This window comes from Mesoplodon mirus (assembly GCF_964341445.2).
Source record: "Mesoplodon mirus genome assembly, chromosome: 16".
NCBI lineage: Eukaryota > Metazoa > Chordata > Mammalia > Artiodactyla > Ziphiidae > Mesoplodon > Mesoplodon mirus.
In genome coordinates, this window is record NC_138992.1 from 52653086 (window position 1) to 52725174 (window position 72089).

Below are 72089 nucleotides of genomic sequence, written 5' to 3' on the forward strand. Positions count from 1 at the left end.
GCTGTCACACAAGATCACTTCTATAAACATCCATCTACTTGTTTTCTCCAGAAGTATTTTCTATATAAATTATATATTGTCAAGCTTATATCATATTTCATGCCCTAAGAGCTTTTGCCAGATCTTGCAGCAGTAATAAATAACAATCTGGAGATGCTGTTAAAAATTACCTCACTACAAACTTAACTGTTTAACTAAAAGACTCCCACTTAAAGACAAATGTTCTGCTTTTCTTGGGTTTAAAGCTTAAACAAACTTAAGGATATTTCTATAGCACTTATTATTTTTGTCAAGAGCAGTTCATTTTTCCTGAACTGAGAATAATCTGAGATTTATTCATGCTTAGTTTCTATGATCCTATTCCTCTCAGGATAAGTATAAAAAATCTTTAGTACTTAGGATTACTATTAGAAGAATAAATACAGTCTCTTTAAAAAACAAACAAACAAACAAACAAAAAACTAACTCTTATTGTTTGACATTTAGTGATTTTCAAAACTTTACCTGTAAAATATTTATCAGTCTTAGGGATTCCAGAGCTATTTTACTTTATGTTGCCACTTCATTTTCCTAAAGTTATAACCAAATTGACCACTACCAAGATTAGCTAAAAAAAGTAACATAAAAATGTGGGGAGGGATAGTATGAAAAAGATGGCATTTTTCTCTTTCTTTATCTCATGTCATCAACTGTTTATTGATGCTAAACAATCTGTTACTCACTTGCCAGCTTTTCATCTGTTGGGTTATGTAGAATGAGTTCTCCTTGTTTTTAGTTTTTCTGAAGCAGCTGTTTCTAGTATATTTTCCAGGGACATCTAAATTCAGGGTACATTCAACACCTCCACATTTATTTAAATACCAAAATACTCTTTGGAAGAAGATCATGAGACAGTAGTTATTCTCAGAGTATAATTTTGTAAACATGTATTAAGGTGGTAGTTAGACTTAGTTCTTTCTCCTTTTTTCCCTAAATGCCAAATGATAGGTTCTATTCAACCAGTTTGGTTTTGGTCAGGAACACATGCTTCCTCATCAATTCATCATCAGTAATCAATTTTTATGATGAGAGTAGACATTTCATATCTCAAATCTCAATTTGAGCTAACATCTAATTCTAAAAAAAGAGGGATATGCAAATAATAAAGTATTGCTATAGGATTAATGTATTAAATACTGGTTAATTTTACTTTTCCCTCTTTGTCTCTGATGAAATTCCATGATATCTACAGTTTTGTTCCATATGTGTTCATTCAGCAAACATTAATTGAGCAGGTTTTATATATAAGGCACTGTGCAAAATGATAGTGATGTGGGACACAATGGTTATTCACTCTAGCTCATAAGAAGCCCTATGCTAGTGGGAAAGACAGACTTCTAAATAAACACAGAAATAGAACAAAATTTTAAGTGCAACTCAATGAGTGCTTTAATAGAGTTGTGAGATAATCTATGAGAATAAGAGAGAATGGCTAAATTAGGCCTAATGTGAAAATAAGACCATGTTTTAGGGTTATAGTGTCTACTTCACCTTAGAAACCTAGATCACCTTCATCATTATGCATACAGACTCTGAGCAGGGAAAAAAGTAGGTGGAACATAAGCAGAGCCATCCAACTAGCTACTACAATTCCAAATTGTACTAATTTAAATTTAAACCCAGTACAAATTGTAAATTTAAGCCCAGTGTTAAATTTCTTCCCCTCTAGCAATTTTTGCTATATTTCTATCCTTTTAAAAGTTGTCTTAAGGGGCTTCCCTGGTGGCGCAGTGGTTGAGAGTCCGCTTGCTTATGCAGGGGACACAGGTTCGTGCCCTGGTCCGGGAAGACCCCACATGCCTCAGAGCAGCTGGGCCCGTGAGCCCTGGCCACTAAGGCTGTGCATCTGGAGCCTATGCTCCACAACGGGAGAGGCCACAGCTGTGAGCCACCCGTGTACCACAAAAAAAAAAAAAAAAAAAAAAAAAAAGTTGTTTTAAATTCAGTTTTTATTTTCACCAATGGAGAGGCTCTTCCAATTTACATATGGACAGACTTATGTTTTTTCTTTCCACTAAAAGTTAGTATTAAACTTTTATTTTAAAACAATTAGCATGTTTTGTTTTATAATGGAATTAAATTAGTATTAAAAACATAATCAACATTGTATCAACTTACCCTGAAAGTATAATGTCCTGAAATGTAACCAGTAATTTATTTGTTTGTTCATTTAAAAAATAAATTACCCATGGAAAAAAGAACTAAATTACTTACAAAATACTGATTGACTGGAAGACTATAAATGTACTTTCTATATGTATTTTATTTTTCTGCTATGAGATTGGAGCAAAAGTGGGGATAAAGTGATATTTGCATTGAGGCTTAAAATATACCTCAAGATTTATATTCAGATATAAGTGTATCTGAAGTTTGTAATTTAGACAGCTTTTAAAATATAATGAAAATTTCTAGTCCAGAAAAAATAACATAGACGCACTTTCCCCTGCTAATTCAAACTAAGCAGAAGTATAAACTCTGAATATGGTGCAAATGGCAAAAAAAGAGAACTGTGAAAGATAGTAAGAGGAAGGCAAACTGATTTGGGGATCCAAGACCAGGGAAACAGCACAAGAGCAGGAGGTCTTACATTCTTCCACCTTACAGAAGAAGGGCTTGCAGATCCAGCCTTCCCTGGCCCCAAACTTAGCAGCAGAAGACAGCCCATATAAGATAATTCTTCCCCTTAACAGAGCAGTAATTCCTCTGGCAACCTCAAGAATCCTGACACTGATAAGTCAGATAGTTGAGACCCTGCCAAAAATAAGCAGCCAGAGGAACACTTAGCAAAGAAATAGAAGCTGTAATAAGGTACTAAGTGGAAATTATACAACTGAAAACTAAAATAAATAAGATTCCACTGGGTGGGCTTGCTAGTAGAGAGGAGATGTCAGAAATGTGAGATTAGACAATGCAATTCACCCAACTGTAATAACAAAGAGTAAACAGACTGAAAAAAAAAATAAATGAAGAGTCTCAGGGATGTAAAAAGAACAAAAGTCCCAACAGTTCTATGATGAGAATACCATAAAAAAGAAGTAAAAGAGTGAGGCTGAATTTTCTTCATTATTGAAGAAATAATGGCAGTAAACTTGCCAAATTTGGTGATAGTCACAAACCCAAAATCTAAGAAACTGACCAAATCTCACACAAGATAAACCCAAATAAATCTATGTAAAGATATATCTTGTATTTTAAAAAATTAAAGACAAACAAAAAACTTGAAAGCAGCCAAAGAGAAATAATGCTATCCTTATAAGAGAATACCATTTGTGATGACAGTTGATTTCTCATCAGAAATCATGGAGGTCAGAAAGAAGTGACACACTATCTTTCAAATGTTGAAAAAAAAAAAAACCCTATCAATCACAAAATCTATATCCATTAATGAAGAGTCTTTCTCATATGAAGAAAAACTAAAATAATTTGTCACTAGCAGACCTATCTTTAAAGATTGGCTGAAGGAAGTTCTTCAAATGAAAAGTAATGGTAAAAGAAAAATCTTAGAACATCATAAAGGAAGAAGTTGTGAAAAGAATTATGTCAGGAATGACTGAGATGTGACCTAAGGACCTCCAATGTTGCTGCTTGTGCTGAACTTTTGCTAAACATTCTAAATTAAAAGTGCTGAAAGCTTGCTGAGTTGCCAAAAGGAAAAATAATGCTGAGAACTGGAATTTTTCTGTACTAAAGAAAACATAGTAACAGATGAGATGCATTCCATAACCCAATTGTATATATAGAACAATTTTACCCTCCAATCCAAATTCTTGGTAAGCAACTTACATAAAGCTGCAATAACTTTCCCCTTTCCCCATAAAACCCTCTACCCATTTTCCTCTGGTAGGATACTGTTCTGGGTTTCTTCATAACCTATAACTCTCACACTGAAATTCTAAGAATCCAGATAAACTGTCTTTTTGCCTATTTATAGTCTGTAGTTCTTTCTGTTGATGAAAGAAATATCAAAATAACCTAAAATAGACTGTTCTTTTCCACGTTTCATAAATTATATTGGATGATTGAAAAAAATTATACCTCGATACTCAAAATAATGATATTTAAAAAGGAAGATGTTAAAGGGCATATATGGAAGTGAGAGTTCTGTGCATCTTCAACGTGGTAAAAAGTTAATATAAATCAGTGGCTATATGTCATATATGTATATTTTGATAATCAGAGCATTCACTATATAATCTATACAATGAGAGACATCAGAAACACTATAAACATAGATAAAATTCTAGAAAAGATCAAATAACTATAGAAAGACAAGAAAAGAAAAATAGAGAATGAGGCCACATAAAACAAATAAAAAATAAACAATAAAATGACAGACTTAATTGCTAACATATCCATAATTAACTTAAATGTAAGTTCTCTGGCAGTAACAAAATCAAACTAGAAATAAATGACAGAATACATTAGGAGAATCTCAAGACATTTAGAAATTAAACAGTACACCACTAGTCAATTTGTAAAGAAAAGTTTCAAAGGAAATTTAAGACCACATAAATTGAACAAAAAAAGAAAATAAAAAGTAATGTGTAATGCAGCTAAAGTAGTTCTAAAGAGGGAAATCTATAGCAATAAATGCTTACATTAGAAAAAAATAAATATTTTAAATCAATAATCTGTTTCAATCTTAAAAAAAATAGAAAAGGAAGAGCAAAATAAATCCAAGGCAAGCAGAAGAAAGGAAATAATAAAGATTAAAAGCAATAAAATTAAAAATAAGAAAATAGAAAAATTGATAAAAACAAAAAACTAATTCTTTTAGAAAAAATCAAAATTGACAAGGCTCTGTCAAGACAGACAATAATAAAAAGAAGATGTGATACTAAGAGTGATGTAGAACACCAGTATTGAGTGAAATAGAAGATATAACTACAAATCCTGCAGCCATTACACAGATAGTGAAGGAATACTGGGAATAATTTTATACTCATAAATTTGACAGCTTAGAAAAAAGTGATTATTTCCTCAAAATCCACAAACTACCAAATTCAATAAAGATGATATAGGCAATATAAGTAGCCCTATAACCATTAAGAATTTTAATCTGTAATTTAAATACTCCTAAAAATAAATCCAAGATTCAGTTGGTTTTACTGGCCAAAACTACCAAACATTTAAAACAGAAATTATCAATACAATAATTGTATGCAATCTCTTCAAGAAAATAGAAGAGGATGGAAAACTTCCCAATTCACTTTATGAGGTCAGTATTACTGTTATAATAAAACCAGACAAGGGCAGTACAAAAAAATATAAAAATACAGACCAATAACTCTTATGAATTTATATGCAAAATCCTCAACAAAATACTAGCAAACAGAATCCAGCAATGTATAAAAGAGAATAATACAGATGATCAGAAATGCAATGCTTATTCAAAAATCAAACATAATCTATTGTATCAATAAGACAAAGAAGAAAGATCATGTGATTTTATTAATTGATATAGAAAAACATTTGACAAATTCCAATACCCATTCATTAAAAAAAAAAAAATTGACAATTACCAATAGAAGGGAATTACCTAAATTCAATAAAAAAACATTAAAAAAATCCTGTGGCTAATAACATACTTAATGGTAAAATTTTGCATGCTTTTCTCCTAAGATCAGGAATAAACCAAGAATGTCCACACTCATCACTTTTATTCAAAATTTTATCCACTTCGGTAGGACAAAAATAAAATAAAGGGCATACAGATTGAAAAGGAAGAAATTAAACTCTTTGTATTTGAAAATAACATGATTGTGTACGTAGAAAATCCACAAAAAAATTGCAAAAATTATCCTAGAACTTTTAATAAGTGAGTTTAGCAGGGTTTGGGGATATAAAATCAACACACAAATATCAATTGCATTTCTACCTACTAAGAATGAACAAAGAATTTTTAAAACTAAATGTTATTTGCTATCACTCCAATAAAATAAAAGACTTAGGTATTCAGTTAGGAAAATATTTAAGAATCTTTCTGCATGCTGAAAATTACAAAATGGAGATGAAAGAAATACAAGAAACCTAAGTAAATGGAGGGACACCTTGTGGCCATGGATTGGATGTTTCAACATAGTAAACATGTCAGTTGATCTATGTGTCTAATGCAATTTCTACAAATACCCCCATAAGATTTTTTCATTGACAAGTGTAAGCTTATTTCAAAATTTACATAGAAAGACACAGGCCATAATACAGTTAAATCAGTTTTGACAAAGAAGAATAAGGTGGAGGGACTCACTCTACCTGATATTAAGCCTTTCTATATAACTACAGTGTCATTTGTAATGACAAAATTATAGACGTGGTAAACAAATTTGTGGTTGCTAGGAATTAAGGATGTGGTATGTGGTTGTGAGGTGGAAGTAGTTACAAAAGGGCAACAAGAAGGATCCTGTGATGTTACCACTGTTTAGAATATTGACTCTAGCAGTGAATACATGAACTTAAACATGTGATTCAATTCTATGGAATTTAATTAACATGTACATGATTGCAAGTGAAACTGGGGAAATCTGAATAACATTGTTGGATTGTATTTATGTCTGTATACTGATTGTGATATTATATTACAGATATGTAAAATATTACCTTTGGAGAAATTGGGCAATTTGTGCAAGAGATCTCTCTGTATTATTTTTTACAACTGTGTGTGAATCTATAGTTACCTTGATTAAAAATTCAATTAAAAATATAATAAAACCTCACTGTAGGACCTGGAACAAGAAGGAATTCAAAAGAGCTTCTTGTATTACCTGCTTAGCTTCATCTTGTTCACTGTTTTAGAGTGAACATTCACTGAATTAAAACCTCGAGGGTAAGTCCATACCTAATTCCTCTCTGTACCACTAAATCTGGCATAGAGTTTGTCACACAGCAAGTGCTTAAGAAATGTTTAATAAATAAATGAATGAAGCAGAAAAACAAACCTGTTAACATTCATTCACTTTACCCTCATTTTATTGTCTGAATTATTCAGAACTTTTCTAAGGATCAGGAAAAAATATTGAAATTTAACAACTTCTTGGAACTCATGTGCCAATAAGTAAACCTTAAAATCCCTTTTCGTTTAGCTCAAAGAAGATGAAATTGTGAATAAAGGAATTGACTCCAAATCTACACTCATTTCTCTAGTGTTTATTTCATCAGTAAATATTTACCAAGGGTAATCTGTAAATTTGTTACCTGATAATTAACTACATCTTAATTCAGGCACTTGTTAATTTATTATCTCATTTGAACTCATTGAAGGGAAAGGAATAAAAAAATAATTATAATTTGGTATTTGATAACTAATGGATCCTTGTCTTGGTGATTCACACCTTAATTTGAGACTCTGAAAAATAATATTTTGATGAATATGCACAATTTTCTGTGTGAAACAGGAAAAAGATGGGGAGGGACATATTTTGCCCCTTTTTTGTCCACTCTCCTATTAAAAAGGTGAAATAGAATGATTGAATTGTTCCATTCAGATAAAGATAACATAAGAAAAAAAATAAGGCAAGTCATTATCAGTATCTCAGAATTCCTGGCTGATAAGAAGTGTAAGGTACCCTATATCGGTTGACAGAGAAGATAGTATTCGTTGGCCGTACTTAGTTCTGCTCCTCTGAAGCTGGCCTTAGTGGACCAGGAGATGTTTTATTTGCTATAATAATGACCCTTTCTTAATCTTCATTAAGAGACAAAATCTAAATCTTCTGGCCAAATGAAATGAGGAACTTACCTTACTTCACCCAGCAGATCACTCTCTTGGTGAGAAATATGTAAACTGTATTTGTTGAGGAAGAATCATAATATGCATACAGTTGCTCATAAAGTGTTTGTAACCAATTTACTTAGAATACTTTCAAGCCACAAATAAAAGTAAGCCTAGAAGGACATTTAAGGTGTAGAAATATATGTATTTTCCCCCAAAAAATAAATTAGTAATTAAGATATTTCAATCCCACCAGTCTAACTCCATTCTTATGCTGTATATATGACAACCTTATATTTAAAATAAAATTTTAATCAATTACATTAAAATCACCTGTTATACTTATTTTAATCACTGATTCTGAGTCACCTTAAGACTCACTGAACTTGAATTTGTGCTTTGGCTTTGTGTTGTTTAGCTCTCATGGTGTGTGTTAATAGTACGTGTGGTTTCAGGAACTTGCAAGAAACAAGCCCAGTCAGAAAGAATCTTGAGAACTAATCTCAGAGCCACTGCTATTTTATTTTTTGCTATGATGTTTCCTTAGCAAGATACCTCTCTTCTAGAAAGGCAAGTTACATGCTCATACCTACCACTTGTATTACCCATGATTACATCTTCTTCATGTTCACTAGCCTCTAAAGTTGCCCTAATACTTTTTAGGGAGAAGAGAAGAAAGGAAGGTAGAGGCATCTTTGCTCTTTCCAGGTTTTGGAGCCCTCTCATCTTACTCCCCTCTTCTTCAACAAAAAACAGACAAAGATGTCTCTCTGCTGCTAACAGATTCTGCCGTGAAGTTTCTATTTCAGCGGCTTTTTGTTACGCACTAATATAGATACTCTCTAGTATGATGTCCGAATATATACTTCAAAACACCCTTGAGGTTCTGAAGTACTTAAATCTTGTTTTGGGGCTATGTGCATAAGGCAACAGTTTATCCAGTGCATTTTGAGGATGTTTATAAAGAGGCCTGTGTTAGAGAGATGTCCACAGCTCCCTGCACCACTTGGGTGACTCATGGGGGTGAGGTTCCATTCAATTATCCAGCAAATAGTATTGAGTGCCTACAGTGTGCCTGGGAATATATTAAGGACTTACAATGGAAGGATACATAAAACACTGCTGTTGTCCTCAAGGATCTGGCAGGTTTTATTGAGGAGACAAACAAGAAGACAAGGAAAATACAGTGTAGAAATATGGGGAAACAAATAGCACTATGGGCATAAAAAGAAAGAGACAGAAAAGTCAGCAGCCTCCAGGAGCAATAGCCAGAGGTTGGAATATAATTTGGGGCATGATAATAGATAAGAAAGAGGGCACTGGGGTCTGGACACATAACAATAATGTGAATGCTGTGCTAAATAGTATATACTTTATTTTGAGGTTAACATGAGCAATTTGAAGAGCTTTGTGATCTTATTTGCATATTTGCTAAAGAGTAGAAGCTAAAGAGACCAGTTAAGAGGATGTAGCAGTGAAGATAAGTAATGTCAGTCATTTCAAGAGCAATTAGTGAGATACAATAAAAAGGACCTAATGATTAATAAGATTTGGTATATATGAGCAGAAAGAGCTAAGAAAAGAAACCCTAATTTTCTCTTGGGAATCTGAGGGGATGGTTGTGCCTTTTATTCAGATATATAACCCTAGAAAAGACAGGTCACACAGGTGACACTGGAAAGAGAGCAGTCCTACGGAATGCCAGAGTACCCTGACCCAAATTTCAGAGGGTCCCTGTATAATCAGGAACATGTTTCACTAAACTGCCCAATAAGAAAATGCAAGCTGGGAAGAATGCTTACTTTATAAAAACTCTAAGTAAAGCAGTTTAGAAAAATGGCCAAAAACAACCCATAACATAAAATTACTGATTTTTCTTTTTTTTTTTTTCTACTGAAGTCACCAAATGACTTTTGAATAACTAACATGAAACATATTCTAAGATTCCTTCTTGGGAATGACTGCTATTGTTCAGTGATATCCATTTTCTTTTTCTTTTTTTTTTTTTTTTTTTTTTTTTTTTGCGGTATGCGGGCCTCTCACTGTTGTGGCCTCTCCCGTTGCGGAGCACAGGCTCCGGACGCACAGGCCCAGCGGCCATGGCTCACGGGCCCAGCCGCTCCGCGGCATATGGGATCCTCCCAGACCGGGGCACGAACCCGTATCCCCTGCATCGGCAGGCGGACTCTCAACCACTGCGCCACCAGGGAGGCCCGATTTTCTTTTTCTTTTTTCGTCCAATGCACAGAGATCAGTTGCGTTGCCCATTCTTCCTAAATAAGATCAAGGTCATAAGACTGAGTACTGGTCAATGAAATGTTAGCAACAATGAATCCAGGCCTGGGACCACGAAAACCTGCTGTACACTATCCCCTTTCTCTCTTCACATCCCATAATGATCTTGAGCATCATGTACTAAAGATAGTGGTCGCACAGTATAGAAGGACCTGGAATATCTAAAAGACTACTGGAGCAGAGACCCCTGCCATCACAGTGGTTTGTTTCATGAGCAAATGACTAGGTTAAACAATTGAGATTTGGGGGTTGTTTTAAACATTTTTAACATACCCCAACTGATAGTTTTGATACCAAGAATAGTGTCCTACTGAACAAAAATGTTGACTACGTGACATCCACTCTGTGATCAGAGACTGGACAGAGGAGAAACTGATTTTCAAAGCTGGAAAATTGATAATACATGTTATGAAACACTTCATGACACCATCACCTGCAACAGCCTGGAAGAAAGTCCATGCCAAGAGCTCTAGGGGAAATGGTTGGAAGAATTAAAACCTTAGTTTGTGTTGACAATTATTAGCTATACTTGGCAAGAAGGAGGTAAGTTCAGAGACTGCTAGATACAGTGAAATAAGAAAGAGAAAGGAAACCAGAGTAGAAAGTAGTCTGGGGATTTGTGGCCTTGAAGTCTTAGAAAAGTGTATGTGTTTAAGCAAAAGAAAAGGGAAATACCTTTGAGAAAACAGCAAAAGCATATTAAAATCCAGATTTTTAGTTTTCCACTCAAACTATAAAGCCTCAAGGTAGAAGCTATTAAATTAATAGAGATAAATATTGGGCAAGGATGCAAAGAAATGATGCAGATTTAAGTATTATGGCTATAGAAGTATTTATATATGGTTATTGGCACTGAAAACTGATTGAGAGTAGATCAGAAGCCCATTAAGTTCTGCGGCAGGGGGAATTTTATTCTCAAAGGAACTATGAGTCCTGTTGGTAAAATTCTAACTATTTAAAAAAATTTGACATCATCCAAGAACCATTTCAAATGTGGTCAAAGAAGACTCACTGGTTTTCCTAAATATCAGTGCTAGGGTTCATGAAAAAAATGGGAAAAGTGTTCCTTTCAAAGATTAGAAACAGAACTAATCAGAGAATATCCCTCACTGCCAGTTCAGGGACCCAGTGCTCACCTCTCAAGATCCTGGTAATTCTACCGAACTGCTGAAAATCTTCTCAATGTCTTCTCTCTAATTGTAAGTTTTTATCAGCTGTCCTATCCCTATTTACCATAGTATATTAGTGAGAATTGACGGGGGGGTGGACGAGTTTTAGATCATAGGTTGATCACACCAAGAAGAATTGCATTCTGACTTAGTAGTAAAAAGTACTTCACATTTTCCTAGAGATTTTGGACCACGGCTGAATGCAGTTACTCAATGGTATTTTAGGATATCTCCCTTGTGGAGGGGTGAATGCACTCTACAGATGGAATAAAGCACGAGATGTATATGCGGTTGCTCCAGAGTAGACTGCCAGACACTGCTGGTGCTTGACCAAACCCATTTCTTCCTCTGATACATGGACTTCTATTTGCCTGCTGTTTTCTCTTCCACTTTATGGTTAATCTTGGAGGCTGGTGGTGCCAGAAGATGGATAGTATCTTGTCCTTGACTGCAAGGAGCTGAAGTTCGTTTTAATATACCTTGTAACATTAGTGAAGCTACTGTGAAGTTGCAATTGTATGTTATAGATATTAACCTATCCTGATGAATGCATTCCTTTTTAGCAGCTTCCAGATCTCAACAACTAGACTGTGGTTTAACTATAAACTTTTTTCAAATGTTATTGTCTTTTCATTTTCTGTTGCAGATTTCACTGATATGTTTGGGTAAGCAATATTCAGAGGTTTTCCCAAAAGAAAAGACATTGAAGAATGAGGTTAGTAATTTTTACATAATTATACATTAAATACCTAATTTGCCATTCATTACAAGACTAAGAATTGGCCAAATTAATATATGCTTTTAATTACATTAGGTAATTAAATTTCACAGTTTAAAATGATAATTGGTACATTATTCATGCAACACCCTTTTGAAACTTGATCTTTTTAGCTCAGAAGAAGTATGGTATAGTTACAAAAGAAAAACTTAACAGTGGCCTTCATCCTTGTCTTGTCACTGAAAAATTTTGCCACTTTTGACAAGTAATTCCTCCTTAAATATCTGTTTTTCACATATTAATAAAATGAAGTTAGAAATACCTATCTTTCATTTTTTTATACAGGTCAGATAATTTAAGCAATAAAAATCTCTTGGTCTGATAAACACTCAGGGGAAATATCTATATTCTTTCTATTATTCATTCTCCCAGTAACAGTTAATTATGAACCAAATTAATTTTTATAACTGCCATGACCCCAAATCAGAGGAAGTGACGTTGACAAGCGCAAAGTCACAGAAAACAATCTGTCTGTTTAAAATATGAGCTTTTGAGATCGGAAGAAAATGATTCACTCAGAATAAATTCTACCTATGGCATTAATGCTACATTTTGAATTAGCCCTAATACCCATAGACTTCATTAATTTGTATTCATTAAAATATTTATTTATTCTGCAATATTATTGAACACTTCTCTGTACTAGGGATTTTAGTCAGGCTTTAAATATACATATGGGAGTCATCTGCCTAGAAGTGATGATCATTAAAAAAGAGAAAGGATGAGATCACTGAAGCAATAAATGTATAAAGAAGAAAACAAAATAAAAATAGGCCATTTAGAGCCTAGTAATGAAAAGAAGATTCAAGTTGGTAAAAAAAAAAAAAAAAGTGGGAGAAGTACAAAATAATACATTCTTACCAAAGCCAGAGCTTTAAGAGATTGGAATAAACAATAGTATTAAATATGGCAGAGATTTTATGGAGCATAAAATCTAAGAAAGATATTGAGAAGACCAATTGTACGAATGTTTCACAAATAAAATGACCTATTTGAATAACAAAAAATACATTTTAAAGTGTGATACATCTTATCCTTTTCAAAACCTCTACTTTATCCTGAGATTTTCCCTAGCTCTTCCAGCTTACATTAAAAGTTCCATCTCAGTTAGAGTTTGTATTACTTGTAAAATAAGCCTACACACCTGTTTCAGGATATTACAAACTTAGACTTTTTTTTGTTTTTTTTTTTGACTCTCCTCTCTGTTTTCTTACCACTTGTACATCTCTTGATTATTGCCCTATTAATTATTACTTTACAATTACTAGAGTCATCTTACATTTGGACATGATAAAATCTGAACATATTTCAATTGTTTCTGAAATCAGGGTTATTTCATCTTTGGTATGGACTTGATAAGTAATTTTTATACTCTGTCCTTCCTTTTCAAAATACAGATTCACATACTATATCAGAATCATTTTATTTTTTCCCTTTCAAAGATAAGATAAAAAAGGAAGGCAAAAAACATTTCTCCTCTTATGATTAAGAAAAGCCACCAATTATTAATTAAGATTATATTTATGTGAACATTGAAACCTTTGCATTGATATTTTGATCAAGTGTATATAAAAAGTAAAAAATAAATCTAAGCTAAACTTATGAAAAGGAACATTCTTTAGCCTATATCTTCTTTTCCAATTCCTACACCCAAGAAGCAACTACTTTGAATGCCATTTAGTTGATTGTTATGTTATTTACCTAATATTTTTAAATAACATGCTATTGCTAGGTATTTTTTTCTTTTAGTTTTAATTGTCATCGTAGTACTTCACATTATAGAAGATGAGGATTTAGCTTTCTCATATTATTACTCTTAGACCCAGGAAAGTGAGGCTCTTGCCTTGGCCCTGTCCCTCAGTGGGCTTTGGTGTCTAAGTGCTTTTCTTCTGCCTAGGACTTACCTGATCTGGCAGTGCCTCCCAGGTGGAGCACTTCAAGCTATGACCAGGTCTCAAGTGGACACAGATCCCAGTTTTTCATCTTTAGGATTCTTTCTCATCTAAATCTGTGTCTAGGGTCAATCAGATGTCCTAAAGTTTCAGGATTCATGTCTACAAGTATGTCCAAGGCCCCTAAGGCCAAACCTAGTGGCACAGGTACCCTGGAGTGTAGGTCATTCTTGCCAGATGATGTGCTATTTCTTTCTGAAAATCATGGAACTTTGGGCTGCGACATTACTATGATACACTGAATTTTGATGACTCTCACATAAAACACAGGATGCCCTCAGGATTCTGGACTACCAGTGCTAGAACCCTAGACTGGAGGATTGAAGACAACTTTGCTCTTGAGCTGTGTGTGAGGACCCATTTATCAGCTCAGGCCAATCTATGCTTAGACCCCAGTGCAACCTCTGGTTTAGAGCTCCTGAAAGAGTGCATGCATTATTTACCCTGTGGACCCCAGCAGTGAAACACAGTGTGGTCACCCCACACTCTTCATACTCTGCACCACAGCTCAGACATTCAGTTAGGAGTAGCCATTCTATATCTTCTGACACTCTTTAAGAATGTCACTTGGCAATGTCAGCAGACTCTTCTGATCAATTTATTTTCTTGTCTCCAAGCTATTGGGCTCTCATGAGTTGATTGTAAAATTTACTAAAAATGAAAAGCACAATTATTGCACCAAGAGGCCCACTCCTCCCTAAGTCCACTGTCCCTTTGCCAGTCCTCCATACTGGTGGTACGGTGGAAAACAATGGTGTCATCAATATCTAAAGATATCTCATTCTAGGAATGCAGTGATAGCTGAAAGAGTTCAAAAGAAGACTGTCAAGATCTGAGAAAGGTCAACATTTTATTCTAATACTTTCAAGCTAATAGGTTAGTCTTTTACTATTTCAAGGATTTTGGAAAATAAAATAAGATGCCTGGGTCAGAGATAAAAGTCTTTGTATATGGTCCAAAAACTGACAAACCAGATGATGGGTCAAAAAGTGAGCCAAGTAGCCTTCAACATAGCAATTTCCTTAGCACAGTTGATGAACTTTTCTAAGAGCATTTCTTTTTCCTTTTCTACCTCCTCACTCCAGTCACATCATTCTTAGTTTTCTGTGTTACAGTCAAAATCATTAGTTTGTTGGTGGCAACTTCTGGAAATAGTGGTTCAAAATCTCTTCGCAGCAATTCCGGACATGTTTGGATTGTACACTCTACTCTGGCATTTTCAAAGTAAGCTTCTGCACTGTTAATTTATTGCTCAAAAGTGCATCATTACCCTGAAATTCATTCACATATTGTGCCATAACAAACTCATGTCTTTCACTGGATAAAGGTTCTGCTAGAACATCAGGTAAAGTTTTATGAACTTGGCTTTTCTTCTGTGATGCAGTCCCATTGAGGTGACAATCAAAACCTATGTTCCCAGGAACCTGGAATCTCTGATCCTGAAGTCCAAATGGTACCATAGTTTCATCAGGAAAAACTGTTCGATAGCAGATATCTGTAGGTGCAGTGGCCACATGAGACTCATCAGAACCTGAAGATCCTGCAGTTGAAAAGGCTCTGGAATTGACAACCCTTTTAACTAAAGAGCAAACTCCTGGGAGATAGGAAACCAGTTTGGCTCTGTTTCAGAGCACTTCACTCTTTATGACAGTCTCTAGGTCCATCCACATCTCTGCAAAGGGCACAATTTCATTCCTTTTTATGGCTGAGTAATATTCCATTGTATATATGTACCACATCTTCTTTATCCATTCCTCTGTTGATGGACATTTAGGTTGCTTCCATGTCCTGGTTATTGTAAGTAGTGCTGCAATGAACATTGGGGTACATGTATCTTTTGGAATTATGGTTTTCTTAAGGTATATGCCCAGTAGTGGGATTGCTGGGTCATATGACAGTTCTATTTTTAGTTTTTTAAGGAACCTCCATACTGTTCTCCATAGTGACTGTATCAATTTACTTTCCCACCAACAGTATGTAAGAAGGTTCTTTCTTCTTCACTCCCTCTCCAGCATTTATTGTTTATAGATTTTTTTGAAAATGTCCATTCTGATTGGTGTGAGGTGTTACCTCAGAAAGACAGATGAATGCTATCGACATTTAGGATCCTCTATTGATGATCTTCACTTCTGTAAACTGATTCATCACAGTCTCTGTGGTACCCATGTGATTGTAGGAAGTATCTTCACTAATGCAACACCAGATTGCCATATTATGAAGAAATTAAGTGGAAACTAGCAGTAATGTCAACTTATTTGCTCTGCTATTTATAACATTTGGGATGACCTATAAACATTTTCAAAGGCTTCAGTTTTTAAAATTTCCTTCCTTGTAGGTATTTATTTCAATGTTTATGAATTTACAATATTGGCAAGTGGTTTGTGATTTTTAAATTTCAAATGTTCATTCATATTATCATTAAATACATCTTGAGCACATCCTCACTGTAGAGAATGTGGTAACTAACATGTAATCAGGGTATTATCTCATATTTTTATTTTTCCCCTCAGTTGGAAAACCTCAGTTTTAATTATTTTTCTCTGAAAATAAATCATACATTTGGTTATCAAAAAAAAAATCTTTGTTACTCCTAGCAGAGCAAGCAGCATGAGTATACAAATATTTATGTCAGTTCCCTGACTGATCTCCAATTTCTACTGGTTGTGCAAAGAAGAGCAGATGACACCTGCACACACAGAGATACAGAACTTTTAAAATGGGCAATAAGCATCCATGCCCTTTGTCTGAAGAAAGACAATATTTGTATCTTAAGACATAGCAGAATAGTAGATTCTACTTCTATGTTATAAAATTTCAAACCATAAATTAAATATAAACAGAAAACAGAATATCATTTAGGTTTTCCTTCTGGATGAAACTTGCATTTGTGATCAACGTTAAACAAGCTCAGTGATAATCTTTGGGAGAGTTATTGAAAGGCAGTGTTCCCTGGCAGAACAATAGATGACATAGTATCATGAGTAACAATAAGTCTGAAGACTTATTATGGGGGAGGGAGGAGGTTCTCACTGATTTTTGAAACTGTGGCTTCATGTTGTTCATTTTTTTTTAACTTTCTCAGATAATACTTCTTCAAACTTGACATCTGCCCCATTCTCTCCTCTTCTTGCACATCAATATGTGTATATAAGGCCTTCGCCTGAATGTTTTCTGTTACTTTGTTTTCTGTGTCTTGCACTCTTATTTTTCTTATTGCATTAGTCTAGATATTTCATTCTGACTTAGTTTTGTTCATTAGTTTACTTTTATTGTACTAATCTAAACTGAAATATATCCTTTGAGTTCTTAGGTTCAGTTATAATTTATTTTTTTTTGTTCAGATTTTTTTCTTGAATACACAAATTTATCCTTTATATCCTTTGATAAAATGATCAGAGCTATTTTATTGTCAGTCTGATAATTCCAGTATTGCATTTTCCCATGTTGTTCATCTAGTTTTATTATTTTTGCTATTTTTATTTATGTCTTTAGGTCCATTGTACTACTAGTTATTTTTAATCTTGGTGGGACATTATGGCTCAACATTGTAGGAATGATTGAGGCCTCAGATAATACAATCTCCCTCTGGGAAGAATCTACATTGATTGTGATAGATAATTCTCATGACTTTTTTTTACTGAAGTATAGTTGATTTACAATATTTTGTTAGTTTAAGGTATATAGCACAGCAATTCAGTTATTTAGTTTTTTGAAGATTACATTTCTTAACAGGTTATTAAAAGATACTGAATACAATTCACTGTGTTATAGAGTAAATCCTTGTTGCTTGTCTATTTTATATATAGTAGCTTGTATCTGCTAATCCCATACTCTTAATTTGTCCCTTTCCATCTCTCTCCCCACTTCGGTAACCATAAATGTGTTTTCTATGTCAGTTAGTCTGTTTCTATTTTGTGTATAGATTCATTTGTAGAGCTGTTAACCCTTCTAGACGTCAGACTATACTACAAAGCTACAGTAAGCAAAACAGAATGGTACCGGCACAAAAGTAGACACACAAATCAATGGAACAGATTAAAGAGCCCAGAAATAAACCCACACATCTGATGACTTTCTCCATACACCTCTTCTGCCTCTTCTCAGTCATAAAACTTTCTAATTCAGAAGAGGAGATGTGTACATACACAAACACACACATACACCTCTTTCATTAAAAATAAACCTGCCTGGGAAAACCTAAAACAAAACAAAACAAAACAAAACTAATATAAAGAAAATTCTAAGATTCCAAATAAGCAAAATATATTTTAAAAAGGTGGGAGAGGGGCTTCCCTGGTGGCGCAGTGGTTGAGAGTCCGCCTGCCAATGCAGGGGACACAGGTTCGTGCCCTGGTCTGGGAAGATCCCACATGCCACGGAGCGGCTGGGCCCATGAGCCATGGCCACTGAGCCTGTGCGTCCAGAGCCTGTGCTCCACAACGGGAGAGGCCACAACAGTGAGAGGCCCACATACCACAAAAAAAAAAAAAAAAAAAAAAAAGATGGGAGAGGCAATAAAACATTTTACCACTACAAGAGAAAGTTAGAGAAGAAAGAAATAATACAAAAAGTGGTGAATTATAAACACAAAATTTTATGATAGAAATAAGTGGATAAATTAGATATCAACAAATACGGCCTCCACCTATACACATATACACAATGCAAAAAAGTCATAATTTCATTATAAATTGAACAAATCCACTTATATAGTCATATTTTAATGCATATTTCAGAACATGATAGTTGAATATAGCAAGGTTATGTGAGATTTGATCTAGTTAATATAAAACCCATTTTTAATTTGTTTTATTGTTATTCTTTTTTGTGGTACTCAGGCCTCTCACTGTTGTGGCCTCTCCCGTTGTGGAGGACAGACTCCAGACGTGCAGGCTAAGTGGCCATTGCTCACAGGCCCAGCTGCTCTGTGGCATGTGGGATCCTCCCAGACTGGGGCACGAACCTGTGTCCCCTGCATTGGCAGGTGGACTCTCAACCACTGCACCACCAGGGAAGCCCCATAAAACCCATTTAATATTCTACACCTATAAGAGCAAATTCACATGTAGTTAAATATAATTTATTAGTTTACAAACTGAATTTCAGATTCTTTCAAGATAACAATATAATATAATCTATGTTCCTTTAACCACAATCAAATTACAAGCATTGCAATAGATTTTATCATTGCTGTGCAATATTATTTGTCCTTTCATGCAGGAGAGACTGAATCCCCTGGACTTCTGAATTCCACGTTTTGCCATTTGATTTACTTGGGTGAATTAAATGTGAATGGAATCAATATGCAGACTGCAAATTTTGAGCATTGCTTTTAGCTTTATTGAAATCTACTTGACACCAAACATTGTGTAAGTTTAAGGGGTACAATGTGATAATTTGACACACCATATATTGTAAAATTATTACCACAATAAGGTTTGTTAACACATCCATTACCTCACAAAAGTACCTTTTTTAATGTGCAGTGTTTAGTCTCATACAAAAACATTTCTACAACCTTCAATTGTTGACTTTATCTTTTTGGAATAAGTTGCATAAATTTTTAACATCAGTACCAAGGAATTTAAGAAGGAGAGATCTATCCCAGGCTCTAGCAGATATTTAAAACTATAATACTCATTTAATATAAAAATCTAATATTTTTCAGAGAAGAAGACACATTTCCAGCACCACAATCCCTTTTAAGTACTTATCAACCCATGATTGCTCCTGACTTTTGCAAAAGGCTTATCAAATTCAACACCAAAGCACATGCCACTTATTGATCTTAATATAATAATAAAGTCAAACAACTCTTTTGTTCCCAAACAGTCATATTTATTTCCAGACTTCTTAGCTGTTTTCTTATCTGGAGGAGAAAAAAAAAAAAAAAACTCCAAAGAAACAACTATCTCTTGGAGAAACAGATATTCACCAGCTTTGCTTTTTTTCCTGTTAAACAGTAATGTTCACAAGGTTTTAGTCAATTATTAAAAATATTGCCAACAGTTTTCTAGTCACAATGTGTTCTGTTTGGTAAACCAAAATGGTTGTTACACTCTATCAAATGGTAAACTGAAAACAGAAAATATGCTTTGAAAGTGAGGAATACCAAAATATTGGGTGATTCCTAAAGGGTATAAGTAGTGTGATTTATATTGCTTCATGAATGAAAAGTAATTTACCAATAAATATCAACATTTTGAGTAGATTTAAAAGCACTGCACTGAAATTTAAAGTATGTATTTACTGAATAGTAAATTCAACTTGTGAAAAAGAAAATCTAAAGGAAGTAAAAGGAGAGAAATATAAGAACATATGAAAACAATTCATGTCATTGTTCAGCATTAATACATATATTTTAAATAACCAATTAACTAGTAATTAATGAAGGTACTGACCCAGATTAGCCATTCTTGCAAGTCAACTTTAGGTGTACTGACAACCTCAGTTAAGGTTTTTCAGATAATTAAAGGATTAACCAAGAACTAATAATACCCTTTCAATTTATTTCACTCAACAGGAGGAATGGGTTACAGTTGGTTTTAAAGAAATTATTAGAGGCTGTTCTTGCATCATCTATTTACAAGCACAAAAATAATAAGATATTTGATAGCAAACGTAGTTATAAAGTGTAAGAAATAGATGAAATACAGAACATTTAATTGAATCCTGGATAAGGGAAAATATTCTAAATTGTAATTTAAAAATGTAGTTCTTGTAATGTGTCAGGCTTCTTATTCTTAAATAAATGGAAAGTTTTAGAAAAAAAATTGTTAACAAAAGGAATGATCATACTAAAGAATCTTGGTTTACAGATTCACAATTAGGGTGTATATGGCCAGTATTATCCAAAGGAAAGAACTTATGAACTTGAGATACAAAAACTCTCTTCTTATTAAAGAAGTGCTCTTTAGTATGATTTTTTCATATTCTTCAAAATATTCCCCTAGTCCCCACTTCAGTCTTGGATGCTCAACTAGCTTTATACTGGTGTCTAGACAATGCATTTTTAACAATATTTATTGGAGTATAGTTGATTTACAGTGTTGTGATAGTTTCAGGTGTACAGCAAAGCAAATCAGTTATACATATACTTATATCCACTCTTTTTTTTTTAAAGATTATTTTCCCATATAGGCCATTACAGAGTACTGAGTAGAATTCCCTATGCTATACAGCAGGTTCTTATTAGTTACATTTTTATATAAAATAGTGTGTATATGTCACTCCCAGTCTCACAATTTATCCCTCTCCCTGCCTTATCCCCTGGTAACAATAAGTTTTTTTTTTTTCTACAACCATGACTCTACCTCTTTTTGGTAAATGAGTTCACTTGTACTCCTTTTTTAAACTCCTCATATAAGCAATATCATATGATATTGGTCTCTCTGTGTATGACAAACTTCATTCAGTATGACAATCTCTAGGTCCATCCATGTTGCTGCAAATGGCATTATTTCATTCTTTTTTATGGCTGAGTAATATTTTGTTGTGTATTTGTAACACATCTTCTTTATCCATTCTTCTACTGGTGGACATTTAGGTGGCTTCCATGTCCTGGCTATTGTAAATAGCACTGCAATGAACATTGGGGTGAATGTATCTTTTCAAATGATGGCTTTGTTCGGGTATATGCCCAGGGTTGCTGGGTCATGTGGAGGTTCTATTTTTAGCTTTTTAAGGAACCTCCACACTGTTCTTCATAGTAGCTGCACCAATTTACATCTCCACCAATGTTGTAGGAGGGTTCCCTTTTCTCCACACACTCTCCAGCATTGATTGTTTGTAGATTTTTTTGGTGATGGCCGTTCTGATCAGTGTGAGATGATACCTCATTTAGATTTGATGTGGATTTCTCTAATAATTATTTATGTTGAGCATCTTTTCATGTGCTTTTTGACCATCTGTATGCCTTCTTTGGAGAAACGTCTATTTAGATCTTCTTCTCTATTTTGATTGTTTTTTTTTCTTGATATTGAGCTAAATGTGCTGTTTGTATATTTTGAAGATTAATCCTTTGTCCATTGTTTTGTTTGCAAATATTTTCTCCCTTTTCTGAGGGTTGCTTTTTTTTAATGAATGGAATTAGGCATTTGTTTCATTAATTGGAGAAAAAGCATTATATTTTTTTACTTGTATGACATCTCTTCTTTTGCTAGTGTCCTTTTTGATAAATTTTTAATAGTTTACCAGACCTAATTTAAAATTGAATTATTAAAGTAGTTATATTGATCAAGGTTTGAATATCTATATTATTCTTGTATTGATTTGACTATACTGAAAAATTGATACTTTTGCTTCATTGTAGCAAGAGAGTTGAAATCTATCAATGATCTAAATATTGGTAACTCTTCTGGGATAGCATGGATTATATATGGAAAATAAGGTTTACAATAATTGTCCAGATGAAATATGGAAAGTATTAAAATATCTTATATTGCTCAAACTTGTCACCTTGACAATAACTAATTAGAGTATACCTATTTTCAAAGACATATCAACAAAGGATATGAGATACTATGGAGCTTTAAAATTAGATATCTTGGCACAAGCCTCTTGGATAGCCTCATCCACCAGAGGACAGACAGCAAAAGCAAGAAGAACTACACTCCTGCAATCTGCAGGACAAAAACCACAATCACAGATGGTTAGACAAAATGAAAAGGAAAAGGATTATGTCCCAGATCAAGGAACAAGATAACCCCCCCCCAGGAAAACAGCTAAATAAAGTGGAGATAGGTAACCTTCCAGAAAAAAAATTCAGAATAATGATAGTGAAGATGATCCAGGATCTCAGAAAGTGAATGACAGTGAAGATTGAGAAGATGCAAGAAATGTTTAACAAAGACTTAGAAGAACTACAGAATAAACAGAGATGCACAATACAATAACTGAAATGAAACATACACTAAAAAGTAATCAATAGAAGAATAACTAAGTAAGAAGAATGGATAAGTGACCCAGAAGACAGAATGGTGGAAATCACTGCCATGGAACAGAATAAAGAAAGAAGAAGTAAGATAAATGAAGACAGCCTAAGAGACCTCTGTGACAACACTAAATGCACCAACATTCACATTATGGGGTCTCAGAAGAAGAAAGGTCTCAAGAATATATTTTCAGAGATAATAGCTGAAAACTTCCCTAACATGGGACAGCAAACAGTCAACCAAGTCCAAGAAGCACAGAGTCACAGGCAGGATAAACCAAAGAAGAAACACACTGAGACACATAGTAATCAAACTGACAAAAATTAAAGACAATGAGGGCCTCCCTGGGGGCGCATTTGTTGAGAGTCGGCCTGCCGATGCAGGGGACATGGGTTCGTGCCCCAGTCCAGGAAGATCCCACATGCCGTGGAGTGGCTGGGTCTGTGAGCCATGGCTGCTGAGCCTGCATGTCCGGAGCCTGTGCTCCACAATGGGAGAGGCCACAACAGTGCAAGGCCCGCGTATGGCAAAAAAAAAAAAAAAAAAAAAAAAAGACAATGAAAAAATATTAAAAGCAACAAGGGAAAAACAGCAAATAGCATACAAGGGAACTCCCATAAAGTTATTAGGTAATTTATCAGCAGAAACCCTGCAAGCCAGAAGGGAGTGGCACAATATATTTCAAGTGGTGAAAGGGAAGAAACTACAGCTAAGATTACTCTACCCAGCAAGGCTCTCATTCAGATTTGATGGATAAATCAAAAGCTTTACAAACAGGCAAAAGCTAAGAGAATTCAGCACCACCAGACAAGCTTTGCAACAAATACTAAGGCAACTTCCCTGGGAAGGAAACACAAGAGAAGGAAAAGACCTACAAAAACAAACCCAAAACAATTAAGAAAATAGTAATAGGAACATACATATCAATAATTACCTTAAATGTAAATGGATTAAACACAGCAACCAAAAGACATGGACTGGCTAAGTAGATACAAAAACAAGATCCATATATATGCTGTCTACAAGAGACCCACCTCAGACCTAGGGACACACACAGACTAAAAGTGAGGGGATGGAAGAAGGTATTCCATGCAAAAGGAAATCAAAAGAAAGCTGGAGTAGCATACTCATATCAGACAAAATAGAATTTAAAATAAGGACTGTTATAAGAGACAAAGAAGGGCACACATAATGATCAAGGGATCAATCCAAGAAGAAGATATAACAATTGTAAATATAAATGTATCCAACATAGGAGCACCTCAATTATAAGGCAAGTACTAACAGCCATAAAGGGAAAGATTGACAGTAACATAATAATAGTGGAGAATTTTAACACCCTACTTTTATCAATGAACATATAATCCAGATAGAAAATCAATAAGGAAACACAGGCCTTAAATAGCACATTAGACCAGATGGACTTAATTGATATTTATAGAACATTTAATCTAAAAGCAGCAGAATACACATTCTACTCAAGTGCACATGGAACATTCTCCAGGACTGACCACATGCTGGGCCACAAGGTGGCCTCAGTAAATTTAAGAAAATTGAAATCATATCAAGCATCTTTTCTGATCACAACACTATGAGACATGAAAAAAACTAAAAAAAACACAAAGTTGTGGAAGCTAAACAATATGCTATTAAACAACCAATGGATAACTGTGGAAATCAAAAAATTCCTAGAGACAAATGAAAATGAAAGCATAAGAATCCAAAACCTATGGATGCAGCAAAAGCAGTTCTAAGAGGCAAGTTTATAGCAATACAATCTTACCTCAGGAAACAAGAAAATTCTCAAATAAACAACCTAACCATACACCTAAAGCAACTAGAGAAAGAAGAACAAACAAAACCTAAGTTAGTAGAAAGAAAGAAATCATAAAGATCAGAGCAGAAATAAATGAAATAGAGACAAAAACTACAATAACAAATATCAATGAAAGTAAATGCTAGTCCTTTGAAAAGATAAAAAAAAAAAAGATAACATTTTAGCCAGACTCATCAAGAAAAAAACAGGAGTGGACTCAAACGAACAAAATTAGAAATGAAAAAGGAGAAGTTACAACTGACACCACAGAAATACAAAGGATAATAAGCGACTACTACAACCAACTGTATGCCAATAAAATGGACAACCAGGAAGAAACAGACAATTTCTTAGAAAGGTACAGTCTCCCAAGGCTGAATCAGGAAGAAATAGAAAATATGAACAGACCAAACACAAGCACTGAAATTGAAATTGTGATTAAAAAACTCCCAACAAACAGAAGTCCAGGACCTGATGGCTTGATAGGCGAATTCTATCAAACATTTAGAGAAGAGCTAACACCTATCCCTCTCAAACTGCTCCAAAACATTGCAGAGGAAGGAACACTTGCTAACTCATTCTATGATGCCACCATCACCCTGATAGCAAAACCAGACAAATACACCACAAAAATAAAATAATATTACAGCCCAATATCACTGATGAACATAGATGCAAAAATCCTCAACAAAATACTGGCAATCCAAATCCAACAATACATTAAAAGGATTATACACCATGATCAAGTGGGATTTATTCCAGGGATGCAAGCATTCTCCAATATCCACAAATCAATCAGTGTGATACACCACTCCAACAAACTGAAGAATAAAAAAATCATATGATCATTTTAATAGATGCAGAAAGGGCTTTTTACAAAATTCAGTACTGATTTATAATAAAAACTCTCCAGAAAGTGGGCATAGAGGGAACATACCTCAACAAAATAAAGACCATATATGAGAGAACAGCAGCTAACATCATTCTCAATGGTGAAATACTGAAAGCATTTCCTCAAAGATAAGGGAAAAGACAAACATGTCCACTATCACCACTTTTATTCAAAGTAGTTTTAGAAGTCCTAGTTAAAGCAATCAGAGAAGAAAAGGAAATAAAAATAATCAAAACTGAAAAAGAATTTAAACTGTCATTGTTTGCAGATGACATGATACTATACATAGAAGATACTAAAGATATTACCAGAAAACTACTAGAGCTCATCAATAAATTTGGTAAAGTCACAGGTTACAAAATTAATGCACAGTAATCTGTTGCATCTCTCTACACTAACAGCAAAAGATCAGAAAGAGAAATTAAGGAAACAATCCCATTTATCATCACACACACAAAAAAAAATGAATAAAGTACCTAGGAATAAACCTACCTAAGGAGGTAAAAGACCTATAATCAGAAACTATAATATTTCTTTCTTTGACAAAAGAAATCAAAGATGACACAAACAGATGGACAGATATACCATGTTCATGGATTGGAAGAATCAATATTGTCAAAATGACTGTACTACCCAAGGCAATCTACAGATTCAATGCAATTCCTATCAAATTATCGATAACATTTTTCACAGAACTAGGACAAAAAATCTTAAAATTTATATGGAGACACAAAAAACTCCAAATAGCCAAAGCAATCTTGAGAAAGAAAAACAGAGCTGGAGGAATGAGGCTCCTTTACTTCAAGTTATACTAGAATGAGATAGTCATCAAAACAGTATGGTACTGGCACAAAAACAGAAACATAGATCAATGGAACAGGATAGACAGCCCAGAAATTAACCCACGCACCCATGGCCAATTAATCTATGACAAAGTAGGCAAGGCTACACAGTGGTGGAAAGACATTCTCTTCAACAAATGTTGCTGGGAAGACTGGACAGCTACATGTAAGAAAATGGAATTAGATCATTCTTTAACACCACACACAAAAATAAGCTCAAAATGGATTAAAGACATAAACGTGAGACTAGACATTATAAAACTCCTAGAGACAAACATAAGCAGAACACTCTGTGACATATATCACAGCAATACCTTTCTTGTTCTGTTTCCCAGACTAATAGAAATAAAAACAAAAATAAAAAAATGGGACCTAATTGAACTCAAAAGCTTTTACACAGCAAAGGAAACCATAAACAAAATGAATAGACAACCCACAGAATGGGAGAAAATATTTGCAAATGATATGACTAACAAGGTACTAGTCTCCAAAATTTATAAACAGCTCATGAGGCTTAATATCATCAAAATAAACAACCCAATCAAAAAATAGGCAGAAGACATAAATAGACATTTCTCCAAAGAAGACATACAGATGGCCAAGAGGCTCATGAAAAGATGTTCAACACTGATAATTTTCAGAGAAATTCAAATCAAAACTTCAATGAGATATCACCTCACACCAGTCAGAATGGCTTTCATCAAAAAATCCAAAAATAGGGCTTCCCTGGTGGCACAGTGGTTGAGAGTCTGCCTGCCGATGCAGGGGACACGGGTTTGTGCCCCAGTCCAGGAAGATCCCACATGCTGTGGAGCAGCTGGGTCCATAAGCCATGGCCACTGAGTCTGCATATCCGGAGCCTATGCTCCACAGTGGGAGAGGCCGCAGCAGTGGGAGGTCCATGAACCGCAAAAAAAAAAAAAAAAAAAAAAAAAAAAAAAAATCCACAAATAATAAATGCTAGAGAGAGTGTGGAGAGAAGACAATTTTCCTACACTGTTGGTGGGCATGTAAATTGATACAGCCACTATGGAGAACAGTATGGATGTTCCTTAAAAAACTAAAAGTAGAACTACCATATGACCCAGCAATCCCACTACTGGGCATATACCCTGAGAAAAACATAATTCAAAAAGAGACAGGTACCACAATGTTCATTGCCTCACTATTTGCAATAGCAAGGACATGGAATCAACTGAAATGTCCATCAACAGATGAATGGATAAAGAAGATGTGGATATAAAATGGAATATGAAATGTCCATCAACAGATGAATGGATAAAGAATATGTGTGTATATACAATGGACTATAACCCATCCATAAAAAGAAATGAAATTGAGTTATTTGTAGTGAGGTGGATGGACCTAGAGTCTGTCATACAGAGTGAAGTAAGTCAGAGAAAGAGAAATATCATATGATATGCCTTATATGCAGAATCTAAAAAGAAATGATATAATGATCTTATTTTTTCTCATTCCTTTAGGTGTAAGGTGAAGTTGTTTTTTGGAGATTTTTCTTGTTTTCTGAGGTAAGCTTGTATTGCTATAAATTTCCTTCTTAGAACTTCTTTTGCTGCATCTCATAGAATTTGGATTGATGAGTTTTTGTTTTCATTTTTCTCCAGGTATTTTTTGATGTCCTTTGTGATTTCTTCATTGACTGATTGGTCATTTATTAGCAGGTTGTTTAGCCTCCATGTGTTTACATTTTTTTGTATTCTTTTTCTAGTAGTTGGTTTCTAGTCTAATAGCATTATCATTGGAAAAGACATTTGATATGGTTTTAGTTTTCTTATATTTACAGAGACTTGTTTTGTGGTCCAGCATGTGATCTATCTGGAGAATGTTCCATGTGCACTTGAAAAGAATGTGTATTCTGCTGCTTTTGGATGGAATGTCCTATATATATCTACTAAGTACATCTAATCTAATGTGTCATTTAAAGTTTGTATTTCCTTATTGATATTCATTCTGGATGATCTCTTTATTAATGTCATTATGGTGCTAAAGACCTGTATTACTATTGTGTCACTGTCAATTTCTCTGTTTCTGTCTACTAATTTTTGCTTTATGTATTTAGGTGTGCCTGCATTGGGTGCATATATATTTACAGTGATTCCTCAATTATTATGTAATGTCCTTCTTTGTCACTTGTTAGAGTCCTTGATTTTGCCTAAGTATTGTTACGCTGGCTTTCTTTTCTGTTCCATTTGCATGTAAGAGTTTTTTCCTTCCCTGGGAGGTGCTGGACCACTGGTGGGTGGAACCGGGTCTCATGGTATCCAGCTGAGGGGTGTGGGGTTTCTTAGCTAGTGTTGAACAACTAATGAGTGGAGCCAACTACTTCCATGGTGGCTGCATGCTCTGGGGACACATGGAGCTAATGGTGGCTCACTGGTGGTCAGGGCCAGGTCCTGAAGTCATAAGCTAGAGGGAGGAATTCAAAATGGCTCTTACCAGCACCAGTTTCCTCATCAACCAAAAATGGCTGCTGCCAGCATCTTTGTCCCAAAGGTGAGTTTCAATTGTCTCCTGCCTCTCTAGGAGCCTCTCCAAGATCAGCAAGTTGGTCTGACCCAGCCCTAGTTCTTGTAGTGTTAGATTTTGTGAGTCCCTTTTGAGAGTGCAGTGTCTACTTCCTACAGTGCTCTATTTTTTGCTTATGGACAGGTGTTAGTCTCATAAAATGACCATAAACTAAAGAGGCTATCATTCTATTTACTTAATTGTATTTTAAAATGAGATAAAATATATAATTGAATAATCTTTTTTCATAGAATATTTTGTCTTATTTTGTTTAATATATTTATTATACATGTATAAATATGTTAAAAACTAAGGAAAGTTTATATACTAGTATAGGTTCCTTGAAGTTGAAATTATGCCCAGAGCATATTAAATAATATTTTCTGGTAAAAAGTAACCTGTTTTTAAATCTAAAGTCGAGAATATATGTTTTCTTTTGAAGCCAATTACATGAAATAAATGACAATTTACTGCATAAAAAGTCTAGCCTTTCGTTTTCAGGTTATTCTTTGATATATATATATATATATATATATATATATATATATACACTACCTAATCTGATAAAATGTTATATTTGGTACATATTATCATCATAGAAAAATGTCTGTTAATAAAATAAGCTAAAGTCTAGAATATTAAGAAGTGCATCAGAATACTCACTCACGGATATCACCTAAGCTGAGTTTTGGCTTCTGAGATTTGACACACTTCTGAGAACTTTTCTTTTGGTAAGTGGTCTGTACTGTAGGCTTCCCATGAACTTCATGGAATCCTATTTATCAGACCCCATGGCACAGCAGAGCCTAAGACAAAGTACTCTTAATAAGGACACTTGACCCCAAAAGATGTTTAAAGATGTACAGAAAATGTTCTTTCCCAGTGTTGCAAATTCTTTCTGAGACTATAATAAACTAAATGGAACAAAATATAATTAGAATTCTTCCATTTAGAATGATAAAGTTTGTAGGGAATGTGGTAAAATTTTAGCAATCCAAAGATTGAATTAGGGTGAAGAGAAATGTGTTTATCAATCTAGGAAGACTGAATTTTGTAATAGTTCTTCATAGCAAGTAAGAAACTTAGAAAAGATAGAATACGGTAAATGTAAACTGTGATTAAAATATGTGTTCATGAGTCTATATGAGGCTCAAACAACTTCCTACAAATTAAATTTGTTTATTAGTGCAGAATTTTAAAAAGTATTAGCCATGCATGTTATGTTTAATTTACTATTTAGAATTTAGGTAAGTATACTTGTTTGGTATCTATTTCATATATATATATATATATATATATATATATATATATATATATATATATATATATATATATGTATATATATATATTATGAGAGAGAGTATGAAATTTGATAAATGCAGGTTTGAATCTCAGTTCTGCTTTGTGTTGGCTATGTGATCATGGACAAGATATTTATTCTCCACACATTAGTTGGGTGGTTGTAAGAAGTTAATGGAATATACTCTGAAAGTAGTTTCTATAAATTCTGGCCCTTATTTTATACCTGGTAAATAATAGTTCTCTTTTTTTGTATTGACTTCTTTTCCACCTTGATTTTGCTATCTTGAGTTCTGTACCCCATTAACATGCACTGGGTGATTGATAACATTCATCACTCTTTAGATGAATTAGTGATATGATACTATATGACATCTTTTATATTTATTAATGGATGAGAAAAGTGTACATAAAGTAATTACTTACTCAAGAGAAATTGATAGTTAAGAAGCATGAATTTTTTGCTGTAGAGTTGGTACTATTTTAAATGCAAATATCCTTTTGTCCCTACAAATTTGCATTTTAAGAAATAAAAGATTGATGGGTTATAAACTCCATCTAAAAGAAAAGAAATGTGTGTAAATTAGTCCTATAGTATGACCTTTAGTTATTTTGTTGCTGTGGTTGTTTAATTATTTAGTTGTATTATTTTATTCAAACTTAGACATTTGCTTGCATAATGTACTGATATAGTGACCTTGGAGAATTTTAAGAACTTTTTATATAAGTTTTAAGTAAATGAAAATTGTATCAGATTTTTGGAAGACTGGTTAGTGGAAATAACTAGCTAAAATAAAATATTAGGTAATTCACTTCTAAGAAGAAAACGATGGATGTATTTTTCACATATCATTACCATTCAGGTGGAAACGCTGCTAATTGGTAAATAATGTTCAAGGAAACCAACATGAGGATAATATAAGAAAATGTTTGCTAATGAACACTGACTGAGATTTATTTGTTGCTCAGAGTTTTTCAAGAAATATATATTTTTAAAGCAATTTTGGACCAAGTCATTATATTTCTTGAATTAATAATTCCCTTGGATTGCTCCTCTGACAGTCCAATGAAGCTTGAAATTTACTTTAAAGTAAAACTATGTTTTATATTAACTCAAAATGTTTCTCCCCAAGAGGTAAATAATGAGATGTTCTGATACAAATTGTAACTCATCTATATGCCTATTTGAGAGAACATTATACCTGTTTATACAAAACCTCCATGCCTCCTTGCTAAAAAGCAAAGATAACACCCTCTGACTTGTTGGTAGAGTTACTAGTGTTACTAGTTACTCGTGTTAAAATGGAGTCGAATTCACTAGTTTTCTTAGTGTTCCTATGCTGTTATTAAAACTATGCCCACCTTTTCCCTTCCTGTGCCCCTCTTATTCCCTCCTGCCCTTCTTCAGTCATCTATTTATTCATCAAATACAATTGAATAGGGAGCACAGTAGATGGATATTTTAAAAAGTGTTAATATATGAACCTCTAACTTGAATGATAGTATTAGTCTCTATTAGCTCTCTATTCCGAGTGAAAACAAATTGCTATTCCCTGATCATATTTCTATCTTTTTTAATGTCCTTTCTAAAAGCAACAAAATTCATCCCCACTTGGCCTTCAGTATAGACAGTTAGGTTTTTCAGACAATGATATTGGGTCTTGTAGGACATTGGACATATCCTAGTATTTTTATATGACAAAATGTAAAATAGCTGGTGAGAAGCAGCTTCATAGCACAAGGAGATCAGCTCAGTGCTTTGTGACCGCCTAGAGGGTCAGATAGGAAGGGTGGGAGGGAGATGCAAGAGGGAGGAGATATGGGGATATATGTATTTGGATAGCTGATTCACTTTGTTACAAAGTAGAAACTAAAACAACTTTGTAAAGCAATTATACTCCAAAAAAGATGTTAAAAAAATCGACCATTTCACTCCAAGAAAAACTTTTCTATTCATAATATGAACATAATAATTTCAATATCAACTCCACAAATTCATTAATTTCAGCTATATCCTAGTTTTTAGACATTTTTAGCAGGAAAAGATGTCTTGCAGGCAAGTAAACGTTCCTATTCTATAAATCTGTTTGACATAAAGTTATTTTATGATCTTTATTTACCTAGCTTAAATATGAAGACTCTTAATACAGTGTTGGGAAAATAACAAGATTCTATACAAACTGATATTTTTAACATTCCAGAGATTTAAAAAACATCCAGAGAAATACTAAATGCCTGATGGTAAAATATAATATATACAATGCCAATTTTATTTATGTAAAAAAATCATATATTTTATGTAGCAGAGACTGTGAACACATTTAACATTTTGGGTTTTTTTTTCTCTAAAAACAGTGAAACACTCTTGAAGTTCTTTCTGTTTCTAATATTGTATGACTTTTTTAAACTTAAACTCCAATTTGTCCAGGTAATCATAAAACCATATTTATCATTTCCTCTCTGTTCAAACAATATTATTACATGATCCTCAGTGTGAGATATTTGTTTATTGCAAAACAAATATAGAAGAATGGTCAAAACATGTTCTTGACATTACTATAACTGATGATTTCTATATGTACAATGGGGTATAGAGGGATTATGCTTCCTTTAATATGTTTTAATAAAATGATCATCTATAATGTAAATATATTAGTGATTGCTGGGAAATTTGTATTTTCAGTCTCTTAATTTTGCATATGATTTTAAATAATAAGTTTTTAATTTTGTGGATATATATATATATATATATATATATATATATATATATATATATATGTAACCCTTTCTGTCTATTTAAAATTGAAAAATAGTATCCTCTCTTGATAGCTGAAGAATATTTGCTATCTTTATCTTGTTTGTTTTGTGTTTTATATTTAACTTTTTAACTACCTGAATTTAGTTAGTATATGATATGATATATAAACTTAACTTTCTTATTTTAACAAATAGCTTAGTTTAAAAACATCATTTTATATAATAAACATCTCACTCTATTTGTATATGGCTGTCTTTATCATATATTAAAGTTCTGAGTTAACATATTATTTTTTGTCACACTATATTAATTAGGATACCACATCAAGTTACACAGGCCAAATAATAGTGATTTTTAAAATAGAGAAATGCATTGCTGTCTCATATATAGTCCTTGTATAAGCAGCTCAGAGCTGATATGATGTCTCTATGACACTGAACATGCAGCCTCCTTATTTTATTGCTCTGCCATCCTAAGCAAACAGCTTCATACTGAAAGTCTCCAACAACTATTTCAATGAAGAGCTGCCAAGCTTCCTGCGTTTCAAGAGCACAACCCAGGAACCATACATTTCACTTCTGATTAAAACTCATTGACCAAATCTGGTCACAGAGACAAGTCTAGCCACAGGAGATGTGAAATGCAAATGAAGCTGAACAACTATGTACTTAAGTAAAATTCCTCATGCTAAAGAAGAATCAGAGAATAAGTTTTGGAAGGAAAAATATTAGTCTCTGCCAGACAGACCTAATTAACTACTGGGGCTTTGTGCTTTGACATTTGGTAAGGAAAATCTCTGCTTAATTCTTCTCAATACCATATTTATTTTGGCTAGTCTCCCCCATATATTCTGCCAGAGGAACTTTAGGATCAGCTTAAAATAAAACAGATGGATATTTATTAGATTTTCATCAACATACAAATTATTGTGGAAATAATTTTTATCTTTACAGTATATTTCCACTCATTAACTAATTATGATTTCCTATTAATTGAAAATATTTATATATAGACTTTGGCAGTATACTTTTTTATTTTCCTTCTTTTTTATCCTTAGTTTCTTCATCAAACTTTCTTACCTTTCTTCTAAAATCTTTGTGATATATTATTTTTTTTTTACTTTGAGGAATAAATGTAGTTATTGTCAAAATTTAGGACAGCTATTGATATATCTATATTTAATATATATATAGCTACTATTGAATATTCATTTACCCTAAAATGCTTCCATTTTAATTCTTACAACTTATCCACAAGTAATAATTTTTTTTTTCCTATTTAGATCCAATTTTTTCTCTGGTTTATATCTCCTCATTATTTAACTGGCAATCATGACAAAAATTATGTTAAGTATTAAATGAGAAGGGAGACTTTAATTCTCATTCTTAATATTATGGAATTGCCTCTTTTTTTCAACTTTCATTATGTTAGAACCATTTTGTTTGAGATAAATGTTATCTATATTATCTAAGAAAGTAATCTGCTATTTCAAACAAATAAATTTAACAGGAAATACATATTGAATGCTATGTCTAACTGACAGCTAACAATAGGATCAATCTAAATATTTTTATTGTTCTCATAATTGTAAAAAATTTTCCTAATAAAAATAATCTTTCCAATATGGGAGAAATGTTACTGAAAATATTTGATAGATCTTTTGTCATATGGTCGAATTGTACTTGATAGTATTTTATTAAAGATTTTTCAAATAATTGTAACTGAATTTGGTTTATAGTCTTAAATTGGAACTTTGTTTGGTTTGTACTTCATCACTAGGGCATAATGGATAGATATTGTTTAGAACTGATGCAAATCACACACTTATTAGCTTAGTCAATAACCTACATCCTGATAATTAAAGTTGAAAATCAGAGTAAAAGGGTAGTCTATTTAGGATTTGCAGACAAGATGTAGATGAGGGGACAGGGAAGCTGGAGAAACTTGAGCAACCCTGAGGAACTCTTCAATTTAGAGACAAATGCCTCTAAGGCACTGCTGCCGAATAGAAGTATATTGAGAGCCACTTATGTAATTTTAATTTGCCTAGAAAGGTATAAATAAGTGAAGTTAATTATAGAAATGTGCTTTGTTTAATTTGATAAGCCAAAATACTATCATTTTAATATGTAATCAGTGCACAAATTATTACTGAAATATTCTTTATCTCTTTCTTCCTCCATTCTCTCTTCTTCCGTCCCTCCCTCCCTTTATTCCTTTTACTTTTTCTCCATAGTAAGCCTGCAAATGCAGGTGTGTATTTTAAGCCATTACACATCCTAATGTGGACTAGCTGCATTTCAAGTGCTTGATAGCCATTTGTAGCTAATGGCTACTGTATCATTTCAGGTTGACTCATTAAGTTACTTAATGTAATGACTGACCTCTGGATGCATTCACATTGCTGTATATATTTAATCTTATTTATACCTATGATCATATCCCAGTAGAGATTCAGAGTCTGGATATAACCTCCACATGAACCCTCTGATCTAGTACTTAATCTACAGATTACCTACAGTCTGGCAGTCATTGTTGGTCTTGATGGATAACTGAGGATTATTTTCATGTTCCATTAAATATTTTAGAAATTATTCAGCCATTGGGAAAGTGGATGTGGATGTCAATAACTTCTTCACTTAAAAGCAGTTAGTTTCACTGAAGCTGTTTACTTACCAACTGTTTATCACAAAAATTTAAGAAGGAAGCTTCTAATAGAATCTTTCCTGGGACCTGTACCTCTGTAACAAGACAGAACACATTCACTGTGGCAAGATGCTAATTCATGTTAGCTTTGATCATCTGAACACATGAAACTTACCTGTATGACTCTGTCCTGGGGACTTATAGTCCAGACATATCCTCCATGTGAACTCACCAGTAAGTCTCCTCAAAAAAGATTTTCATCATTTTCTGTGCACCAAAATAAATTGCATAGCATGGGGATAATTCATTTTATTAAGCAGCTTAGCAGAATTTTCCAAGAAAATAAGTAGGCATGATATTTGGTTAGGATTCATTTTCTTATCTCTCTTGTTTTGGTTGATTTGTGTGGTTCACTATCTCTTCTTTCAATTATTACATTTTTATAATATATTATGATAGAGAACATTTTATGACATGACAATTTTGCGAAGTTATGAAAAATTGCATTTCTAAAACTGTCCTTTTTATTCATATTTTTGAATCTACTGCCATAGGCCTGGTATTTAATAGTTTCTTTACTTTTTAAGAAAATATTCTAGTTTAATTTTTAACATTTTGTTTTAATTATCAATTCTACTTTGTACATTTTTATTTTATTTATTTATTTTTGTTGTACGTGGGCCTCTCACTGCTGTGACCTCTCCCCTTGCAGAGCACAGGTTCCAGACATGCAGGCTCAGCGGCCATGGTTCATGGGCCCAGCCGCTCCACGGCATGTGGGATCCTCCCAGACCAGTGCATGAACCCGTGTCCCCTGCATCAGCAGGCGGACTCTCAACCACTGTGCCACCAGGGAAGCCCCTTTTGTACATTTTTAAATCAATACTGATCATATTTTTAATTTCTCAATTTTTTCAGATACAACTTTATACTTCTTGATTAGAATTTCTCCTTTTATTAATCAGAGATTTTTATTTTAAGTTACTATATGCTGAACTTAATATATGATATTGTTAAATTTGTCATTGTTTAGCCTCAATGTTTTAATTCTTTTATAAATCTATTTGTTATTTTTGTAGAATATCTGCCTTTTCTTGGAGACTAGCTTGGGGCAACATGTTTTAGTACTGTATGACTATCTGGAGATAGAATTTGTTTATACAAGTAAAAGTTTAATATTTATCAATAATTTTGCATTTTGGTTCAGTTGAATATTGACTTTTAATTCTCTGTGCTCTCTTTTATTTGTTTACTTAAACCTGATACCTAATACCTGTATATTGAGTTAATAAAACAAGATAATTTGTTTTATTAAGTTATTTTTGGCACTATAGTTTTCACACTATGATCAACAGTAGTTAAATTGAATTTGTAATAAAACAAAAACAAAAACAAAACATCCCAGCAAGTGAAAGTCCAGGACTGGACAACTTCATAGGGGAATTCTACCAAACATATAAAAAGGTGCTAATATATATCCTTCTCAAATGTTTCAAAAAAGTATAGATGATGGAACATTCCCAAATTCATTCTATGAGGCCACCATTTCCCTGATGCCAAAACCAGACAAAAACACTACAGAAAAGAAAACTACAGGCCAATATCTCTGATAAACACAGATGCAAAAAATTCTCAACAAAATATTAGCAAACCAAATTCAACAATATATAAAAAGGATCATACACCATGATCAAGAGGGATTTATTCCAGTTATGTAGGATGGTTCAATATTCACAAATCAATCACTATGATATACAACATTAACAAAAGGAAGAATAAAAATCACATGATCATCTCAATGGATGAATAAAAATCTTTTGACAAAATTCAACATCTATTCATTATAAAAATTCTCAGCAAAGTGAATACAGAAGGACTATATGCCAATATAATAAAGGCTATTTATGACAAAATCACAATTATATCACAAAATCACAATTATAACATCATACTCAATGGTGAAAAGCTGAAAAATCTTCCCTCTAAAATCACGAACAAGACAAAGATGCCTACTCTCTTCATTTCTTGTTTTTTGAATTTTATTTTATTTTATTTTTATATAGTAGGTTCTTATTAATTATTTATTTTATACATATTAGTGTATATGTATCAATCCCAATCTCCCAATTCATCCCACCACCACCACGCTCTCTCTCCGCTTCTATTTAACATATTATTGGAAGTCCAAGCCAAAACAACCAGACAAGAAAAAGGAATGAAAGGCATCTGAATTGGAAGGGAAGAAGTGAAACTCTCACTATTTACAGATGTCATGATACTATATATAGAAAACCCTAAAGTCCCCACCAAAGGACTGTGAGAACTAATAGATGAATTCAGTGAGGTTGAAGGATACAAGATCAATATAGAGACTCTGTTGTTTTTCTATGCACTAATAAGGAGCTATCAGAAAGAAAAAGTAAGAAAACAATTTCATTTAAAATTGCAACAAAAAGAACAAATTATCTAGGAGTAAACTTAACCAAGGAAGTAGAAGAACTATTCTATGAAAACTATAAAGCTTTGATGAAGGATATTGAAGATGACTCAAACAAATGGAAAGATATCCCATGTTCATGGATTAGAAGAATTAATATTGTCTACACTACACAAACGATCTATAGATTGAATGAAATCCTTATCAAAAGCTCCGTGACATTTTTCACAGAACTGATAATCATAAAATTTATATGGAGCCACAAAATATCCTGAGTTGCCAAAGCAATCTTGAGAAAAAAGAACAAAGATGTAGGTATTACGTGTCCAGACTTTAGACTATACTACAAAGCTACAGTAATCAAACAGCATGGTACCAACACAAAAACAGACACATAGGTCAATGAAACAGAATAGAGAGCCCAGAAATAAACCCATACTCATACGTCAATTAATCTATGACAAAGGAGGCAAGAATAATGCTGGGAAAAATACATTCAGAATGGATTTAAGACCTAAATGTAAGACCAGAAATCATAAAAATCCTAGGAGAGAAAACATAGGCAGAATATTCTTTGACACAAATCACAGCAATATATTTTTAGATCTATCTGCTAAGGCAAAGAAACAGAAGCAAAAATAAACACAATTAAAGTTAAAAGCTTTTGCACAGCAAAGGAAACCATTAACAAAATGAAAAGACAACCTATGGAAAGAGAGAACATATTTGCAAATGATGCAGCCAACAAGGGGTTAATACCCAAAATATACAAACAGCTCATACAACTCAATATCAAAACAACCCAAACAACTAGATTAAAAAAATGGTCAGAAGACCTGAATAGACAGTTTTCCAAATAAAATATACATATGGTCATTGGGCACATGAAAAAGTGCTCAAAATTGATAATCAGAGAAATGCAAATCACAACCACAATGAGATATCACCTCAAGCCTGTTAAAATGGCTATCATCAAAAACTTTAGAAATAACAAATTTTGGCGAGGATGTGGAGAAAAAGGAACTCTTGTACACTGTTGATGTGAATGTAAATTGGTGCAACCACTATGGAAAACAGTATGGAGGTTCCTCAAGAAACTAAAATTAGAACTGCCATTTGACTCAGCAATTCCACCACTGGGTATATATCTAAAGAAAAAAAACCCCACTAATTTGAAAAGACATTAACTGCAATGTTTTTAGCAGCACTATTTATAATAGTCAAGACATGGAAACAACCTAATTGTCCATTGACAGATGAATGGACAAAAAAGTGGTATACACACACACACACACACACACACACACACACACAATGGAATACAACTTAGTCATAAAAAATAATGAAATAATGCCACTTGCAGCAACATGGATTTACTAGAGTTTACTAAGTAAAGTAAGTCATAAAGAGAAAGACAAATACCATATAATATCACTTATATATGGAATCTAAAATATGATACAAATGAACTTATTTACAAAACAAAAACACAGACATAGAAAACAAACTTATGGTTATCAAAGGGGAAAGAGGGTGGGGGAGGGATAAGGTAGGAGTTTACGATTAGCAGATATAAACTACCATATATAAAATAGATAAATAGTAAGATCCTATAGTATAGCACAGGGGACTATGTTCAATATTTTGTAACAAACCATAATGGAAAAGAATATGAAAAAAATATATATATAACTTAATCCCTTTGCTGTACACCAGAAACTAACACAACATTTTAAACCAACTATACTTCAATTAAAAAAGAAATCCCTCCCAACAAAGAAAAGTCCAGGACCGGATGGCTTTCTGGATAAAGTCTACCAAATGTTTAAAGAGGAATAATGCCAATTATTCTCAAACTCTTTCAAAACTGAAGAGGAGGAAACACCCCAAAGTCATTATTTAGGAAGCCAGCATTACCCTGATATCAAAGCCGGATAAGACACTACAAGAAAAGAAAACTGTAGGCCAATAACTCTGATGAATATGGAAGCAAAAGTTCTCAAAAAAATAAAGTCAACTGAGTTCACAGCACATCATTCACCACCATTAAGTAGTATTCATCCCTGACATGCAAATGTGGTTCAACATAAGCAAATCAATAAATATGATACATCACAGTTGATAATGTGAGCATCTCAACAGATACAGAAAAAATATGTAACAAATTCAACCTCCTTTCATGATTAAAAATTCTCAACAAATTGTGTATAGAAGGAACATAATTTGACACAATAAAGGGACTATATGAGAGGCCCATATCTAACATCATATGGTGAAAGGCACAAAGCTTTCCCTCCAAGATCAGGAAAAAGATATAGATGCCCATTCTCACCACTCCTATTTAACACAGTATTAGAAATCCTGGTGAGAACAATTAGGTAATAAAAAGCAATAATGGCATCTAAATGGGAAAGAAAGATGCAAAATCATCTCTGTTTGCAGAGAATGCAATACTATACATAGAAAATCATAAAGACTCCACTAAAAATTGTTAAAACTAGTAAAGGAATTCAGAAAATTTGCAGGATACAAAATCAACCTCCAAAAATCAGTAGAGTTTCTGTACATTAACAGTGAACTATCTGAAAAAGAAAGAAATCAATCTCATTCACAGTAGCATCAAAACAATAAATATCTAGGAATAAATTTAATGTTAAGTAAAATATCTAAACACTGAAAACTATGACATTGATGAAAGAATACATAAATAAATGGAAAGATAACCTATATTAATGGATGAGAAGAATTGATATTGTTACATGTCCATATTACACAAAGCCAATTATAGACTCAATGCAATCTCTATCACTATTCTAATGACATTTTTCACAGAAGTGGAAAAAAATAATCTTAATATTTGTATGGAACCACAAAAATAGCCAAAGCCATCCTGAAAATGAAGAACAGAGCTGGAGGCACCATGCTTCTTGATTTAAAAATATACTACAGTAGGTGCAAGAGGGAGGGGATATGGGGATATATGTATACGTATAGCTGATGCACTTTGTTATACAGCAGAAACTAACACAACAGTGTAAAGCAATTATACTCCAATAAAGATTTTTTTAAAAAATATACTACAAAGCTATAATAATCAAAACAATACAGTTCTGGCATAAAAATAGACACATTGATCAATGCAAAATGAATCAAAAGTCCAAAAATAAACCCTTGCATGTACAGTCAACTAATATCTGAAAAGGGAGCCAAGGATACTCAATGAGTAAGAATAGTCTCATCAATGAATGGTGTGGGCAAAACTGGATTGCCAAAGGCAAAAATTGAAACTAGAACCCTGTCTTACACCACTCTCAAAAATTAACTCAAACTGGATTAAATACTTAAATATAAGACCTGAAACCATAAAACCCCTAGAAGGAAACATAGGGAAAAGCTCCTTGACATCAATCTTGGCAAGTAATTTTTTTGGATATGGCACCAAAATCACAAACAACAAAAGCAAAAATAGACAAGTGGAAATACATCAAACTGAAAGGCTTCTGCACAGCAAAAGAAACAATCAATATAAGGAGACACCAACCAACAGAATGGTAAAAGTATTCACAAACTGTATATCTAATCAGGGATTAATATCTAAAATATATAAGGAACTTATGTAACTCAATAGCAAAATAAACCCTCAAATAGTTCAATTAAAAATAAGGAAAAGATCTGAATAGACATATTTCTAAAGAAGACATACAAATTGCCAACAGATATATGTAAGGGTGTTCAACATCACTAAACATCAAGGAAATGCAAATAAAAATCACAGTGAGATATCAGTTCACACCTATTCACATAGTCATTGCAGCATTATTAACAATAGTGAAGACATGGATAACCTAAGTGTCCACTGATGGATAAATAGATTACAAAAATGGAATATATATATATATATATATATATATATATATATATATATATATATATATATATATATAATCTCCCAAACAGAAAAAAATCATTCAAAGGAAGAAAATCCTGCCATTTGTGAAAACATGAATGAAACTTGAGGGCATTATGGTAAGTGAAATCAATCAGACAGAAAGATAAAACTGTGTAATTTCACTTATATATGGACTCTAAAAAAGCTGAACTCATAGAAATAGTCAATTTGTGGTTGCCAAGGGTCAAAGGGTACATGCTTCCAGTTATAAGATACATAAGTTCTTGGGTTCTAATATACAGTGTGGTGACAAAAGTTAATACCATAACGTTTACTTGAAAATTGCTAAGAGAGTAGATCCTAAACGTTCTCATCACAGTAAAAGGGATAATTATGTGAGATGATGGAGGTGTTAATTAACCTTATTGTAGTAACCAGTTTACAATACATATGTGCATAAAACCATCACATTGTCCACCTTAAACTTACACAATGTTATCTATCAATTATACCTCAATAAACCTGGAAATAAACTCTGAATTTAAAAAAAAAAGTAAAACAAATGAAAACAAACACCTCCAAAGCAACTGCATGGTGGAGTGGTATAATGTGACTTCCAACCTCTTAGCTGTGTTGTACCATCCACAGTGATCCTAACAGCATGGACAGGGTTACTGAGGAAAACTGGGTAGAAATATTTCATAACAAAGATATTACTTTGAACAACAAAAATAAATCAATACTGCTCTATATGTTGATAATTTCCTCTTTCTTTTTATAGTTTTATTTAAAATAAGGAGCTTGCTTTTATCTGCATTAGAAATTTCTTGGCCAATCACATTTGGTGCACTGTAACTAATGGCTATAATTGTAACAATTACATGCCTGTGTATATGTACCTTCTCTTAATTACCTGAAATGCATTTTCTTAATTTTGCAATAGTAATTTTTAAAAAAGGAACCTTGTTTCTTGAGAAATAAAGCCAAAGTGTTAATTTTCCAACTTTAGGAAGAAATGCAAATATTTCACTTAAAATGGACATATTGCATTCCAAACAACTAAATCCACTTTTTTTTTTTTTTTTTTCAGTACGCGGGCCTCTCACTGTTGTGGCCTCTCCCATTGTGGAGCACAGGGTCCAAATGCGCAGGCTCAGCGGCCATGGCTCATGGGCCTAGTTGCTCCGCAGCATGTGGAATCTTCCCGGACCGGGGCACAAACCAGTGTCCCCTGCATCAGCAGGTTGACTCTCAACCACTGCACCACCAGGGAAGCCCCTAAATCCACTTTTAATTAGTCATTCAGGTTTGGATTTGGATAGGAAGGCAAAGATCATGTATTTTACACATTCTCAGATCTCCTAGTTTCCTAGTGTCTTGATAGTTTTTTTCACCATCCCCCAGCCAAAAGAAATACTTAAGAATTTCCTTTTTAAAATAATTATGTCAAAAGGACATGGTAATATTAATTTGTGTGCTGTGCAAAAGGTGTAGATGCTTTTCCTTGAAAATTTTAAATATACCTAGGTGTCCCTATCTGTTTTCTGAGGTACCACAATGTCCCACAGCACTCAGTTTATAAACAACAAATATAGCCTCCCCATGTTTTCTGGTGTAGATTAAGCATCAAATATTTGCAAGACTCCTTTATGGACAAATAAAAAGCAGAATGTAGCAGAAATTAACTGATTATTCAAGACATGTAACTCATTTGCTGGTTAGGTATGTTTAGAATACATGTTTTGTGATATGCAGGCCGATGAAATTTCTATTACATCAATTTATACAATAATTCTGACTAGATCACACATGGCTCTTAAAAATCAATGTATCAAGGGAAAGCAATCTAAAGAAGAATATATATATATATATATATATATATATATATATATATATATATATATATATAAAATAAATTTATAACTGAATCACTGTGCTGTACACCTGAAACTAACATGATATTGTAAATAAACTACACTGTAATAAAAAAGAATTATCAACCTGAAAAGAAATCAATGTGTCATTAGAGTATGTCTTATGTTTTAAATATTTATATTTTCATTCAACTTAAGCTTTTGACAATATTTTACAACAACACATTCATATAGTACTGGTGCATGCATCAGGTTGCATTCACTATTTATACAATCCATTTTATTTATGATGCAAAAGACACATTTCTGCTTGCTGACAAATTTTCAGTAATCCGCTTATACATATTGTTGTGGTTTTTCAAGTTATAGATTTTGTGTTTTGAAATGACCTTAGTTAACCCTGTTTTAAACAGATAGAATTGTTTTTAAAAACTATTTGCCTTAGAAATGTAGTTGTTCTAGAATGTTTATTCTTCCTTATTTGTATTCATTCTGTATTTGTTTTGTTTTCTTTGTAGTAAGAACTTCTAAACTGACTAAAGCATCCATTAATAGTCTCCTGCCTGTGTCTTGTTTAACTTAGCTTTTTTTTTTTTTTTTTTTTTTTTTTTTTTTTTTGGCGGTATGCGGGCCTCTCACTGTTGTGGCCTCTCCCGTTGCGGAGCACAGGCTCCGGATGCGCAGGCCCAGCGGCCATGGCTCACGGGCCCAGCCGCTCCGCGGCATATGGGATCCTCCCAGACCGGGGCACGAACCCGTATCCCCTGCATCGGCAGGCGGACTCTCAACCACTGCGCCACCAGGGAGGCCCAAACTTAGCTTTACTATTGATTTACTCTCACTTGTTTTTGACCCATCTTCTTGGGCATTGGTGATACAGTTTTATTGCTTTCAACAACCTTTTCTTTCACCAGTCTCTTTCCTGCAACAATTAAAAGCCTCCAAAGAGAAATACACAAGATCATAGGGTAAATGAGGCAGCATAGCATCCCAGATATTTCACTGGAACAGGAGTTCATAAACCTTGTTGGCTTTCCTAGATTATTCCCAAATTATTTATATTAATCTGAACCTAAAGCTCTCCACATTACTGTCCTAACTGTAGCCTGAACTGTATGGACTATTTGACATATACAGTCTTTATTAGCTCTAACAATCTCTGATTGGGTGGTTTAAGATATTTGGAAGAATTAGGGCAGGGCCCAAAAGCAAACTGATGCTACTACAAGGACCCAAAAGGAAACTGATGTTCACAATAAGAAGGAGTCAGTGAAGTTTGCTGGTCAATAAACTCTTAATTTGTGTAGTAAACTACTATTCTTATTATTTTTCTATGTGATGTTACATGTGAGACTTTCCTGTGGGATGTTTAAAATACACCTTATTTTACTTTTATTTATAACTTACTTATATCTTTACAATTATTTCCTACCAAAAACATGCTGAGAGATGTGTAGTAATTTTTACTTGAGTTACTTACATAACCTACTATTTCTTAGCCATGTGTACCACTTGTTTATTTATTTATTTCTAAAGAAATAAATTGCTGGGCTCATTTTTCCATGTAGATAGTTTCAGCAACAATGCTACCTGTTTTTAAAATTACAAGCAGCACAGATATTGCAAATTCTTAACTATGGAGAATACAACCATTTATTCCTAACCAAATTGACTTGGAAAATGGTGGAATACTGTGTTATGTATATGTGTTCCACTACCTCTATACCAATTTCCACCTCAAAAATGTTAAGTATATATTAGACATAATTCTTTAAATGTAAAATTTCTTCATAGAAAATTTGCTCCCCAAAGGACAAAGGGGAATAGCATCACTTATTGACTAATTTGCACATATATTATAGTAACACTTATTTGACATTCATTGAAAGTACTTCATCTCATATGAACCCTGAAAGTCAATAGTATTCATAAAAATATTATTTAGTACCCATATTTGTCACAGCAAAGGTGTGTATTTTGAAGCATTACTTTTTCAGTATTAATTTTCCTTCTCTGCTTAGGGCTAGGTATAGTCAATACATATAAATTTACAATGCTGATATTTGTTTATTTCACATTCATTTTACTACCATTTCTTTTCTTTTTCAAAGTTTCTGTTGCATCTAAGCAATAATTTTCTAACCTTAGAACATAAATCATATCATTCAATCCTGAAGAGTTCAGTTTAAAATCTTTAAAATGTACTCCCGTCATGAAACAGTTAACTTGTTTATTTCTCTCAGTTCTCCGAGCCCTGTTTTCAGAATACCAAAGAATTCCTGTCACAAATCTCACATTGACATATGTGTCTTATACTGAAACTACTCCTTTCTCCATTTTATTTACTAAAACAGTGGGTGTGTGCATGTGTGTGTGTGTCTGAGTTGTGTGTGTTTGTGTGTATATGAATCCAGGAAATTCTTTTCTCCTACCAGATGGAAGCATTAGGATATAGTAAAAAAAAATAATAAAATAAAATAAAATAAAATAAAATAAAATAAAGTTTAACTATAAAATATTTTAGGGCTTCCCTGGTGGCACAGTGATTGAAGGGTCCTCCTGCCGATGCAGGGGATGCAGGTTCGTGCCCTGGTCCAGGAAGATCCCACACGCCATAGAGCGGCTAGGCCCATGAGGCAAGGCTGCTGAGCCTGTGCATCCAGAGCCTGTGCTCTGCAACGGGAGAGGGTACAACAGTGAGAGGCCCGTGTACCGCAAAAAAAAAAAAAAAATAATAATAATAATTATATACATATATATTAAATATACTTTTCCTATTTCATTCTCTCTCTGTCTCTTTCTCTCTGATTCTATTCTGTTATGTAAGAAGTTGGAGTACAAATTATGGTTAAGTGAGAAAAAGAAGGTTACAGAGGGTCTTAGTGTCACACTGAGGCTTCAAGGGTGTGGCCCAGAGGGCATAATGAAAGAAGTTGAGGAAGACACATAATATGTGCTAAATCGCATCTGCAAAAGTATCAATAGAAGCAAAAGAAATTTCAGGAACTTTAATAGTAATTAAAAAATATTTTTAACTTCCTTCATTATTGAAAGTTTCATAGCTCTTCCTGCACTGGATACAAAGATGAAAAAGGAGCATAAGTTTTGTAGAAAAGGAAAGTAAATAAAAAAGCATATGCAACTTGCATAAGCAAGTAATTATTACAGCCAACTTTCAGACTCAGGGTCTATTTTCAATAACTCAGTGCTGTAATTAATAATGATAATAGAATTAACAATAATACGTAACAACTAAATGATTGATTTTCCAATTAAGCAAAAAAGTAATATGTTAAATAAAATTCCAAGATGTTTTCTTTCCTAAACTACTCTAGTTTCTATTTTAACTTTTAAAGGCATTCATCAAAGCATATACTCTGTTTAACTAAGGATATATTTGTGTAAGAGAAAAGAAAAGTAAAATAATGCATTTGTGTGAAATTAAAATTTATATTAATTCTTATTTTTACTTGCTTTTGTTTCTTCTCTTTAAATATATTCTATTATTTGAAATATATTTTTGTCTATATTTCTTGCTCTCTTTCTCATCTTCTTGCCTGCATTTTTGATCTATTCTTTTTACTAGCACTTTCAGCTAGAAGGTGAACTGAGGTGAGGAAAGAAGTTAAAAATTCAAATCATCCAAGCATATGTTTGCATTCAAGGCTGGTATTCAGTTTGGACAACCAGTGTGACTTTTGGCAGCATAGTGCTGCATCAGTACACCTGGGTGAAGCTTCAATTTTGAAATTCCTGAACACATGTTAACATGGGATACTTCCTTTGAGTTATTCTGTGCATCCACAGAATGGACATTTTCATTTCCGCAAAACTGTGACTTTTAAAAAGTTATTCAAAATCTCTAAAATAAAATTGAGAACTGTTGACTAGGTTGCATGAGGGAGGAAGAATGTGTCATGCAAGACAGCATCCAAGTTAGCATATGAGTATTATCGCTATGGAGGCATTTGTTGTAGTTGAAATAGTGGGGCTTCTTCAGCTGCCAAAAAAAAAAAAAAAAAAAAAAGCACTATATAGTTAAACAGGCAAGGGATTCTTCATTTAAAACTATTGAAATAGAGAAGAGAGATTGAACTCAATTCCCCTGAAACAAAAGGCTGTATGTTTTTTTAAACCCTGGGGTGAGCTAACTGAAAAATACTGTGGGGCATTAGAGAAGACTTGGTCAATGTGATTAGGCCATCATTGTTTGCTAATTATTCCTTACAAGCTGCTACCTTCCTACAGAGACTGTGAGATCAGAGCATTATCTCCTTAGATGACTGTATTTTTAATGGATGATTCCAAGGTTCTTGAGAAAGACATTCCTGGGTTATAAAACTGGGAAGAGGCTGGGAGAAGATTTATATCTCAAAAAGCAAGAGAAAGAATTTGCAATTGCAGGTTTTATAAAGCAAATGCTCTAAGAATTGAGAGGTCAGGAACCTATAAGAAGGAAGAGACCTGTCTAAGATTTAGTGAAGCTGAAGGGAACTTTGAGGTCCTCTTGGTCACAATAAATACAGAAACACTGAAAAAAGTTCCTGAAGAAATATAAATCATTAATTTTAATCTGCAGTCCAATAAGGTGTAGTCACTTTAGCCTGCCCCCATGACAAAAACTTGAATGCAAAATTATATTATCTAACTTTACCTAAGTTAGTTGTTAGTAGAACTTGATACAGCCATAAGTACTTCTACTTAATTAGCCTAAATGGAAAGTTTTCTGAGAATTCCCTTCCTTGAATTTGCAAAATATAATTGCATTTTCTCTTTCATATTCATTCAACTGTCAGCAAAGCAATGACAAACACTTTGTTTTTAAAGATTTGTGGCAAATAGTTTAAGTTGCCATCTGCAGTACTACAGAATTTTCCAATAATGCAAAAGCCGAAAATAGCTTAAGAAATGTTATCCTTGGGCTATTTATGTCTTTGGCAAAGAAAGTTCATTTAATATAATTATCCATTCTTTACATTTTTACATAGAATATGTCAGTCTCCAGACTACTGTCTCTAGGCAGTAAATTTTAAATTCCAGGGAGTATATCTTTTTGAAACAGTATCTAAACAAGATTTTGAGACCAGCGTTAAGTCATGAACCACCAACCATACTTAGTCCTCAGCCCTTCTCTCTAGTGATAGTGAAGTATATGAGATCAATGAGATTGTTAATAGACCAATGTGGCTCTAAAACCACTCCATTGTCAGAGTTGAAGAATTTCTTATCAACCTATGAACAATTGAATTTATAAGAGGATGTTATATTTTCACTGTGGAGATCACAAAATTGTTTTAAAATATGTTGTTAAGTGAAAATGACATTGAGAAATATATTTATCTAGCGAGTGAGGATTTTTCATAAAAGATAAAGGAGATTAAGCTTTTTAAATAGAGCATTCACAGATAGATAAGGAGACAACATTCACAAATAGATAAAGGAGACTATGCTTTTTAAATTGCAAATGGTGGACAGCTAGCTCAAAATAAGTTAAACTTAAAGGGGAGAGTAAATGTAATCTGGCAAATATTAACAAAGGAAAGAAAGTGAAGCTTTATTAATCACACACACACAGACACACACATGCACACACACACTATTCTGAGGGTAGGACATCTCCTCCCCAATCCTCCATGTTGAAGAGCTTCTCCTTTTCACCTGGGCATGTAACTGTTGACAGACTTCTGAAAGAGGGTGTAAATTTCTCCCTAGGATGTTTTTCCCTGCCATATGGACAATCTAGGTTGTTTGATATGATATATATTTCTCATCTTTTTAAAAAATAATAATGGTACATTAAATGATTTGTGGTTACAATAAACAGATTAGTTTTTTCCCCTGCTTTATTCTTTGCATGAGAGATAGGTAGTCTTCCTTTTGTAAGAGAGTATTAAAATGACCATAGTTTTCATCTTCCCTTGCTTCCAGGGCTCCTTTTTTCCTATTACTCCCTCTAGTACATGTTTTCCAAAAATTACAGTGTTCCACTCCCACCTAAAATGGGATATTACACACTAGGCATATAATCTCCAAATGACTATAGAAAGAAAGAACTTGATGAAGCTAAAGGTAAGGACATGGTGTAGCTGGGTCTAGGATGCATTGAAAGAGCAAAGGGGGAGTTGAGAACAACTTTGTCTGGATCAGAAAGTAGTTTCTATATATTTGGGTAGAGTGCGGGGACTGTATTATAGTCATTTTGTTAAAACTGTTTTGGATTTAAAGGCAGACTCTAGATTTGGTTACAGACTCTTACTTCTTTGATTGGGTTCACGCATTTGGTTTTGGTTCAGAGGATGTTGACTGCTTAGGCTAGGACTCTTTTTCTCATATCAATATTATCCATATACTTTAATGAAACTCCATTCCTCCCCAGATGGTAATGAACAGTTCTGCATTTTAGAATTTTTATCACAATATTTATTTCAAATCATCACTCAAGAGGTAAAATAGAGAAAATATTCCAATTCTTCCTGAGCTTCCTTCATGTTTTAAAATTCTCTATTTTTACATGACTATTTGTGATACATAATTTATGTTTATAAATGGGAAATTCTGTCTTCCTTGCAGGATTCCTTGTGGCCCTTAGATGATAGAAAAAGCAAGGAAACAGATTCTCTCCTGAAGCTTTCAGAAGGAGCACCTTAATTTTGGACTCTTGATCTCCAAAACTCTGAGTGAATACATCTGCATTATTTTAAGCTACTTCATTTGTAGTTACTTGTTTTGGCAACAGTGAGAAGTCAATACAGCAACCTATCCAGTAAGTGGGAAATTTCAAATTTGAAATGAGTCTTCTATTAACATATTGCTCCTTCCCCCCAACCTGAGTCTCAATTTCCTTATACTTAAAATAAATTGATGATACTATAAGATTTCTGAACTCTGTTCCCAACTGAAAATTCATATGAGTCTATGTATGATTGTAAAGGACTAGATGATTGGAAATGAGCAAATGAAAGATTTTGTGAACCCACTTTTGTACCAAATAAATAACCTAAGTGTATAACTGTGAGTACTGACTAAAATGGTTAAAACATACTGTCTGCAACAAATTTCTGTTAGATCCCTTGAGACTTCAGAATATGGTTACTGATTAACATATCTTCTTAAAATATGTAATTATACAAGCAGAAAAACACTGAAAGCCAGAAAGCTGCTGTGACAAAAGGGAATTGTTGGTTCAATCAGTTTACATTTAGAATAACAGATTGTGAAACCATGGGTGGAAAAAAAAAGTCTCCTGAGGTAATTTTATCTCTAGTCTATAATCCATAAAAAGGGAACAAATTATGTGCAATCCATCACCTGTTAACTGAGCTGTGAACTTGAACAGTTTTAAGAATAATTAAATGAAATCCATTTGCACAATTATCTAAATGTATAGTTTCTTTATGGGGCTAAATTTATTATTTGGTGGGGCACTGAACCTTGAACAATTAATTGTGATGTTAAATATTAAAATGGAGCTTAACATCATGCAAAATAATATATATCTGTATAATTATAAAATTATTGTACTGTGATGGCTTAGAATTACTCATGTTTAGGGTGCTTTTTGAAAAAGAATAGAACATAGTAAATAGCTATACCTTTGTAGTTTTAAATATTCATAAGGTGTGGAAGGATAATTCAATGAGCATAATAAGGGAGTCAGTCTTTATCTTTTAAACTTAGATATTCTTAGCACCCTAAGCCTAATAATGATCCTTACCAAACCTTTTTGAACATGAAACAATAGTGGGAACAATCAGCCCTTGCCAAATTGGTACAATATCCTAGGCTTAATGTTGCAAGAACTGGAAGTCTACAACATTTACTTAAAATCACTTGATTTTTTAGAAGTATAACAAGAATAGAGTTTGTTATGAAGACGAATATAAGGCCCAACTACAGTCTTCCTGAATAAATAACTGATTTATGAGCATCAGAGAATGGACTTCTGGGTTGTACATACTAAGGCCATGAAGAAAAATGTAAAATACAAGGTAGTTAATTTAAAATCTAAGAGAAAACCAGAGTTTTCAAATATAATTTTCAAATATAACATCCTCTACTAACATCAAACATTATATATGTTCTTAATAGCAGATGACCTTCATACCATTTATTTTATTTTTGTATTATTGCTTGGGTAATTGTAATTGTAGATTTTCTTTCTAGTACCTATTCCTGGCAGTAAGATTTGCTATTTGAAATATGCAATATTATCATGGTCATACTTTTACAAGCAAGTAATAAATAAGAGCTGATACAAAGAGTGATAAAAAAATCTATTAATAGAAGAAGACACACAAAGGGCATACAACCTCTGTAAAAGGAAGATTTTATAGTTTCTTATCATTTTAATCAAATTCATTGGTTGCAAGGCTTTTTGACCAAGAGAATCTTCTTGGGGACCCACTTTCCATCTCAGGAACATCCAAGAACATACAAAATTCTTTCATTGGTTGAATGTAAAGAAAACCTTATACCCAGTTCTATATTGATTTAATGTACTATGAGATACAATGCATGTTTCCACATTTTCTGATAAAGTTCAGAACTTTCTCTGAAATATGCTTGAATATAAAGGGAAGAAAATGTAGATCAAAAACGAATGTGGAAACTTTATATCACTTCTAAAGAAGATCTTACTCTGCAATCAATGACTGACCAAATGTATTTAGAGTATATACCTTATAGAATGACCAACAAATAATATGTACAGATCTGGAGTGTCCTTGAAAGTAAATAAGGTTATACTAATACATGAAGTCATAAATTCATAACTAGAGGTGCATTCCATTTCCTAAATCCTCTGCCCTTTCTTAGCATTAAGGCATCACTCAGGAGGAGCCTGGTCATATTTATTTTTATACTTATCTTTATTATTGTATTTAGCACACCATGGTAAGCAATAATGGTGCATTAAATTACTAAATATCAAATTAACATGTCTTTTATTCATATTTTCAATGTGGAACATGATGTTTTAATTAAATGTATTACCTTTATGATACCAGTATTACAAAAGAGAATTGGGAGACTCCGAATGGTGAGAGAGACTTGCTGTCTTGGAATATGCTATCTGAAAGTCCATCATAAGCCTATATAGCAGTATAATGAGATTGTGAGAGAAATAACATAAAGAAACATAAAATAAATTGAAGTTTATGAAGTAATAAGCCTTGTGGTAGATTTTCAAGTGTCTCCACTAAGAAAAGGGAACACTTTTACACTATTAGTGGGAATGTAAGTTGGTGCAGCCACCATGAAAAACAGTACGGATGTTCCTTTAAAAAAACTAAAAATACAATTACCATATGATCCAGCAATCCCACTCCTGGACATACATCCAGACAAAACTTTAATTCAAAAAGATACATGCACCTCTATGTTCATAGCAATACTATTCAAAATAACCAAGACATGGAAACAACCTAAATGTCCATTGACAGATGAATGGATAAAGAAGCCGTTGTGTGTGTGTGTGTGTGTTTATATACACAGTCACACACACACACATACACAATGGAATATTACTCAGCCATAGAAAGGAATGCAATAATGCCATTTGCAGCAGCATGGATGGACCTAGAGATTATCATACTAAGTGCAGTAACCAGATAAAGATAAATATCATATGATATCGCTTACCTGTGGAATCTAAAATATGACACAAATAAACCTATCTATGAAACAGAAACAGACTCACAGACATAAAGAACAAATTTGTGGCTGCCAAGGTGGGGTGGGGGAGGGATGGATTGGAAGTTTGGGGTTAGCAGATGCAAACCATGATATGTAGAATGGATAAACAACAAGGTCTTACTGTATAGCATAGGGAATTATATTCAATATCCTGTGATAAACCATAATGGAAAATAATTTTAAAAAGAATGTGTATATATGTATAACTGAATCACTTTGCTGTATGGCAGGAATTAACACAACATTGTAAAGCAACTATACTTCAATTTAAAAAAAATGCCTCCACTAAAGCAGCTCAAAAATAAAACCTTTAAAATATTCCAAATATCCCCATTATTCTTCTTTATTATTTACATACAATAAAAGGAGGTAAAAGGGTTTGTTAAAACAATTCTTTAAGCAGTGTTCTGCTGTCTCTTATTTCCAGAGATTTGTGGATGTGAGAGAAAATACCACATCATTTATAAACATCATAAGTGACATAAAAACAAAAAAAGACATTTAAAGGTAAATACTAGAAAAGGATTGAATTATAGAATGTTCCAGGCATAGTGAGCAGTTTAGATCTAAAGGAAATATAATTAAGATTATGCTTGTGATTAATGATCACTGATGCTGCATAGGCCTTTCATGCTTCTGAGAAATCATTCCATGTTTTACCAACCCATTTTTTCTACCACTATTGAAGTTGACCATTTAAACTAGTCCCCTCTTTCCTCTAAACTCCAACATATCCTGAGACACACAGTATCACTTTCTTCCTATTTCAGTGAGAAAACAGAAACAATTAGATGGGAAATACCAGGGCCTCTGCCCACACCTCCACCTCTTGTGTCTGTGTCCACACTCTGCGTTATCTCCAGTTATAGTAGAAACTGTCCATACTCTTAGCCAAACTAGCTGTCTTAGGTGGGTTAATCCCCAAAACAGACCCTGAAACAAGACTCACTTCCAGGCAGTTTAGTTGGGAAGTGATCCTAGGAAAGAAAGTAAGAGAATGGGGAAAATGGGACAGGGGAAAAAAGGCCTTCCCAAAAGGTATCCATGTTATAATCCCTGGTACTTGTAAACATCATCATATTTTTTTCTTTCCAAAAAGTCATCAGAGATGTAGTTAAATTAAGAATTTTGATATGAGAAGTATATCTTGGACTATCCAGGAAGGTTCTCAGTGTTATCACAAGTGACCTTATAAGAGCGGCAGAGAGATACTATACACCAAGAAGGAAAAGGCAATTAGAGGTGGAGATTGAAGTGATGCAGACATACAAGTTGAAGAATGCCAGTAGCCATCAGGAGCTGAAAGAGGAAAGGAACCAATTTTCCCAGGAAGCCTGTGGCCCTTGATTTCAGCTTAGTGATACTGATTTCAGATTTTTTGCCTTCAGAACTGTGAGAGAAAAAATTTCTATTGTTTGAAGCCACCACGTTTGTGATAATTTGTTACAACAGCACAGGAAACTACTACAGACTTATAAAATCACATAAATGATTATTTCATATCGAAAGTAGAATAACGAGTCACAATTTCAAAAGTCAGTTTTGCCCTGGATTTTCTCTTCCCTGCCATTAAAATGATAAGCCGAATATGGGTGTTGCAACAAGGAACTAAACGTGTCAACATTCTATATTTCTATAATTATGCTTTTCAAGAAACTGACCAAAAAGTCTTGTAACAAAAGCCTGATGGAATTTGAATTACTTTGGTATATCCAATATATTTCATTTTTACTAATTTGGTTTTGTGGGTTTATAATTAACTGTGTTGTATATGAGGGTAATTTTAAAGCAGTATAAACTTTATAGATATGAGACTAGAACTTTGTCAAAATTCCTTATATAGGGAGTGGCCAGAGAATATTAATTAATATGGATTAAGACAGAATCTAACCCAGTTCCACAGCATAGTACTTTTTTTTTTTTTTTTTTTTTTTTTGTGGTACGCGGGCCTCTCACTGTTGTGGCCTCTCCCGTTGCAGAGCACGGGCTCCAGACACGTAGGCTCAGCGGCCATGGCTCACTGGCCCAGCCACTCCGCGGCATGTGGGATCTTCCTGGACCAGGGCACGAACCCGTGTCCCCTGCATCGGCAGGCGGACTCTCAACCAGTGTGCCACCAGGGAAGCCCAGCTTAATACATTTCAATAAAAATAATAATTATTAGTTTTTCAAAGACATACTTTATTACTACTATTAATTAGTATAAATGTATTGATTATGTGAATTGGTCTAGGACATAATGAATTTTCTTAACTGCCTGCTTGTGATACTTTTTCACTCAGATTTTCCATTATTTGCTTAGGTTTTCCCTATTAGATTTTTTTCAAATGCAATGTGAAAGTCAATTAATTAAGTAATTTTTGAAGAGACATTCTTTAAGCTTCACGTAAATTTTAAATGCCCTGGAAAACAGAATTAGATTTGAATAATATTACAACACAGAAAGAGAGTCAGGCTGTATGGGTCAAAGAATAAATCAATTTAACTTATAATTAAGTTAGTTCTGTATTTTTTACTTTTGTATTTATTTTGATTTAGTTAAAAACTAGCTTCAAATATTTTGAGATGGCATCAAAATTTTATTTTAGGAGAAGATTGGAATCTGAGTACTGGTGACTCTACAGTGATCTCTCTCTCCTTCCCTTTTGTAGTTGCTCAGGTACTTTTACAAATTCTCTCTTTGTCTCATTGCCTCCACGGCCTTTGTTGGGTGCTGCTTTAAGGTACTGAAGATTTCCTGTGCTCAGGGGTATTTCTCTTGGTTATCTGGGTCTTTACATTACCTTCTTTGGCCCCTGCTGTGAACTCAGCAAAGTCCCTGTGTTCCTCTTAGGGGAATCTCTCTCAGTTGCCTTTTTCTACCCCTGGTCACTTTCAGACTGCTGCAATGTACTTAGAAAGTACCACTGCATTTTGGGTAGTTTATTTCAATTTTCCCATACTACACCCAGCCTCGGGTGAGCCACTGTTGTGCATTCAGAAAAGATGCCCATGTACCTTGGTGAGTTTACATTAGCTCTTCTGACTTGCCTACAGTTATAAATAGGCCACTGCCTTGCACTTGCAAGGAACAACTAGATATTCCTCTGGTTATTTTTCTCAGAGTTCCTACTCTACTCAAAGCCTTCGGCCATCTGCTGACGTTCAGTTTTGCAGACTCCTGTTCCTGGGGGTTCTTTCTTCGTGCTACTTTCTTGCCTCTACTTTTGATATGCTCCTGCTCTTCACTTGGTAAAGGCCCCCTAGGAAAGAACTGGTTAGTGAATTACTGTATTTGGGGCTCCTCAAATTTCTAATCTGTCAGGCCTGTCTTAACACGGCTATTAAATATCTGTTAAAGGTTAATGCCAGTAACTCTTTATCCTAATCTGTATAGTGTTGGTTCCTCTTTGAGCCTTGTTTACAATAGTCAGCAATCATGGCCTTCTCTTCTGCAATTTAAGTTTCTTTGCATATTTAGCTCACGTTTTTTTTTAATTATATAGTTTTTCTTATTTGTTAGTGTGACAATGATGATCTCTTGTAAATTTCTATATTCGAATCAGAATTGAAGGCCAAATGGCATGAGTTTTACCTACTGCAATTTTTGCTTTATGGACTAGGTGCTTGAGGGAGGCAAGTATTATTTTATAGGTTCATCTACTATTAAACTGGATTTTTCACAAAAAAAAATATTTTCACATTTATGATGCATAATGAAATTATATATGCTGATCCTGGAATGAGGCAAATGAGAATGATCTTGAATGGAATTGTGACTAGAGCAATATAAAATTAACACTTTAATTTATTTGAGCTGTAATTTGTTATCTGTTGCTGGTCCTGTTCCCATTTTAAATTCAGTGGCTCTTAATAAAGTGAAATAAAACTTAGGCTTTTTATCTGTCATTGGGTCTTTTCTGTTATATTCCATCAATGAAACACTACTGTTCTGCTAAGTATAATGACTTTCTCTGCTCCTATTTTAAAAATACCAATTGATGATAATGTTCTACCATAGCATATCATTAAAACTTATTATTAAAGAAAAGAATCCTCCAAATATATATTACGAGAGATACTGGAGGTTTTATTTTTTATTTTTTTATTTTTTTTAATATGGTGAAGAAGTAGTGTATATTCAGAAGAGTAGACTAGTATAATTCTGCCCCCAATTCCATTTATAGCCTTTACAGTTTTTTAGAAGATAAAGTGCAAACCTTATTAAAAATGTACACCTAAAATTCATTAGAAGTCGTTATACTTTGCCCTCATACTGTTTTTTCTTATATAATTATGATCTTGCTTTTATAGTCTTACTCAGATAGGAAAATATTTTTTTAAATATTTCCAGTTACATTAATTTAGTAAATATTCTTGCTGTGATTAATGAGGGGCACTGATATTATATTCACACTCAAAATGATTTTCTTATTTAAAAAAATGATTGCCACTTTCCAATAATACCTTTGTTTATTGAAGTGATAACATCTGAATTTTAAACTTAACTAAAGCACATTGTATTATGAGAAAATAAATCTAATAATATAAGTTTATTTTTCTCAAAACAGTGTTTTTCTTCTAAGTTGTTTAGAAACCCATTGGTTCTTTAAGAATTGTCTAATTTATTTATTCTCAAACTTTGGTCTTAGAATCCTTTATACTCTTAAAAATTATTAACAAACCCAAAGAGCTTTAGTTTATGTCAATTACATTTATCAATAGTTACCATATTAAAAATTAAAACAGAAATTTAAGTAACATATTTATTTTTTCATTTTAAAATAGCAAGCAGGGCCTCCCTGGTGGCGCAGTGGTTGAGAGTCCGCCTGCCGATGCAGGGGATACGGGTTCGTGCCCCGGTCTGGGAGGATCCCATATGCCGCGGAGCGGCTGGGCCCATGAGCCATGGCCGCTGGGCCTGCGCATCCGGGGCCTGTGCTCCGCAACGGGAGAGGCCACAACAGTGAGAGGCCCGCATACCGCAAAAAGAAAAAAAAAATAGCAAGCATATTACATGTTAACATAAATGTTTTTGTGAAAGATAACTATCTTTCAAAATATTTAGCCTATTATCTTTAATGTTTGACAATACATGTCAACTGGATCACAGGAAAACTCTATTATATATTCTTTAAAGAATGAGAGTAAAAAGGCAAATTATGTCTTCATATTATTATGGAAATAATTTTAGACAGGAAGAAGCCATGAAAAAATTTTCAGAGTACCTGGACCACACTTTTAGAACCACTGAACCATTAAGTAAGACACTGAAATATAATTGCTGAAGTACCTACTAGATTGTGGATAATTCTTCCTTTAAAACTTAACTGTTCAAGGGACTTCCCTGGCAGTCCAGTGGTTAAGACTCTGTGCTTCCACTGCAGGGGATGCGGCTTCAATCCCTGGTGGGGGACTAAGATCCCGCATGGTGCAAAAAGGCCCCTCCTCCCCAAAAAATAAACCTTAACTGTTTGATACCTCTCTGGCTGTCTCTTGTGGATTTAAAATTTCCCCAAAAGCTGATTCACTTTGTTATAAAGCAGAAACTAACACACCATTGTAAAACAATTATACTCTAATAAAGATGTTAAAAAAATGTATATATATATACGTACTTAACATGGTGCCTAGCACAAAGTCAGTACTGAATAAATATTAGTTATTGTATGTATTATATTAACAAATATTAACTATTATATTAATTATATTAGTACACATTAGCTATTATACTCATTATTATAACATTATTAAAATAATCATATCTATTAATTATTCATCATAAAAAATAAATAAATAAAAATTTCCCCAAAGAACTGGCACCATGAACATTCTCCCACCTTTTTGACAAAGGTAATTTGATATGATAATACGAAGTCTCTAAACCAATTGTATTGTCTAGCTTTTCTGTTAGTGTAATATTTTATGTCTAGGGCCAGAATGATTCACTGTAACATTTTTTACACTAAATAAATGTAGAGATTGCATTTGATTCAGAATAAAGTTATGTTAATTTCTGCTTCTTTCCATCCTGGTGCATGACAGATGCCCAATCAATGTTTATTGAGTTAACTTCATTTAAACATCTATCAGTAGAAGACATAGTGTGGTAAGCAGCTTTAGTCATGTCTCCCAATGACCTCTCCCTCCCAGTATTCCTGCCTTTGTGCTCATCCCTTAAGTGTGAGCTAGACCTAATGACTTGCTTCTAAGCAATAGGATACAATAAAAAAGATGAGATATCACTTTCATGATTAAGCTACAAAAGAAGGTGACTTTCTGGCTCTCTCTCTCTCTTTCTTGCTGTTATTGTCTTATGCATTCTTGTTTGCCTGATCAGATGAAGCAAGATGCCATGTTGTGAGATGATCTTTGAAAGCCCCACATGGCTAGGAACAGAGGGACAGTCAACAGCTTGTGAGCCTATGAGCCCCCAGTCCAATAACCCACAAGAAACTAAATCTATCCAACAAAGAGAAGAGTCAGCTAGGAAGTGGATCATTTCCAGTCAAGTTCTGAGTTGATTTCCATCAGTAAGACCCACACTCAGAAGACTTGGCTAAGATGTACTTAGATTCCTGACCCACAGTACCTGTGAAATAATAATCATTGTTAATTGAAGACACTAAGTAATTGGATAATTTGTTATGTAATAATACATAACTAAGACACTTAGTAAGAATTGTGATAGGGGATAAAAATAAATGGGATAGGAACACTGCTCATAGACTTTTGGAGATGGTATTTCACAGTATAGTTATTTGTTGATTTAGAAAGAACAAGCTCAATTCTAAATGCCAGATTGATAATACTACTATTACATAATAAAGTTCTTTTAAAATTGAATATTTTACACCATTTTCTTTTTATCTTAAATTTTTAATTTTATTGCACTTTCTACAAATAAGTGTTTCCTAATATAATATGCTCTTATACCTTAAAGTTTTTTGGATTATTTTATTATCATCTTCAACAATATCTGTTTATTACTTATCCTTACTGCTATCCCTACAACTATATCCTCTAGTATAGATATAAATTTAAATTGAAAATATTTTTTAATGTCCTTTGACCAGATGTGTCTAAGAATTTTGTGTGTGTTTATGTGTCTAAGAATCTTAAATGTACCTTCTGGAATTAGACATCATTAAAATTATTATACATCAGACATATTACATTTTTGATAAATAATTATTGAATATAAGTATAAAATTATGAAACTGCATATTATTGTGATGAGCAGGTCTCTCTTTCAAATTATTTACCTATTAAATGTTATTGCCTCCTGCAAGAATAAGGCAGAATACAGCATCATCTGCTGTTTTGATTTAAATAATGTAATTGCTAGCAAGTCTGGTTGAAAATAATAAGTAGAAAAAATTCAAAAGATTTTATGACAATATCACTCAATTATTTATCTCTTTCTGTGCTATATGCTGAAATTTTAATATATATTCCTTGAATTCTTTTTAATGCAAATAATTGGAAACCACATGTATTTCACAACAATTTGTTATTCAGTGATTATCACTCACTTCCTCATCTCCAACATTGATATTTCAAATTATCATTTTAGTCACTAAGATATAAGCTTTTTTTTTTTTTTTAAACTGAAGAAGATGGAGCATTAAAGGAAGACTCCTGCATTTTATCGGATGATGAGTCTTTTCTCAGGCAGGTTTTTTTTTAATGAATGATTATATACTAAAAGCAGTTGAAAATTAGCAAAATTAAAACTGTTCTGCAAACTTTGCCTTGTAGCACTCCAGGGGCGCAAATAGCCTAAAATGATGATTTTCTTTCTTATCATGTCAAAAAGATTTCACTGTTGAAATAATTTCAAGACTTATGAAAGCATCTCTACTTTGGAAAATCCACCTCTGAAATATTTTAGATACATTATTGATTTATGTCCTAAACTCCAAATAGAATTCCAATTCTCATGCATGTGCATCGCTTCTTGTACTTACAGTGGTAAAGAATATGCTATCGACTCAATTGTACGAGTTGAAAATCTGGAAGTCATCTTAAAGCTTCCATCTCTTTTGTCCACTGTAGCAATAAATCAACATGCTCCATCTGTTTTACTATCTATTAAATTGGTAGACACTTCAGGCTTTCTTCCCTTCTGCATAGATTCACTGCCACTGCTGTAACTTAGGCGGTGATAATTTTTCTGGCAACAATTTCCTAAATGTTCTTCCCTCCTTTAACCTTTCTACCATTCTAACGCACTCCAGAATGCTGTGCATGTAGTCATTGTAAGAAGCATTTTTGATCATGTCATCTTTTCTCAAAATTCTCCAATGGCTACTCATTACTTAAACGATACAATCAACATTAATTAACCTATGCTGTAAGACTCTCCATGGCATAACCTTCATGTTCTGACAGGTCGTAACTATGCATTGTCATAAATTTTCATTAATACAACAATATTCTTTTCTAGTACACTCAACCTTCTATTTTTCTGCAGCACCATACAATAGCCATAGTTCTTCCACGATAGTTTCTAAATTTCTTATGTATTTTCCCTGTTTCTCCCCTCCCTTTCTAGCATTTTAAATCACCCTCCATGCAATCCATGTATTCTTCAAGCAACAATTATGAGGTATCTACTCTGTGACCATTGCAATGCTATTCCTCAGAGATAAAACTATGACTGTCATTATCATGCTTTGGAGGAGAGTACAGTTTAATGACAACGAATACAATTTTCCTCCTGATTTTTTCCCCCTAATGAATGTTTACTTATATTTTGTCTCATCTTAAATGCGTCCATCTCTTTGTAGGTTAACCTGACCTTATCAGGCAGAAGTTAAGTGTTCTTTCAATTATGACCAGCATGCTTCTTTTAAATACATCTAGTACACAAAGGATTTGGAATATTTTAAATGCTTGTATGTTTGATATTTTATTAGGCTGTGAACTTCTTTAAGTGAGGAATTTTTGTTCCTTCAGTTTTCAATTCCACGTACTATATAGATTTGAGCACATATATGCTGTTAATAACATCTAGTGAATTAAGTGTTTGAGCGTCAATCCTCTGAAAGCTATATGTACATCTGCAAGCTATTTTCCTTATTTCTTAGATCATGCAATAGTTGTAGAACTATGCTAATACTAGAATTTGCTAAAAGCAGTGCCTTATTAATGAAAATCAATAGCAATAAGTAACAAGACCCTACTCAGTGTCAAAGTCTATTTAAATTTAAATGGAATCAAAAGTCATCTAGTTAAATTTTTCACTTAAAAGATCTACTAAAAAAAGACGTTTGAAGCAGAATGGAAAAGTAAGGTTTATGACCTGTATCTCTTGCCTTCCAGGGCAATCAATGGTTTCTTTACTAGATAAAACTCTTCTCTTTTTTGTTCATGTGTTTTTATCCTCAGCCAAGAAACAACTTTCTTTTTCTCAGTCCCTTTAGCCGCTGTAGGGAAAAAATATGACTGTAAGAAATGGTCATAAATTTTGTTATTTCAGGCATAATTAGCAGTTCACAATGTGCTTTGTTCTCAGAGAGCAATTTACCTGCATCACCATCACTGCATAATTAACAAGTGTGCACTATATAAATTGGGGTTTGCTTTTCTGCCCATCACTGATTTAAGATAATTTTAATTCCAAGTAAAAGAAAACTCAATTCAAACTTACTTAAACAATTGAGAGAATGTTTTGACTCATATAATTAAACTTCCTAGGCACAGTTTGCTCAAGGCTGTGGCATGATTTGTTTAAAATTCTCTAAGCTTGTGATCCCCCTGTATCAACTTCTTCGGATTGGCTTCTCCCACTTTAGCAAATGGCTTCAGCAATTACAGGTCTCCAATTAACAGACCATCTTATGCAGAACAAGTTTGCACTGAATGAACAATGATTAGACTTAATCCCTTTACGCAGGGGTATACCATGAACCAATTATTTTAGGCTTGGTTTACCTGGTACAGTCACTGCAGTAAGAGGAATGAGAATTTACTCACTGGTTTATCACCCAAAAAATGTAACTGCCACATGGGGAAATGGTAGTTTAGATGTGTAAAGATAACTAAAGTAAACAAAATAAACTATCAAAGAAAATATTAACCTAATTCACCTTTCAAAAGTCACTTATTTTCACTTATATGGTTAGAAGAATTCATCAGATGAAGCTGCACTAATGCAGCTACACTGCATCGAGCTATTTATATTACCAATTATTTTCCCTTTACTGATTGACTCTTTCCCATCTTCATACAAAATTGCTGCTATTTATTCCATATTTAAAACTAACTAGGTAACAAAAAAAAACAACAGCAAAAACCCTCTCTTGACTTTATTTTCCCTTTCAACAATTACCTTATTTCTTTCACTTGATTGATAGCAAAACTCCACAAAAAAAATTATCCACATATACAATTCTAGTTTATCTTCTTCCATAGTTCCCCAAACCCACTCCAATAAAACTTTTGCCACCAGGCTTATTAAGGTTACAAACTACCTGTACATTTCAAAATCCAATGGTCACTCTGTGTTCCACAACCTGCTTGATCTGGTTGAACTCTTCTTTCATGAAATGTTTTAATTATTTGACTGCCAGGACACCATAATTTGTGTTTCTTTCTTTCTTTTTTCCCTAATACTTCACTGGTCATTTCTTCTCATTTTCCTTTATTAGTAGATTGTCATGTTTAAGAATTCTTAGCACAAAAAGACCTTGGGAATCTTCTTTTTTGTCTATCTACACTAGTCTCTTGGTGATCTTATGCAATTCACGGCTCTAAATACCATCTGCATGATGACAACTCCTAAATATATACATCAGTAATTTTGTATTCTCACTTTAATCATAATTGCATGTATAAATTATCTATTAGATATGTTCACTTGACTAAGTGAAATCTCAAACTTAATATCCCTGACTTACTTCAAGTTCACCTCCTGATATTCCGTTCAGAAACAGTCTTGATATTCCCGATCAAAATAGATGACAATTCCATTTTTCTAATTGCTCATGGTAAAAATGCTAGTGATACATTCTTGATTCCTTTATTTGTGAGAAGGCCAGATATAGACCTTCTAAATTCCCATTTTTTGATTCATAAATGATTTGCTGAATTTTTTGTGCTCACTGATTAATAAGAAAATGTTTTTAACTGAATTTTGGTTAACATTCTCTCCTTGCCCCATACCCTGAACATGCCTCTTATTATCTAATAAGAGTGAGTATTAGGGCTAAAATTGATTAATGAGGAGTTTGATTTTAAAATGAGGTGGTCTATTTATAATATAAACTATATCTTCAAGAGACATTTATAAAATATGCTTTAAAATTAAGTAACATAAAAAAGTTTTAAATTGGTTGTTTAGTGTTTCAAATATTATTCATGAAATCATTTAAACAAACTGCTCCAATAGTTCCTATCATTACTTGAAAATGTCAATGAACTAGTTTTTGTTTGGTTCCACCCCCCAAATCATGCAATCAGCTTGTACTTTCCCTAGTACACTTATGTAATTGTTTTGGTTAAAAGCCTATGGTTTATACTTAAGACAACTAAATGACATAAAGATGAATTGCACTAAGGAGCCGTTCATGGTAATTGAAACAGTGTCATTTGCTGCATGTATGGACTGTTGCAGAAGTTTGAGCTCTGGGTACACAACCTACTCTTCACCCTTTGTAGAAAAATTACCTGGCTTTTCATAATATATTGTGTTCTCTATACTATCTTGTGGTTTTCATTTTCTGTGAAAGCATGATGAATGCATTATATATAAATTCCTAGTCCTTCTACTAAATGCAGGGCATAGCCATTAATTAAAGTGTGACCATTCCAGTTTATAAAGTATAGCTTCAACCAAACTGGCAGACATTACCTGCTTCATTTCTCTTTGTTCCAGAAGGTAACAAGAAATACAGTTAACCTTTTCCTCACCACATCTGCATAATTTTATATCTCCTTTTTATAACATTGGAACACATATATATTGTAAACCAGTCAATTACATGAGCAAATCAATAAACTGTTAAGATGGTATAAGTGTGATCTTCGTGTGAAAAATGTATTATTAAATTCGATGAGTATAAATGTCTAATTTTCCAACCAACTATATTTCAATTATGTGCAATATATTACCATTAAAAAACATAGAGGAATTTGGTGTTTATGACAGCTGTTAAAAAAGGAAGTAAATTATATATTTCAATAGATTTTGAAATTATTTTTAATGACCTAAGTAAGTAGTTCAAATAGGCAAAAATTGCTAGCATTAAAATGATTTCAGGTTCAGAGCCAGATAACTGCCAGTCAAATTTCTGCTTGCTTTATGATTGTTTTCACTTATACTTTAGTCAGATTCTACTAGTAGAAATATTTTACCACATTCTATTATTACCTTGGAATTCTAGCAAACTAAAAGAATATTATATTGGAATGATTTGAAAATGTTGATTTGAAAATGTTATCTATGCTATTTATAATGAAAATAATGGCTGCCTTTTTAGTCACTTTTAATCACTATTTAATACTAGGGAAGAAAATGATAGATTTTAGCTCTTTGACACTTATACAAAACTTAAATATCCTATAGTAATTGTACTAACAGTGAATTATTAATATATTAAAACTTTGGCCCAATAATTATGGCGTTATATAATTTTATAGGAATTCATTTTTTCGCATGCAAAATTATATCATTTTAATGATGAATGAGGGTGTGAGGCAGAGCGAAAGTGTTTATAGCAATAGAATTTTAAACTCAATTGAAAAGTTGTATTATTCTCCCCAAAATAGATAGAATGTGAATCTGGAATAGTTTTTAGGTTGTTCGCAAATTTAACAATGAATTTTTAAATCCTAATAACCTTGTTGGATGAGCTCTCCATATCCCAGAAGGGAAGAACATCAAGTCCTTTCTATTAATGAAATAAATTGTTCATTTATAACTTGTCTAACAATTAAAATGTAAAATAATTATTTATTGTGACACTTCTTGGGATAATTTTAAAGCAGCTGAGGCATTAGATCTGGTTCTATGAATTCTTGTCTTAAGTAGATATACTATCAAGAATGGTCTATTCTCTGAAAGTGTTGATCATAGCAAATAGGTGTATTAATAATTAATGACACAAAATCTCCCTGACAATTTTACCGAGTTTTTATGATTATATTAAATAAATAATAATATGGTTTTATTTTTATTTGTGTCTATTCTTTTTAAATGATTGATTCCTTCTACAGTTTTATTTTTACAATATAGGGTTACTTACTAATTTTCTTGCAATTTTAAGAATCTGATAACCCCAAATTTTGACTTGGGAATTAGGTAGTTATATTCTTAGTCAGTTCAGACTGCTATAACAAAGCACCATAGACCGGGTGATTTATAAACAACAGAAATTTATTTCTCACAGTTCTGGAGACGGGACGTCTGAGATCAGGGTGAGAACCCTCTTCTGAGATGCAGACTTCTTGTCATGTCTTCACGTAGTGGAAAGGGCAAGAAAGCCCTCTAAGGTCTCTTTCATAAGGGCAGTAATCCTCTAAGGTCTCTTTTATAAGGGCTTTCATCCTATTCATGAAGGTCCCATCCTCATGACATAATTACCTCTCAAATCTCCCACTTCTCAATACCATCACATTGAGGGTTAGTATTTCAGCATATGAATTTTGGGGTGACACAAACATTCAGTCCATAACACACCATAAGTTGTAAAGGACATTTACAAAATAAAATGATTAAAAAACACAGGCAATAACTTGAAAGTCTTGGATATATATGTAGAATCCATTCTCTCATCTTCCTCATCAAACTAACCAACTCAAGTTTTCTCACGACCATTCCACTGGACCACTATTGCCCACACCATCTTATTTCCCTCTCTGTAGCATTCAGCATTTCTCATAGCCAATTCCTCCTGAAACTCTCCACATTTAGATATCCTCTAACTAAATAATTTTTAATTATTTCTCTGGTCAATAGTTTTTTTGACTATCTCTAAAATTGTAATGTAGCTGAGAATTTCATCTAAGACTTTACTCTTTTCTCATTTGATGCTGACTCCTCTGATCTACTTTGCTTCTATTTCTTTAATCAAATCTGTGCAAGAATAACATAAATCTAAACCGTCCACCTGACACTCAGTCTTTATCATCATCCTTAGTTCCAGAGCCATATTTCCTAATGATTATCTTCACTTTAATGCTCTAAAGGTAACTCCAATTTATGTTCTAAATTGAAACAGAGATACTTCCATATTAATAATTTAAGATTTCTAAGTCCTATCAATGTTTTCTGAACTTTTGAAATGTTTTCACTCTTAATAGAAAAATTTCTAGCATTGAAGGGATCCCTAAATAGGAATTCATAAACATGAGTTCAGATTTTTGTCTCAGCTACTAAGTTGTCCTGTGGTCTTGGACAGAATATCTGATGTCACTTTTGAAATAGAAAGTATATAAACCCTTCTAACACCATGAATTTTTAAAGTATATTTGCACAGTGATTAGTGATTTTCTTAATAAACTTTATGAAAGACTGAAATTCTATATTTACATAATATATTTCATGAATATCTACAGCAGATCCCCTACAAGCTAGGGCACATTGTAGGGTGTGGATGACATCAGTGAACTTAAAAGTAATAAATCACTACCCTCGAAGAGTTTAAATTCTATTAGGAGTTTATAGCTAATCAAATGAGTAAGCAAAATATAAAGCAGGTTAGATAATGATAATTGCCTTAGAGAAACATAAATGAAAATGGGGTAATGGATGTTATTAGTTAGGTAGGATGTAATTTTAATATAGTAGTCTGGGAAAGCCTCATTGGGTGACCAACATTTAAGTGAAGACCAGAATGAAGTGAGGGAGTGGGTTTGATGGATCAACTGGAATAAAGAAATTCCAGGCTGAGAAAATACAAGTACAAAGTGGAGAGGAAATAAGATATTTATTTAAGTAAATAGTGGAAGAATAGAGATGTACAATGGAATCAGTTTCTGAAGTGGTTTGTAGGCCATTGTGTGATTTTGATTTTGACTTACAGTGAGATGAGAAGCTCTTAGAATAATTTGATTAGAAGAATAATACATTCTCCCTCTCATTATAACAAGATCCAGGTAACTTCTGTCTTGGAAATATACTTTAAGAAAGACTGGAACCATAGGGACTAATTAAGAAGTTACAAGACTAATCCACTGTGAGAGAGGATGGTGACAAATCATGGTAGGTGGGGTGAAAAGTTAAGGTTTTATTTTATTTTGTTTACTTATTTTAATTTTTATCCAGATTTATTGAGGCATAAATGACATATATCATTGTGTAAGTTTAAGGCTTACAACACAGTAATTTTACTTAATTGAAAAATAACTATCACAATCAGGTTAGTTAAGATATCTAACATCTTGTGTAGTTAATTTGTGTGTGTATATGTGTATGAGGGCTTTTAAAATATGCTCTGTTAGGAACTTTCAAATATACAACAAAGTATCCATAACTATATTCATCATGCCATACATTACATCCCCAGAACTTATTTATCTTAAACGGGAATTTTGTACACTCTGACAACCTTCAGCCATTTCATCCACCTTCTGCCCTGGAAACTACTAATCTGTTATATTTCTGTGATTTTATTTTTTTTAGATTCCACATATAGGTGAGATCATACAGTTTTTGTTTTCTCTAACTTATTCCACTTAACATAATGTCCTCAATGTTTGTAAGGTTACATTTTAAACGTAGAAGCAGCATAATTTGCTCTCAGATTGGATGATGGTGTGACAGGAGTCAAGGATGACTCTAATATGCTGGGACTAGGTATTTGAAGAAATAGAGCTGTCACCACAGAAATGGGAAAGACTGCATAAAATGGATATTAGGGGCTGGGGTCAGATCAGAACATTGGTTTGGACAAAGATGAATTAAGGGTTACACTTGGAAATTCAAATGGAAGTGTCATCAGGCAGTTGTGTATAGGATTCTGAAGTTGACTGAATCAGAAGTTTAAAGATGAGGTCTTTTCAATATTAGGATTGGGACTGAGAACCACCAAAGGAGACTAAGAAGAAGTAGCCCATTGTGGTCAGGAAAAAGCAAAACAAAACAAAAGCAAAAATAAAAGCAAAAACAAATATTCCCCCACACCCACAATAGGAAGCATATGAAGACGATATTTTAAGAAGAAATTTGTGATCAACTGAATCCTGCTGAAAATCACATAAGATATAAAATGAGAACTGGCTATTTGATTCACCAAAGGAAGATCAGCATGGGCTAGAAAAGACCAGTTTCAGTAGAGAGGATATGGCAAAAACTCATTAATTTATATCAAGATAGCATGGTTGAGAGGAAATGAGTGTAGAGAACATTTTCAGGACTGTGGTTTTAGGGCAAGTAAATGTACAGGATAAAAATGGAAAGAGAAGTAGAGTCAAGGGTATTTCTTTGTAATGGACATAGATTTCTCATGTTGGCTTGCTGTTTAGATGAATTCAGAAACAGGACAATTTATGATGTAGAGGAGGAAGTACAATTACTTAAGGGATGTCTTTGAATTGCCAGTAAGGAACTGGTACACAATTAGAAAGTTTTGTCTTTTCTTGTAACATAATTACCTCAATGCTTCAACCATAGTAACAAGAGAGTACATAGGGTATGTATGTACTGCTGTAGACAGGTGTGAAGATGTCTTTTTAAATTTTTTTTCTCATCAACTCTGAGGATGGGAGAGAGGTGTTGTGGATTGAAGAGAAAGGAGAGTTGGGGTAGGAATGGACAAGGGAAATATTGCACATTTGGTGGGCAGCCTTAAGAATCCATTTGAGGCTAATACTTAAGTTAAGAAAGATTATAAGGCACAATAGGTTTTTGAATATATACTGGGTGGCCAACACAGTGATACATGCTATGTGCATATGTGTGTGTCTCAACACTCACCTTTACAACCACTTTAGAAATTCCCTATTATTATCACCATTTTCCAGATGGCTAATTTTTATATATTTACAGATTTAGCAAGTTTTTCTGTCATTATTTGAAATTAGGTTGCTTTGATCTCAAAACTCATGTTTTTTTTTTTTCTACTGCATCATGGTACAAGACAGCTATTCAGTTATTTCTGAAATCCATATTCAGTTATTTCTGAAATCCAAGTTTGTTAAGAGCTATGGTGTTGCAAAAAGTGTAGTCATTTATTTGTATAAAATGGTCACTATCATTTTTAAGTTAATATGATGACATATTGTTTGTTAGGATTATGATGACTGTGAGGCCATGAGATGTTTAAAGTGATCAAAGACAGAACAGAGATCATCATATTGGGAAGTGCTATAAGTATTTCATATTTTCTCCTGAAGGATATAAGGAGTCAATATTGTTACAGTTAGAGGGGGGACAAATTTGATTGATGTTTAGTCATTTTTTTCCTATGCTTATCCTTTTAAAAAATTGTGAGATTAGATAAACAATCCAGTTTTAGCAGGCCTTAGCAAGCTGTGAATAAAATTAGGTCAATAATAGTAATTTTCAAAATTCTCTCTAACTCCTGCCTATGAGCAGAGGATGTGTATCCTCTTCAATGTGTCCTTGAAATACTTCCATTCGTCCACAGAGTGTATTTTAACTTATATTTAAAAACAATAAATTCTGGAGAGGGTGTGGAGAAAAGGGAACCCTCTTGCACTGTTGGTAGGAATATAAATTGATACAGCCACTATGGAGAACAGTATGGGGCTTCCTTAAAAAATGAAAAATAGAACTACTATATGACCCAGCAATCCCACTAATGGGTATATACCCTGAGAAAACCCTAATTCAAATGAGACATGCACCATAATGTTCACTGCAGCACTATTTACAATAGCCAGGACATGGAAAAAACCTGTGTCCATCAAGAGACAAATAGATAAACAAGATGTGGCACATATATACCATGGAATATTACTCAGCCATAAAAAGAAATGAAATTGAGTTATTTGTAGTGAGAGGGGTGGACCTAGAGTCTGTCATACAGAGGGAAGTAAGTCAGAAAGAGAAAAAAAAATACTGTATTCTAACATATATTTATGAAATCTGAAAAAAAAAAGGTTCTGAAGAACCTAAGAGCAGTACAGGAACAAAGATGCAGATGTAGAGAATGGACTTGAGGACACGGGGAGGGGGAAGGGTAAGCTGGGACGAAGTGAGAGAGTAGCATGGACATATATACACTACCAAAAGTAAAACAGATAGCTAGTGGGAAGCAGCTGCATAGCACAGGGAGATGAACTCGGGGCTTTGTGACCACCTAGAGGGGTGGGATTGGGAGGGTGGGAGGGAGACACAAGAGGAAGGGGATATGGGGATATATGTATACATATAGCTGATTCACTTTGTTATACAGCAGAAACTAACACAACATTGTAAAGCAATTATACTACAATAATGATGTTAAAAATAAAACAAAACAAAGAAACAAACAAACAAAAAAAACCTCTAACTCCCTATGGCAACAATATTTTCTGGTTTAATTTTTCCTTAACACCATTGAGCATCCATATCTGTTGGTTGCTTCTGTCATTTGACATTCTTGAGACCTAGAT

General features: G+C 33.4%; 1 pseudogene across 1 annotated transcript; it reads right to left on the bottom strand.

Moving 5' to 3' along the window:
• Window positions 1-14829: 14829 nt before the first annotated feature.
• On the bottom strand, window positions 14830-17056 carry LOC309791809 (methylmalonic aciduria and homocystinuria type D homolog, mitochondrial-like; annotated as a pseudogene). The gene is made up of 2 exons: window positions 17031-17056; window positions 14830-15561 (listed from the first exon to the last, which is right to left on the bottom strand). The product of its transcript is annotated as a methylmalonic aciduria and homocystinuria type D homolog, mitochondrial-like (transcript).
• Window positions 17057-72089: the final 55033 nt, after the last annotated feature.